The sequence below is a fragment of the Pinus tabuliformis genome, chromosome 1_1 (assembly GCF_031772625.1).
Source record: "Pinus tabuliformis cultivar Carrire ecotype Pingquan chromosome 1_1, CPIR1, whole genome shotgun sequence".
In the NCBI taxonomy this organism is placed as follows: Eukaryota; Viridiplantae; Streptophyta; class Pinopsida; order Pinales; family Pinaceae; genus Pinus; species Pinus tabuliformis.
In genome coordinates, this window is record NC_142297.1 from 226,704,832 (window position 1) to 226,776,920 (window position 72,089).

Sequence of the window (72,089 nt, forward strand, 5' to 3'; positions counted from 1 at the left end):
TCAAATGGTGAGGGATTGAAGTATGAATGTGTAGTTTGATATTAGTTTATTTTTCTGCAAGTTAGTTATTGAATTGCTTATGTCATTTTCAGTTACCTCCTATAGCCAGAGCGAGTCAAATGGTAAGGGATTGAAGTATGAATGTGTAGTTTAATATTAGTTTCATTTTCTGCAAATTAGATATCATATTGCTCAATTTGTTTATGATTACCTCCTAAAACCAGAGCGAGACAAATGGTGAGGGGTCAGAATATGAGTTGATGTAGTTTGATCTTAGCTTTTCTTTGCTTGCAACTTTTGGATTTCTTTGAGTTCAGTTTCTTTTATATTTCCATATTTAGACAAGCAGCAGAGACAGTGATTTCATGATCAGTGTTTCATCTTTTTCTTGATTGAAGTAGCTGCATACTTACACTTTTGTTTAAGTTCTAATTCCATCAATAACATGTTTTAAGATCTTTTGAAGTGCTAAGTTTTGGAAGTTACCATTAGGGACATAGACTTTGTCTTGAAATCTACATCCATACTTGACCTTTAAAAGTATTCATAAGACCTTAGAATAGGATTTCCATTTGCATTAGATACTTTAGGAGATCAACAAGAACAAAACCCCAAAACAAAATAAAATCTATAAAACAACGAAGTAAGAAAAAGGTTAACTAAGCACATATGGTGCACCACACTTCATCAGTTTACGATACCCGGATTGATAATTTATGTAGAGCAATTTAAGACGTTAAATTGACTAGACATTTTGGCGCCGTTGCCAGGGAAGTGTAATTAGGAGACCTTATTTCTTACATCTATTTTTTTTTTTTAATTCTTGAGTATGCTCTCCTCTTGCACTTTGTGTGATCTGGAGGATCAGAAAAAGGATTGTTATGTAAAAAAAAATTAATAATTCTTGAGTATGCTTTCCTCCTGCACTTTGTGTGATCTGGAGGATCAGAAAAAGAATTGTTATGTTAAAAAAAAAAAGAGAAAAAAAGGAGACAAAATAAACTTCATCATTTCAATTGATTCAAAAAATAAATAATTAATGAAACCCAACTGCTTTGATAGGTTCAAATTGTTCAAAATTGACTGGTTATTGTTTGTAGTGGTCCTCAAAACATTGTATCCTGTTCAAATAAGGTTTTGCAACTTAGCTACGGAATGTAGCCTGATTCCGCAGCTAGCCGAGAATTCCGCAACTGATTTCAAGGTTTAGCAGGTTACAGGCGTCCAGTGAAGAAACCAACCACCTAGGCATCTCTAGAATTATCCTGACATGGACCCTATCCTACTCACCCAGCTCAGATCAATAAAAAACCAGCCTAAGACCTCAGTTAAAGTCCTGATTTCAATTCATTTACCTTGAAGCCTTTGCTGCTTTCCAAAATGGGCTTAAGCTCATCCTTCATTTCCTAGGTTTCACTGGATAAGCTTGAGAATCTACTAAATAAAACATCTAGTTGGTTAAAAAAAAAAAAAAAATTGTTACAAATACAATGAATTCTCCCGGCCTTCACGTTTTCTTTGAAAAACTTGACTAAAATACCCTCCTAATTGACAAATTTCCAGATTGTGTTTAGATTCATTCAATATGTAGCAAACTTGTGAAAATATCTTTTATTGTTGTAAGCTTTAGCGATCCAGATTTAAGTGCCACATCGCCTCTTCCTTTGTCAACAATTCTTGTCTTTGAACCATCAAAGACTTCAGAATAACAGTGTCTTCCATAAAGAATATACCAAGGACATTCTACTTGTATTCGAAATATGATTTTAAACTCCATTTCCTTGAGAATAGCTTGGGACGACTGGTTGAATCACTATCATAAAAAAAAATAGGGTCTAGGCTGAAGAAACCAAGGATCTATAGTTTTCCTTCAACAATTTTTGTTCTCGTAGGATGCTTGGCGCTTTACTCGCTAAAATATGAGCGGCATAGGAATTGGCACAAACTGCCCAATCCATGGAGGCTATATCACTGAAATTCACTGGGTCGTACGCTGTAATTACATCTGAAAACAATTTCCCCCCCTCTGAGATTGATCTTAAGGCTGAATGCAACAAATTCATAAAAGGCAGAACAGTGAAAACATTAACTCAGAAAAACGTAAACAAAGAAAAAAAAAACGTCAAACTTTGAGAGCACGATTTGGCCAAACAGAAGCGAATTTGGAAAAAATAAAACATGGGTTTTTTCGCTAGTAGGGTCAATTAGATAACCCAAAAATGGTTTTTAGAAAATCGTGGCGGTTTGGGAGAAATTCCCGGTTCTTTGGAATGCATTTTTGCTTGCCGCGTGTAAAAAACGGAATTTCAATTAAATAAATAGGCTGTAATGTAACTCGGCGTGCCTGAGGAAGAGAATTCTAAATAGGAATCAAATTATGTGCTGGCATTTAACCTTACTCCACCTCGTCTCATGACTTAATGCTTTTCGTTTTTAACTCATACTTCATTATTCCACTCCACCACGTCTCCCGCCATGTCTCGCACTTCACTGTTACATTGTTTAACGACTGATTATATGACTTATCCTAATTGAACACGGCTCTTCACAACCAGATCGATATATGTGGCGAAGATGAAGAGATTGAGTGTGGTGCTGAGGCAGTAGGAGAACACGATGCTAATCTTTCATTTTTCAACCAAACTTCTCCAACACTCTGTTAACTCTCACTCTGTTTTTTTTACATATTTTACGCATACAGCCACTCTGTTTTTCGTATACCCTCCATGTTTCATTTCCATATCCATCATCTTCTTTCCACAGTACTCTGATATTCCATTTTCATCTCTGTAATTATTTTTCTTCATATATACCACTGCCATTTGCATAAGTTTTCTCCACACAGACAGTGCAAAAAAAAAAAAAATGAGCAGCAAAAGAGTAGGTACCCTGGTTTGCTCCATATGCCACTACCATTCACAGAGTTCCTACATGCAGTCAATGAAGAAAATAACTTAAATCAAAAAACTGATGGTTGACTGTTTCAGCCACTTTCCGCTGTTGGTTCAACTTTCCGCAGCTGTTTTTTTAACTCTAGGTTGCAGGTGTCATTAAGCAAAACAAGCCACATGGGTAGCTGGGGGAATGTCAGTACATGGATGGTGTCCTATTCATTTGATCCAATTCAATGAAAAGGACCCCGGTCAAAGGGAAGTCAAGTTGTGTGTTATCACTAAGTCGCCACACTGAGTCGCCACACTAAGTCACTGCATGTCAAGAAAAAATAATAATTTTGAATCAATGAAATGAATAAGTTATTTGCTCACTTTTCTGAAGGTATTGATTAATTTTGGACTGATGATGAAAAATGAATGGTTAACTTTTTATTCAAGATTTTTAGCTACAGAAACTATGCACATTCCGCCGCTGTTCTCTAATTCCGCAGCCAGAAAAACCTCATTGTTCAAATCACCCTAACTTTTTCATAAAAAATTAGATTTTGATGATTTAAGTACCATTGGAAAGATCTCAACAAGATCTACACAATGAGAAATCCATCATTAGAGTTTGAAATGGCAAATAATGAAATAAATTGCTGAAAAGAAACAACATCAACTTGAAGCACTAATTCCAAATAAGGTACAAATTCTTTTGATTTTTCCTTTGAGAACTTGTTTCGTTAATACAAATTCTTAGTTTTGTATATAAATATCATAACTAGATAGATTGGCCATCTCTCTCCTTTGATAATCTTATATTCCATTGCAGAAGAAGTATTAGTTTTTTTTGCAGGTTCTAGGAGGAAGGACAAATGACTACAAGAGAATGGTGTCTCTCTAAGAGACCAATTTGTTTCATAAGAAGATGATTAGCAACAAACAGGAAATATGTTTATGCAAAATCAGATCCAAACACTTGAAAAACTTTCAGATACTATTGTCTCCATCACATCCATACTTCATAATAAACCATTCACTCCATATTTTCCATTTATATTCACATACATTTTCCATCTCTTTTTCTGCATTCATAACCCACAAATAAAAGCAAGAGGCTCATTCATATGCTTATTGCCCATTTTCGTTTCTGCTCTCCATTGCAATCTTCCATTTTCATATTCCATTTCTTGTCATTTTCATTTCGTAAATAAGCCCTGCTTCAATGCAAATTATTGAATCCATAGTCCTTTGAGTCTAAGTTCTTTGTAAAAACACCTTGAGGCTTGCATGCCTTAATGGTAAGTCCTCATGCTGACAAACAATGAGAATACATTAATGTCTCTTGTTCATCATATCTTCTAGGTGACTCAATATCAGCAAATTCATTCGTACCTAGCAAGACGTGTCTGGGCATCTTGACTCTCATTGTCATCAATGGTGAGAGTTCTTGTGTTGACTAGTGGCATCCATTAATGGTCACTAAGTCAACAATTTCCTACTATGTTTGACATCAGAACATCTTTTCACATAGTAGGAATTGTGCCAATGAGTTTTGAAGACGTGAAGACTATTATTTTCAGCATTTTAGAGCAGATTTAGCAAGTTTTAGTAGAAGCAATAAAAATTCATCTTGTCTCTCTATCCATGACTTCTCTTGTTCAGCCACTTGAAGAAGAATATGATCAGAATTTTTTAGCGACCACACATACAACTCATCCATTCAAAAGGGTAAGTGAAGGTACGTCTTTTGCTAACTTTTGACTATAGAATTCCATAAAAAGCTAGAATGATAATTGTTGGAAAAACATTTCTCTTCCTCATTTCATAAAATTGTCAATACCATCACTTGGTGGGGGGGAATACATTCATCTTCATATTTTGCCATATCCATATCATATTCAGGAGCCCACATACTTCCAACATATATTAATTATTACATTGCTATTATTAGCATACAATGGCTTTTGAAAAAGTGTTTAAAGGATAAATTGGATACAAACAAAATCATGGTTGTCACACAAGAACTAATCATCATGCAATCCAATAAAGATATACTTTGCAACAATAATTAAAATATCATTATGCAAAGTTCAAAGAACAAAATAGAATGCAACAAAAGAAAAAATGGTTGTAACACAAGAACCAACCATGTTGCAATTCAAGTAAAACACTTTGCAAAAATATGAAGTTATCAAATGATATCATGCAAAGTTAAGCCAAAGCTCAAGAATCAAAAGAGTTAATGTAATATATATTGCATGAGGACATGCAATAGCTTCAGTTGGGGGGTATGTTGAGTCTTGAAAATGTCGTTCATTTCCATTACACTTTCACTATTATGTCCATTATATCACCTCCATTTCACCTCTATTTCACTACTATGTCACCACATTCATCCCACTTTCATTATCATTGAGCCACATTTATGTTTTTCCAATATTTATTAATTCTAAGCCTTTTAAGTGAATTTGTGGTTAAAAATTAGAAAATAATGTGCATATGCTTATACCTAACAAATGGGTTGAGATTGTTGACATGTGTAGGTTGAAAAAAGGCTTCTAGAAGACCCTTATGTGGCACTCTAAGGCCAAATTCGAATTTGAGTGGAAAGAATCATGGGATCATGAGGATATGTGTCACATCTCCTAATTGTATTGTAACTCTAAGAAGACATGTGTCTTATCGGTTCCTATTTTGATTAGGACTCTAGAGGTAGAGGGAGAGATTCATGGACTCTCATTAATGAGATGGCTTCTCATCTTTTTGTATAAATAGGAGATCTCTCTCCTTCATTTGTTAGTTCTTAAGTCTCAGTTTAGAGTTCTTTAGCTTGGAGTTTGTAGTTGTTCCTTGATGGCTTTTGAAAGCTTTGGAGAGCTTTGTTGTACTTTGTAATTTTGAAGAATTTGAATAAAGCTTTGATGTTCTCAACATGGAAGGAGATGTGAAGTAGATGTCATGAAGCACATTAGAATGTAAGGTAGAGTAGATTTCATTTTGTAATTTTGCTTTGATTTCATTATGTCATTTGATTGCTTTCAAGTTTGATAGATTAGATTTTCCATTCATGCAATTTTAATTCATGTAAGTGTGTTCAACTGGTTGATTGCAGATTAGTTTTTCTTTACATGTTTTTGAATCAAATAGTGACATGAGATTTACCTCTTTGCTGACTTTGTTTTTTTTAGCTTTTCAATTTCAGTTTATTAGGATATTCCAACACATAGGAAATAGTTAAGTACAATTTGGTCTAGTATAGAGTTAGGTAAAGTGTGTTTCTTTACCTTGTACATTTTGTAACTTACAATCCGACAGTCACGATATGTAGTGATCTGACGGTTCATTCTCTCCTTGGTATTACCGACACTTGATCCGTGGCTTGACACCCGATTGGTCCATGATTTCTATTTAAAGCGCATGGAGGGTCATTTGTAGGTTAATCCGTCTATGAGAGAAGCATATGTAAATTTTCATTCTTTTATTAATAAATTGCCTGAAGTGGCCACGTTGGCTCAGGTCGTGGACTGTTTCCCTCTTTGAGGGTTTTAACCACGTCAAAATACTGGTGTATTGATCTGTGATCTATTTGTGAGCGGTGTCCTTTGGTGTTCTGTCTGAGTAACTTACCCTGTAAATTCCTACATGGTATCAGAGCTATTTAAGGGCCACGTCCGTTGGTGATCCAAATCTGAAGCCGGTAGAACTGCATCCGACTATTGTTTCCCAGATCTATTGTTTCTGACTACTTTCGGGCCGAGAGGACTACTATATTGTGTTGGGAGCATCTGTTCCAGTGAGGAACCCCTTTCATTTCACGTGAAAAGGTTTCTGGTAGCCCTAACTGCGTCATTTTTAAGATCTGGAGGGAAAAAGAGCTTTCTCAAAGCAAGCACGCAACCCAAAGCATCAACCTCTCTCTCTCTCTCTCTCTCTCTCTCTCTCTCTCTCACAAATTTTTTGTATAGCTCAATTGGTTCAAAGCTATTTTAAGAGAGTAGAGGTCTTGGGTTCAAATCTCCTTTTTGTGAGGGTGGATTTTTCATTTCTGCACATTCCCGCACTTCGTCGGCATCTTCAACAACTGTTTTTCAAAAAGCCATAACTTCTTCATCCGGAAGCCGTTTTCAGAGCCATTTTTTTAAACCAGCCTAATGTTTTGAGATCTATCCATTGGAACACTTAGTTTTAGCATCTTTAGCTTCAGTTTTCATTGAAATGGAAAGTCAATACCAAGTTACCCTTGACAGCACCAACTACTTCCAATGGTTGTCCTACATTGAGGATTTACTTAGAAGTAAAGGTCTCTACAAAATAGCCTGAGGCCAAGAAAAGAAACCCAAGGATGAAGATAAGGCTACTAAATGGGAAAATAGGCAAGATCAAGAACGTGGATTGATAGAGATGTCTATTTCTCCAGATCTTAGATTCCATATTGCAGAGCTTGATACTCCTGATGAAGCAATGAAACAAATCAATAAAGTTTTGGGTTTAAAAATGAACTTAGAGCACATCAACTTGAAAATGAGTTGTTTACATTGGACCCTAATAATTTTTATTGCATTAAAGATTTCTTGTCCAAGTTCAAGACCCTTAGATATCTCTTGGAAGGTGTTAAGGTTAAGAAAGAAGATAGTAACCTTATCTATTCCATTCTTACCAAGTTGGGACCAGCCTACTCTGTGTTTGTTTCCACCTTCCATTCTACAAGAGAAGCCTTCATTTCTCAAGGAATATACTACAAGTCCCCTTCCTTTGACTCTTTTTGTGATTCTTTAATAAGAGAACAAGAAAAACTCTTACACTTTGGTCTTCTTAATCTTGGAAACTCTTCCAAGAAAGTGTTAGCCGCCCAGCAGCAACCAAATTCAAAGAATCCTAAGAAGTCATATCCTAAAAAGAATGGTCCTAAACCAAACAAGGGTCCTAAGCAATCTCAGCCTCAAAATGAAAAATCATTTCAACAAAATGATAAGACAAATAAAAACAAATGGAAGAAGACTGATAGACATTGCAACTTTTGTAAGTTATGCTTTGATTTCAGTCTTATTCATTTACTTTGTTAGTTAGTTTAAATATTACCTCCTATAGCCAGAGTGAGTCAAATGGTGAGGGATTGAAGTATGAATGCGTAGTTTGATATTAGTTTATTTTTCTACAAGTTAGTTATTGAATTGCTCATGTCATTTTCAGTTACCTCCTATAGCCAGAGCGAGTCAAATGGTGAGGGATTGAAGTATGAATGTGTAGTTTAATGTTAGTTTCATTTTCTGAAAATTAGATATCAGATTGCTCAATTTGTTTATGATTACCTCCTAAAACCAGAGCGAGACAAATGGTGAGGGGTCAGAATATGAGTTGATGTAGTTTGATGTTAGTTTTTCTTTGCTTGCAACTTTTGGATTTCTTTGAGTTCAATTTCTTTTATTTTTCCGTATTTAGACAAGCAGCAGAGACAATGATTTCATGATCAGTATTTCATCTTTTGCTTAATTGAAGTAGTTGCATACTTACACTTTTGTTTACATTCTAATTCCATCAATAACATGTTTTAAGATCTTTTGAAGTGCTAAGTTTTGGAAGTTACCATTAGGGAAATAGACTTTGTCTTGAAATCTACATCCATACTTGACCTTTAAAAGTATTCATAAGACCTTAGAATAGGATTTTCATTTGCATTAGATACTTTAGGAGATCAACAAGAACAAAACCCCAAAACAAAATAAAATCTATAAAACAACGAAGTAAGAAAAAGGTTAACTAAGCACATATGGTGCACCACACTTCATCAGTTTATGATACCCGGATTGATAATTTATGTAGAGCAATGTAAGACGTTAAATTGGATAGACAGTTGCCAACATTTAATTTGACTATTGGATGGGACTTGGAGGAGAGTTTAACTTAGAATTCTTATGGAAAACTTGGTCTTGGTCTTGGATATCTCATTTGGATTTATTTCTATAAGATATGGATTGTTGGGTTTCCCCCCTTTTGGGGTTTTTCCTTGGCAAGTAGCCTAAATCTTGGTGTCTCTTGTCTCTTTGTGATCTTTGTATATTTTAAATTGGTATAATTTCTTGATGAAGAAGACACAATAAGTAATAAGAAGGGAACTAACATTCACAAGAAATTATCAAGAAGAGGAATCAAGCATTGATCTCTACTACACTTGATTTCTCAACAGATCATATCTTGTTATTTTCAATGAGGAAGACAATGCTATTATTGGTTAGTCGATTACATTAGATGAAATGGTTATTGTTCTTAATTTATTTGCCAGGGACAAGATCCCTGGTTCAGATGGGTGGCTTGTGGAACTATTTCTTCATTTCTTTGATATCATAGGGTTGAATCTACTACTTTTAGCGGAGGATTCGAGGACCTCATGTTCAATCTCTAGTGTGTTGAATTCCACCTTTGTCACTTTTATTTCTAAAGCATCCATGCCTACAACATTTATGGATTACAAGTCTATTTCACTATGAAATATTGTATATAAAATGATTTCCAGGATTATTTCATCTCGGTTAAAAGATACAATGTCAAAATTTATTACTCCAAAAAAAATAGGGTTCTTAAACAATATGTAGATACAGGATGTAGTGGTTATTGCATAAGAATGTATGAATTCTATTAAGGTTAAAAAGGGGGATGCTCTTATGTTAAAATTGGATTTGATCAAAGCATATGATTGTGTGGATAAGTATTATTTAAGGATGATTTTACATAAGATTAGTATTTCAATGAGGATTGTTGATTGGATTATCACTTTTATCACCTCTGTAAATTTTATTTTGTTTAATTTATAGGGCACTTTCTTATTTTTTGAAGCCATCGAGGGGGTTAATGTAGGGATATTCATTATCCCCTCCCTTATTGTTAATGGTAATTGATGATATGAGAAGGATGATAATTACTAAGGTGCAATCTAGGGGGTCCTTTTTAGGGTTTTGGATCTCCAAAAACATTTTCCTTACTCACCTTATTTTTGTGGATGGTGTTGTTTTTACTGGGAAGATCTCCATTGGAAAATGGAGATATTTGCATCAGATCGTCTGATCTTTTGGTGATGCTTTGGGGCTATATATGAACAAAAATAAACCTCAACTGATTGCTATGGTACCAGAGAAGGACATTGTTTTGAAAATTGCTAATATATTTGGTGTGGAAACGGTCCAGATGAATAGAGGTTTCAAATACCTCAAGTTCATCCTCAAACCAAATAACTATGGGTTGAGATATTGGTGTTGGTTGATTGATAAATTTGAATGTAAACTATCAACATGGGCACATAAATGGTTGACTATTGGAAGTAGGTTGGTCCTAGTGTAGTCTGTCTTGTAGAGTATTGTTGTTTATTGGATGCATCTTTATATGATTCCGAAAAAAATCATCAGGTAGATAAACTCTTTTATTTCCAATTTTATCTAGGCGGGTTCCAATGATGTTAAATAGAATTCATCTTGTTCACTTGGAGGACATTTTCATGATGATTAAGAATGGAGGATGGGGTTTTAAAAATATTGATAATTTTGAATGGGATTTGTTGGTAAAGTGCTTATGTCATGTCATAAATGGAACTAGCATATGGAAGGGAATTATAAAGGATAAATACTTTAAAAATTGGTATGGACTGGAGTGGATAAAAGATGGGGCCCGGGCTCCATACTCTATTCCATATATTTGGAACAACTTGATGAAAGTTAAACAAAGGTTGATCGTGAATCTAAGATGGGAGATTGGAATGGGTGCTTTGATGGAGATTGGGATGGATCCCATTAGTGGTTTTGATGGTAATCATCATATGCCTATCACACTTATCATGTACAATCACAATTTGGGTATTTATTTCTTAAATCAAATTCAGGTATCGCATGATTCCACCTTCCTATATACATCTTGGATATGCTCTTGGGACTTATGTTTTTATGGTGATTTGGATGAGACATGGGAAAGGTAAGTAAGTAACTTATATTTGGTTGGTATCACATTGATGGAGAAGGAGGATGTCTTTAAGTGGGATGGTAAATTTTTGATGGGTCAGAGCATTGTTATAGAGGCTTACATCTATATCACTCATGGTCATCAGAATATTGGGGATAGACAGTGGTTTAGAAAATTTTGGGACTTGAATCGTCCCCTAAAACACAAATGACTTAGTTGTTGGCCTAGAAAAATAAAATATGAATATGGGATAATTTGTGGCAGCAGGGTTTCATCGGTCCAAACAGTTGTGCACTATGTAAGGAGGAGCTTGAGGATGTGGTGCACCTTTTTCTTAAGTGTCTTTTTGTGGTCTCCATTTGGTATGGTGTGTTGAACATCCTAAATATATTTGTTGATTGGAATACCACATATTTGGAAGCTTGTTTGCAGGACTAGATGATGGAATACAAGGAATATCATGCTTTACCCCTTTACATATTTTGGGGAATCTGGAGATGCAGGAATGAAGATATATATGAAAATACCCCATTAACATAAAATGTATTTGCATGAATGTTTTTCATATTTCAATGAACTTAGACCTATGGTATATAAGGGACCTTCAAGATGCGTACACTTAACAAACATATGGTGTAGTTATCCAGTAGGTTTTTTTGATGAGGCGACTAGTATGAATATGTGTGGTAATGGGGCATTTATTGTGATAAAGTTTGGTCATTTCTATCATTTCTGTTGGAATGGTGGCAGGGGTTCCAATCCTAGGGTGGAGACTATTACGCTATGGCAAGTCTTATATTGTACTCATTAATTATCCATAGAGTCATTAGATGTTTTCGGTGAATCAATGGTGGTTATTTATTAGGCAAAGTAGCAATCTTCATTTGATTCTCCTATCCTCATAAATTGGATGAAGAGGATAAGGTTGTTCATTGGTATATTTTGTGGTGTGACATTTTCCCATATACATAAAGAACATAATGGTGTTGCGGATGCTCTTTCAAAGTTATGACATAAATATCTACTTAGGGAGATTTATATTCTTCCTACTTCAATGACAATCTATAAAGGACCCGGAAAATAAAATATACATAAGTTTTATTTCAAGAACAGGATCTTCGTATTGTCATATTTCATTATATATGTTATAACTTTGTGGGATGTAGGGAACATAATATGTTTTTGTTAACATTAAACTCTTTTGGGGACAGATTTATATGTTGGAGATGTGATACTTTTAATGTGTTTACATGTTAATTGCTAGAATGGTGTTTGGATGAAAATTAGGATATATGTAAACAACCTTATATTAGTATAAAGAGTATTGGTTTTTTCCTTTCTAAAAAAAACATGTAGGATTAAGGGAAGACACCATAGGTGAAGCACTGAGTGATGAAAATTTCATTGATAAGATCAAGCAAATCCATTTGAATTCCATGAGATATCAAGAAAGTCACAAGAAAAAAATAAGGCCTAACAAAGCCAATACAAAATTGAGAAGACATTTGAAGTAGGGCATTGGGATTGGTTACATATGAATAAAAAAGGCTACAGGGTCCTTGTGAAATATTAAGGTTCTATGGTATGTTCATGTTTAAGTGTTGGAGAAGGTAGGTGATAATGCTAACACACTCTATGTACCTCCATATACTGTAATTATCCTTTGATTTTCTTTTGAGCTAGCTAGATTGAGGGAATAGAAGTGTATCTTGTTCTTACATATGGCCCAATAAGGTCAGGACCTCAAATATAAGGGTAAGGTTCTCCCTCTCAATAATGTGGGAAAATTCTAAAACTCTATGAGTCTTCCCTGTTTGACTAGTAAACTAACAAATAAGTCTTACCTACAAAAGAGGATGTAGAACTAAAAACTCAAGTATAGTTACCAATGGATGCAACTTTTCAAAAGATCTCATAGATAACCATATAGGTGTAACATGAACTCTGGTAGGTTCGGTTGAAAGAACAAGTTATAGACAAGCCCAAATGGTATTCTAGGGAGATGTAGAGGAAAATTTTCCCTAATGTTTTAGTAAAATATTTGGACACCAAAAGATCTCCAAAATGAGGAGGTATGAACCCAAATGGATTACTCTATAATTTATGATCATAGTTTTTTATGAAAAAAATAGAGATATTAGCTTGTAAGACCCATTTTAGAGGTAGTTCATATTTTGGTGCTTTGGGGTCCAAAAACTATTAGATAATATTTGAAGCATTAAATGACATTTTTGGGGTAAAAAATTGCAAATAAAATTTGCAATGTCTTAATACTATTCTAAATATTAAGAGCTTTCAAATGGTGCAAAGATCAACTTAATTGGAATTTGTATGAGGAAGTTGTTACACAATAAAATTATTTAACACCAAAAGTAAGATAATTGTTGAATGCTTTCTATTTACAATGATATACATATTAATACATTTTCGATAACCATTGGATTTATCTTCCAAGGTCTCTTGTACCGTAATGACACTTCATATTCCACGCCGAAAACTCTTAGCATATTAGGTGTCCAACATTCCCCCCCTTAATCCAAAGGAGTATATATGAGTCCAAGAAGAGTTGTAATAAAAATGCAAAAGATGCATGGTAGAAATTAGTTGAATATGCTCTCTAAAATAATGGTATAAGGTGGGAGAAATCAAGATCTCAAATGATGATGGTTTAAGGATGGCCACAAACACTAAAATGCTTAGTAAAGTTCCTGGAGCTCTTCCAAATCTAGCTAGAGACTGAAGTATTTAACTAGAGGAAGTGCTCACTAATGCTTTGAAAAGGGAGACCATTGAGGTCTAAACCTGGAATGCTTAGTGTATTTCATGGAGAAGTTCCAAATCTTGCAAGAATTTGTTAGACTTCTACTAGAGGAAGTGTCTCTAATGTTCTGAAAAGGGAGACCATCAACCTAGAAAAGGTAGGTATCTACTTACGGAAAAAAGGGAGAACCTCAACCTGAAAAGAGGGATCTCAACATGCGGTGGTTTAAGGAAGGCTACCAAACAAGGGCATGCTCATGGGGAATGTCTCTATCTCTGGCTACAACTCTAAATCTAGGTATGGTTGTCTTTGTTCTAGGCTCAAGCATAGGTTCAGGTTGTGGCTTAGACTCACTTAATTTATCTTTAAAGCTTGTAGATAACCGAAAATTCCTCTTTGTTAGATGCAAGGTGAGAAGATGAAGAGATCTTAACTACAAGACTTTTCAATAGTTCAGAATGAATCTTGTGGTATAATTGAAATATATTCTCAGTTGTTGAAGCCCATTACCAAGAAGCGATCCGCCCAAGGTGAATCTTCGCTCTTGCATGAGGCTTGTTTCTGAAGCATATTTTTTAATGATGAGTGTGCTTATCAAAATGCTCACATGAGTGAATATCGAAACAATAAAATTTCACATGGCCAACTCAATTACAACATTGTCATTTAGCAATCTGTTGTTATGCAGGAGGAGTGAGAATAGGTGAATATGAATCTTCCTGAAGAAATATAACACTCTGAAATTGGATTAGCTTGGAATAGTATGGAATATGAAAGGACACATCCTTTTCATATCCAAGAATTATTATGTTCTTATCACTAAAAATCTCTTCTATAAGGTTTGATCATGGGCTTAGGAAGTGCAACTTGAACTTCTACTTATGCCTGCAAATTTGCTCTTGAAATGGGCACTGGGTCTAAATCTACATCAATCTCATTGATTTGATTACTTTCTGACTATTGATGGGAGTCTATTTTAAAATTAAATAGAGGATTATTCTAAACAAAAACAAGTTCAAAATGTTGACTATGTTGTAATTCATCTTGTTGTAATTGTGACTCAAGCTACAAAAACTCAATCTTCTCTTGTGCATTTTGTAGACAAGTTTGAATGTTTGAGGAACTGCCCTTTCCAATTTTGACTATATCATGAACAGTGGAGTGTTTTGATCCAAATGGATCCAAGAATGCCCTCAAAGTCTTCATGAATCTATTAAAAATCATGCCAAATCCAAAAGTCCCTTAAAGGATTGAAAACATCGAAAGAGGGAGACCCTTAGCAAGGTAGAGAAACACTATCAGGAGGCCCAAAAACTCGAGAAATCAATAAAAAGACAGGCAGAATAAGTGATGCACAGTAGCCGTCCGATCTGGTCGATCAACGGTCCAGATTGGATCGGGAAATCATAATCGGAGAAAACCTTCGGCAGAGATTGGCGGGATATACTCAAGAGTTGCGATCACAAACAGCGATATCGGTGCTTAACATATGTATATGGCGGTGGTGATTGGCGGAGTAAATATGGATCGTCGATCAAGCGCGTAGATCGACAGCCCATATTACATCGTCGGATCACTATTGGTGGACTACAGAAGCGTTTACAATGGCAAAAGGGTTCTTGCGATAAGCGATTGCGATATATCGCATCGCCGCATCACATCAGAACTATGCAGAGGGGCCAATATCAATACACCATGTGACAGCAGGACCCGATAGCATTCTAAAGGAAATTTGATATAATATCAAGTTCGTAACAGGGCCATTTCAATGTATTTTCGCTATTTTCATGTATTTCCAAAACACAAAGGAACAGAGCCTTTCCAAGATGCGATGGCGACCGATAGTTGGACCCGATAGGGATTGAACCATATTTAAAGGACTTTAAAGTCCGACATATCATGTTTTGGGCAATTTATCTCTGTTAAATTGTGTTTTCACTGTAAAAACAAGGTGCGGCCATTACAAGCGTTTCAGGGGCCCGAAGCACTCTACCGCTGCAAAATGGGATTCAAAGCATTCAAGAGGCCAGGGAGACCGAGAGACATGACCATGAAATGAACAGGTAGCACATTTTTGGCTATAAAGCCACAGACACAGAGCAGTATTAAGGCAAATACCGAGATAGAGTTGGGACAGAGAGCATCACGGGGGTCTATGTATTCATAGAGAACTTGAGAGGTTCAAGTAAACTCTTATTGTTGTATTCTGTTGTGCGTGAAGCTCAAATTGAGCTCACTTTTGTAAACAAAACTCTGCTTGAAGACATAATATAGAGGCCACCACTGAAGGCTGGACCAGGAGATGTAGCCCAAGAGTATTGGGTGAACTCCTTATTAAATTTTTTGTGTCATGTGTTATCTATTATGTTTTGTTACTGCTTCATTGTCTGTGCATTTTGCAATCTTATCAATCCATTGCATATAATGACATAGACTAATCAATGCACATAAGTCTATAATACCTTATTAATTTTCTTAGATCTCATTTTCAAATCAAGTGGTATCAGAGCTTTAGGTTGGTAAGGTTAGACAAGCTTGTGCTGGACTATTTGTGAATGCTAACTAGATCAAAGCTTAAATTAGGAGAAGGGGGATTAGTTGAAACTTGAAACTAACCCAGAAATTGGTAGAGTCTATCCTAAGAGGAAAATGTCAGAAGAAGTTCCCTTGGAATCAGACCCTCAGTTCATGGACAGTTTCATGACCATGAGAGCCATGGTAGAAGAAATGTATAGAGAATTTAAGAAAGGTCGAAATAAAGATTCTTCCACTTCCAAACAAGAGAAGGGAATGGAAGAATCTCTTATGGATGGCCATTATGAAGGCAAAGGGAAAGGAAAAGAAGTTCCTCTGTCCACACCTCCTGACAGCCTTGAAAATAAAAATAAGAAAAAATCTTTGATTAAATTAGATGTTAAATTTGATTTGCCAATATATGATGGAAAGCTAAATGCAGAGAAGTTAGATAACTAGATTAGGCAGATTGATGTGTATTGCAAGGTGCAAAATATTGACTCAGACAGGAGTAAAATTCAGTTGGACAACCTACATCTTGGAGGAACTGCCTTGGTATGGTGGGAAGGCGGGACACAAGCTGACTTGAAAAAGCATGGTAAAATTCTTTCTGTCTGGAGTGAATTTTTTTCTGCAATTAAAAAACAATTCTATCCACTAGCTTATATGCAGCAAGCTATGATGAGTTGGCAAACTCTTCGCCAATTGAAAGGGAAAGGTGTACAAAGCTACCCAAGAGTTTAGAAAAAGAGCTTTGATTCTAGGCATTTCTTTAGACTCACCTGAAACTTTGCTGAAGTATATAGGTGGTCTGCATAGTTATTTGAGACACGCCATTCTCATGTTTAACCCTACTAGCATAGATGGAGTATCTGTTCAAGCTACCCATCTAGAGGCTAGAGGGAAGAATGTGAACCCAGAGATTGGGGGGCCATCCAAACCCATTGCAAACAAGAACAAGGAAAAGAGGAAGCATAAAGGGAAAGAGAGGAAGGCCAATGATGTACAAAAGACAAAACCTTCATGCACTCACTGCAAGAAGGATGGACATGATGATGAAAATTGTTGGTCTTTGCATCCAGAGCTGAAACCCAAGAAGTTTGATGGCAAGAAGAAGAAAGTTGTTTCTTTTGTTCAAAAATATTTAGGGCGAGACTCGGGTGATGAAACAACCATCACAGCCACATGTATACAAGGTAAAAATTTTGAAGCATCTTCTAGTAATTCTACCCAAACTATTGATAGTGAAGAAAATGAGAGAAGAAGACATGAGATTTTCCATATTAGAGTTGTTTCCAAGCATCAAAAGATTGATACATTATTTGACAGTGGCTCACAAGTAAATTTAATTTCTGAAGCAATTGTAAAGAAACTGGGATTACTAACCACACCTCATAAGAAGCAATATCCATTGGGTTGGTTATGTGATAAAGCAAAGCTACAAGTGACTAGGCAATGTAAACTTAGGTTTGCCATTGGTTCAGCATTTGTAGATGAGGTTGAGTTAGATGTAATTCCCTTGTATATATGTGGAATTGTTTTAGGAAGTCCTTACTTGTATGATAGAAAAGCAATTTTATATAGAGTAGAAAATAAGTATCAACTTGTTAAAGATGGAATAGAATATATTGTAAGAGCTCACAAACTCAAAAATAATTATACTCTCATAAACTCAGGGCAGATGAAAAGGATTGTAAATTCATGCAAGAAATTTTTATTGATGGTTGTAAAGGAAAAGGAACCTAGAAAAACCAATGTATTTGAAGGCTGTGATGCTAAACAACAAGCTGATTTAGAAAAGGTTGTTTGAGAATATGATATATTATTTCAAGAACCTAAAGGTCTACCACCAAAAAGGGAAATTGTACATGATATTAATTTTCAGCGAGATGCTCCATTGCTTAACATCGGAATATACATGTTATCTGCTTTAGAGAATGCAGAAATCAAGAAGCAGGTACAGGAGCTGCTCGAGAAAGGGTTCATAAGGCCAAGCACATCACCATGCGGATCTCCAATCGTGTTGGTGAGAAAGAAGGAAGGTTCGTGGAGAATGTGAATTGATTACCGAGCACTGAATAAAATAACGATCAAGAATCATTATCCCCTTCCTCGCATAGATGATCTATTAGATCAGCTGAAAGAGGTTGTTTACTTTTCCAAGTTGGACCTATGTAGTGGCTACCATCCGGTCAGAGTAGTAGAGCGAGATGCATGGAAGACTGCTTTCAAAACAAAGCAAGGGTTGTATGAATGGCTAGTTATTCCTTTTGGCTTAACTAATGCTCCTGCCACTTTCATGAGAGTAATGAATGATGTACTTAGGCCTTTTATTGATGATTTTGTGATTGTATATCTAGATGATATTCTTGTATTCAGTAAAACATGGGAATAACATTTGAAGCATGTAAAGCGGACTCTAGATGTTTTGAAAAATGAAAATCTCTATGTTAAATTATCAAAATGTGAATTCGGAAAAACATCTTTGAATTATTTGGGTCATATAGTAGGGGGTGGTGAATTAAAGATAGATCCCTCTAAGGTTGTAGTCATTGTAAATTGGCCAAAACCCAAGTCTACTACTGAAGTTAGAAGCTTCCTAGGGGCAGCCCAATATTGGAGAAAGTTTATTGCTAACTTTTCCTTAATTGCAGCTCCTTTACATGCATTGACAGGGTTGAACAAGGTGTTTCAATGGGGAGGCAAACAGAAGAAAGCCTTCGACACCTTGAAAAAAAAAATTAGTACAACACTAGTACTAGCATTGCCAAATCTTCAACAACCATTTGAGATCGAAACAAATGCCAATGATTATGCCATGGGAGCAGTGTTGATTCAACATGGTAAACCCATATGCTACCATTATGAGACTTTTAATTATGTAGTAGTTAATTATCCTACATATGATAAAGAATTGTATGCATTAGTCTAGAGTGTGAAAAAGTGGAAACATTACTTAATGGGCAAAGAAACAGTAATACATACTGATCATCAGGCACTTTAGTACTTGCACTCACAAACTAAGTTGCAACAATCAACACACTATAGGTGGATGGGTTTCCTATAGCAGTTTCATTTAGTCATCAGATACAAAAAAGGCATACACAATAAAGTTGCAAATATGTTGTCCAGACCAATCATAAATGCATCTACTATACTTAAGCATAACTCAGTAATGCATGAAAGCTACATTGAACAATATGCTCAAGATATAGACTTCAAAGATGTATATGCAGCTTTAAGTAATGGCAAAAGGTAGAAGAATTGGATTACTACATTAAGGACCAACTCTTGTATCATTTGGGAAAGTTATGCATTCCACAAATAGAGATAATTAATATAGTTAGGGAAGGACATACTTCTCTGGTATCAGGTCATTTTGGTGTAAGAAAAACAATTGCACAACTACAAAGATACTGTTATTGGCCAAAAATGCATGAAACAGTTTCTAGATATGTAAGAGAGTCTACCATGTGTGCTAAAAGCAAGCCCCGCAATAGAAAAATAGACTTGTACACTCCACTGCCAGTCCCTTCTCGTCCTTGGGAAAGTGTCTCCATGGACTTTGTCGTGGGATTGCCAAAATCTAGAAAGAGACATGACTATTTATATGTTATTGTAGACAAGTTCAGCAAAATGTGTATTTTAATACCTTGTAATAAGCAGATTACAGCTGAACAAACATCGAAATTGTTCTTTCAACATGTCTAGGTGCATTTTGGATTACCCACTTCCATAATATTTGATCGAGACTCCCGATTTGTTGGGAAGTTTTGGTCAATTCTGTGGGAATTAATGGACACTAGACTGAAGAAAAGCACAATCTTTCATCCACAAATAGATGGCCCAACAGAGGTAGTCAACTAGACAGTGATCCAGTTGCTCATGGGTTATTGCATCAAGCATCCCAAGCTTTGGGATGAACATTTATGTTGTGCAACATGCTTACAATCGTGCTAAACATTCTTCTACACATAGATCTCCTTTTGAGACCTGTTTTGGTTTTATACCAAGTTCTCCCTTGGATTTTGTCTTTGAAAAAGATATAGCAGTTGTTGGACACAATGATGTGGATAAAGCAACTAGATTCATTGAACAGATCCAAGAGATTCACCAGGCAGTGCAGGAATAGCTGAAAAGAGCCAAGCCAAATATAAGGCAAGGCATGATAAGCACCAGGTGGAGAATAACTTCCAAGTTGGCGATCAAGTATGGTTGTATATCAACAAGGACAGAATGCAAGGTGAAGGAAAGAAGCTAAAGCCAATAAGGTATGGGCCTTTTAAGGTACTTGAGAAAATTGGTGAGAATGCTTTCCACCTTGATCTGCTAGCATACATGCACATCTATTCAATAGTAAATGCAAAAAATTTAACACTGTTTGAACCTTCATTAATTGAGGATCCTGAAGAGCAAAGTCAATTTCCTTCCATTGATGATATGTTTCCTGAATACCTCAATGGGATGCAAGAAGATACAGTTCTGGACAGGAAGGTAACGACAACGCACAGAGGAGAGGTTGAGTACCTAAGGATTGGACTCAAAGGTTCAAAACCCAGCAGTGAAAAATGGATAGAGATTGGATAAGTGAGGCAGCAAGACCCTCATTTCATTGATGCTTGAAAACCAACTTTTGGTGGTCCAAAAGCCTTTCTTAGTGGGAAGGCGTTATCCAAATGGATCTAAGAATTCCCTCTAAGTCATCATGAATCTATTAAAAATCATGTCAAAGCCAAAAGTCCCTTAATGATCGAAAACATCGAAAGAGGGACACCCTTAGCATGGCGGAGAAACACTATCGGGAGGCCCAAAAACTCATGAAATCAATAAAAAGATAGGTGAATAAGTGATGCACAATAGTCGTCTGATCTGGCCAATCAACGGTCCAAATCGGATCGAGAAATCGCAATCGGCCGAAACCTTCGACAGAGATCGAAGGGATATACTCAAGAGTTGTGATCATGAACAGCGATATCAGCACTTAACACATGTATGGCAGTAGTGATTGGCGGAGTTAATATGGACCGTCGATCAATCGCAATCGGCGGAAACCTTCGACAGAGATCGGCGGGATATACTCAAGAGTTACGAATACGGATAGCGATATCGGCGCTTAACACATGTATATGGCAGCAGTGATTGGCGGAGTTAATATGGACCATCGATCAAGCGCATAAATCGACGGTCCATATTACATCGCTGGATCGCTATCGGTGGATTGCAGAAGCACTTACAATGGCAAAAGGGTTTTTGTGATGAGCGATTGCGATATATTGCATCGTCGCATTGCATCGAAACTATGAAAAGGGGCCAATATCAATACACCATGCGACAACCAGACCCGATAGCATTCTAAAGGAAATTTGAAATAATTTCAAGTCCGTAATAGGGCCATTTCAATGTATGTTCGCAATTGTCATGTATTTCCAAAACATAAAGGGACGGAGCCTTTCCGAGATGCGATGGTGACTGATAGTCGAACCCGATAGGGATTGAACAGTATTTAAAGGACTTTAAAGTCTGACATGTCATGTTTTGGGCAATTTATCTCTGTTAAACTGTGTTTTCACTATAAAAAAAGGGCATAGGCGTTACAAGCGTTTCAGGGGCCCGAAGCACTCTGGCGTTGCAGAATGGGTGGCCACCTCCTCTCCATGCGTTGAGCAATGATTGTATAACACTAGAGAGGGATTCAAAGCGTTCAAGAGGCCGGGGAGACCGAGAGACAGGACCATGAAATGAACAGGCAATGCATTTTTGGCTATATAGCCACAGACAGAGAGTATGATGGACAAAGAGAAGTATTCAGGCAAATGTCGAGACAGAGAGCATTAGGGGAGTCTGTGTACTCATAGAGAACTTGAGAGGTTCAAGTAAACTCTTATTGTTGTATTCTGTTGTGCGTGAAGCTCAAATTAAGCTCACTGTTGTAAACAAAACTTTGTTTGAAGACATACTAGAGAGGCCACCACTAAAGGTTGGACCAGGAGATGTAGCCCAGGAGTATTGGGTGAACTCCTTATTAAATTTATTGTGCCATGTGTTATCTATTATGTTTTGTTATTGCTTCATTCTCTGTGCATTTTGCAATCTTATTGATCCATTGCGTATAAAGACATAGACTAATCCATGCACATAAGTCTGTAATACCTTATTAATTGTCTTAGATCTCATTTTCATATCAGTATTGAAGTATTTAGCAACTTTAATAACTCAGTAATTTCTGGTCATTTTTCTAACAGCTTAACTTCAACAAATGAAAGGTTTCCACAAGCAAAGGGTTGTTGTGATGAGATCTATAATGCTTGAATGACCTAAAGTCTCAACTACATTCAATGCAACTGTAGAAAATTCGGTAATCCAACATGAGAAAAAACAACCTCCAAGTGCACATTTAATACAAAATCAAAGGAAATAATAACTCAGATTCCACTCCCTTTTAAGTACATTGGTCTAGAATAGTATGCTTCTAGTAAAATGTTTTTCCTAGTTTTGCCCAGGGAACAATGGGTTTTCTTATTGCTAGAAAAAGAGGAAATGTGTGCACAAAGCTAGGGTAGACATTTAGGAAACCATTGAGATAAAGTTGGAATTGAGAGATGAGAAGTTGTTTACTGACAACCTCTAATATTTAGTGAGAGTCAAGTTAAAATCATGATTTTAAGGAGAGGGTTGTCAAACAATGATAGTGTTCATGGAGGAAGTCACAAAAATGAGTGACTCCATCGATGAATATAAGACCACATGTAGGGATGAATGCTACACATACTAGAACTAGTAATTCCTCACTAAATTCAACAATGGAGAATCAAATAATCTCCAGGAAAAAAACAAAATTTTTGTGTAGTATCCATCTCTCAATATCGTGAAGCAATTTATAGCAGCAACATTATTATCTGAGTCTATGGTCACATAGTTACAATTGAAACAGTGTCATGCAAATTCTTTACAATAAGGCAACAACATAGATGTCAACACGCTCACCTTAAGATAGAAACAAACAAAAGTGGTAGTCAGCAACACGATGGAATAATGCCCCTTTGTCGTTTCAGACTTTTGGTGTTACTCTTTTGCTTTGCGATTTTTCTAAGCGTGACATCCTTCCCTCGGGCTCTTGATACCAATGGTTGAACTAACAAACATTACACTAATGTGTGCACATATAAACCAACACACATGATGAATCAACACACTCAAACATAACATGTCCCGAGAATGAACCATAGATCATTGGAGTGTGTTTCACACGTTTCGACCATAAAAACTTCAATGCATAGTGAAGACTTTAATCTTCAATAAACATGCAAAGAAACCAAGTTTAATACTTGAACCTTGTTATTACAAAATTGACACAAAATTTTCTTGTCTGGATGGTTATTGAATGCTTTGGGAATCTCTTGGAAATCTGAAAATGTTGTTGAAACTAAATTGATTATTGAATAGAGTGACAAGAGCCTTCTAATAAAAATTATGCCACAAAGACTACCTCCTTATCACGAGGCCTTATGAGACCTCAATGGTAGAGTTGTTGTGTGTGGAGCCTAATTATCTTCTTTATTCAAAAGTATCGCCGCGTTAGACCCCAATTCCTAATGGGGCAACAATGTCGCTCGTTTAATCGTCGTCAAGGGGGTCTATGGGGGGCAAAGGTGATTTTATGATCCCCCCTAGAAAAATATTGTAAAATAAATTTTCCTTGTAAAATATTGTAATTTCATAGTCAATCTGAGTCGTTTATTAGGTGGATAATCTAACAGTAGAAGTTATACGCATGTCTTTTAGATTAATCACATCAATATTACTTGGTCGATGTTTTGAACCAACTAATGTGTTTCATCCTCGAGACAAGGGTGAAAAAATCCATAGATCCTAATGAATAAATAGCAAGGATGCATCAGAGTCTAGAATTAGCCATTAGAAACACCCAATCAAGTGCATCGAAATTAATGTGCCATTGAGTACTCTCAAGAGTGATTAATGAAACCAACATTGGAAAGGATGGTTTCAATGTCTTCAAAGAATATATGGATGAAATGAGCGACTCTAATCTACGTAATGAAACCAACGTTCACAATGATAGTGTCAATGTTTTTAAAGAATGTGTGAGTGAGAGAGAGAGAGAGAAATGTCTTCAAACAACATATGGATGCATAGGACTAACGACTTGGGCAATAATATTCAATTTATCTATTTTTGCTATTTTTTAAGTTTTGCACTATCATCTCTTTTTTGTTATTGTTTAAATTTCCTATTATGAATTGTGATAGATTTTTACTATTGAGAGTTGGTCACTTATCACTAAATCTTCGAGTCACTATTCACTATTTATTAATATTATTATTAACATTTAGTATCATTTATATTTTAATTTATCATATTTATCAATAGTATTATTAAACTTTAGTATTATTTGCATTTTAATTTATCATTTGTATCTTTGATTAATTTCTTTTAATCTTTGCATGCTCGGGGAGTTATTTTAACACAACTATTAAATTTATTAATAATATTATTAACATTTAATCTTATTTGTATTTTAATTTATCATTTGACACAATTTTTATGTAACATTGGTTAATTTCTTTTAAATATTTGCATCAAGATACATTTTAACTTTATATTAAAATAGTATTTTAGAATTTTTTTTAATAACTAAAGGAAGGAAAAAATCTAAATATATTATGTGATAACATCTTTAAAAAAATGCACTCCCCTAAATCTAGCATAAAATCCATATTAAACCTTGATTTATCAAAGGTCAAGCATAATAAAATTTCTTAATACATCATTAAAACAATTACCTATTAAAAAATTCAATATTTAATAAATCCAAATTTAAAAGGTTAAATAAGCCTAAATTTTTAAAAGGTTAAATAAGACTAAATTATCAATATAAACGTACATTCCAAGCTTTCATTGTTTATGTTTTTGACTTTCAAATAATTTTCTATGGATTTCGAACAAAATCCACTTTATCGAAGTCCATAACGTCTCTCATGAAAGTTCTCAAAATCAATGGAGTGTCCCAAAACCACACAAAAGACAAGTCTCACTCTCGCTTTCCCTGGTCCTTGTGATGTTTCTTAAAATTAGGGCAAGTGCCACAACTTTGTAACACAAAGACAATTCCTCACTCTCGCTTTTCCTTGTCCTAAAAGCTCAGTGGCACATTCATTTTTACTTGTCAAACATGCTTCCCCGATACATTTACTTTCATAATCAGATGAACCATGCCTTTGTGCTTTTCTTATTAAAATGGGATTTTAATCATTGATGTAACTAATTCTTTCATGCCAGAGTTTACTTAAACTTGCACTCACCTACTAATGCCTACTAATGCCTTTATATTCAAGTTGGTGGAGCAGCTAACATGGAAACCCCTACTTCCACACCCACAACCTATGCTTTGTCCTCTAAAGTTTCATATATAGCCATTAGTGGGTTCCAAGCTTCACTAGGAGTGAGTGTGTGTCCAGAATATTAAAAATTGGACCTGCATTCGTTACAGACATGATAATAATGGCTAAGGCCATTCTATCCCTTCCATGAAGCACCTTATGTATCTATCTGACTTAATCTTTTATCAACTACGCGTATATTCTCCCATTTTCTTTAGTAGAAGTGCATTTTTTTTTTAAATTTCCATACATCAGAACATCTTACTATCCAATCTGTGTGAATCATGGAAGCGCATGTTTTTTATTTGTCCGGCCATTTTCCTCAGAGATTGTTCTTTGTCTACATCCATTCTTCCACCACCCTCTCGTCATAGAACTCTTCATTTTTTTCTCTTACTCGTTATTTTCTTCTATTGTTCTTGGTATGCAACCTTTCCCATAAACTGACACCAGAGCTCCTCCGCCCTAGCCTGGCCCTGTTGCTCCCACCATTTACCATAGTTATTGTTCTCGATCCACAACCTTCCTCTGAAAACTTCAACAGACTTCAGCCACCCTCTTGTTGTGCAACTCTTTGATGCAAAGCTAGAAAGAAATATACATGAATCAACTGTAATTATAAAAAAATCTGACATCAAAATTTGCAGTCTCACTTCCTGCAACTACTCGTGGCCACATTATAACCATCTTTGCATTTATCACACTTCTTTATCAATATGAGACTTCTCAGCTTCATTGAACACTTTCTAAGCCTCTTGCAACTCCTCTTAGCCAAGATGCAACACTTCTTAACTGCATGCGAGACTTTTACGTCTACTTCAACAGCGATCACCTTGGTAGGAGATACTAAAGTCACGGATAGGTCACGTTCCCTCTCAACCAATTCTTGGTTGGCTTGCATAGACTACGCAGAATTAAACGATAAAGCACAATATTTTGGAGAAGGAAAACGATATTCGAACAAAGTCTTACCAAAAAGCTGAAGACTGAACAAGGTGAATGTGTTCTCCAGCTTTGTTTGCACCCTCCCTCTAGGCTTATTGTTTGATGAGAAACGTAATGAATATTATATTTCAACTTTCAAGTGAGTTAAAATTCCAGTAGTATTAATTGATGCAAATGCCATCAATATTTGAACTTTAAGTAGAGCTCCATGGATGTAGCAGACATCATTATTTGTTGCAGATAGCTTAACAATCTTATGATATAAAAATGTAGTAAAATGTGCCATGTTTTAAAAGTAGTGTCCATCTTTATATTGTTATAAATAATAGTAATTTAGCTGCAAGCGAACTGTAAACCTGTGGCCACCCCCTTACTAGGACTCAAGGAATTGTGCCCTACCTTGTTACATAGGGTTCCCATCTACCACCCATATTTCATAACAAAATTGAACGAATGTCCCTAAGTTTATTTAGAAAACCACATAAAATTTTCAGTACACAAAAGAAGATTACAAAATAATTTCTACATTCGGCGTGATTTATCAATGCTTACATTTTCGGTACTACTATAACTGAAACCAAACAGCCAACACAAATTTTATCACAAATTTTATTACCTTTCTGCATGCTTAAGGTACAAACAACTTCAATGTTGGAATAGTGTGCCATCTGAAAACTAACATGTATAAAGTTTTAAACACATTTGCTTCGACTTCGAAAAGATGCACCATATATACGTATCTCATGGTACAAACTGTGAGTAACCTAAAAGTGCAAAATCACATACATTGCTCACGGGGCCAAACATTCGGCAAGCCTAAAACCGAACGGTCAGAAGTTGAAACGCAGACCATGTTTGCAAATTTAACTGTAATATCTTCTTTAACAAGATGAATGAAGTTTGACATCACCTGTTCTCTCGCTAGAATGGACTCTTCTTTGATTGCTTGATATGTTACATGGGCATGTACATTGTGAAGAATCGTTTGGCATTAAATAGACCAATCAATGTTCATGTATTCTATTTTCTAATTGCACTTAAGTTGAACAAGAAAAGAAAATAATAAAGAAAAAGGAGAAAATTCCAGAGATCAAATCGAAATTTTCTAAAAGTGACAAAGGAGAGGGCATCCCGGGATACAATACATCATGCACCTCATCTTCATACATAATCCGATTGTATGCAATATGTCACTCTTTTCCTGTTGATGACTGACTGCTTTTGGTTTTCACATTTCCATGGCTGCTAGAAGAGGCATCGTGAACACAATGACAAAGCGACAGCCCCCTAGCACAAACCTTCTCCAAAAGTTTGTGACCCACACGAACAGAGCTATCATCACTTGGTGAGCTCTTTCCTTTTCTGACTTCAGATGACACCTCCTGTAAGTTCTAGAAAAAGTGAATTCATGAAAAAATAAGGTTCAAGCTGAAATCTTTGATTAGTTAAATAACTTCAATAATACATCCATATAGTCCTATTCTTTCACCTGCATCTGCTCCTGCTCCTCGGAAGCATAAGAGGAGTGATTAGATTGACGATGAGAGGCTTCTGGCATTGAACCCGGAGTCTTTAGTTGCAAAACAATATGGTTAGCATCCATGTGGTCAGTTCTGCTACCAGAATGATTTGAAGATGACCTGGGCCCATTGTTTATTGGATGACCATTTGATATATCACTTGCCGTTGACTTGCCTTCTTGCTGAGATTCAAGATTTTCACCAGAAGCTTGAGCTGATATTGTTGCACCAATAGACTGAGATGTACCAGTTGTGCTCTGAGGTCGATTCCCTGGATGTTGCTGTAATTGTACGAGGTAGCCCGGCAGAGGTTGTACAGATGAAGGATACTGTGGTGATGGTCTTTCAACGTGAGTGTGTGAATTTATTCGAGAAGAATATGGTGGAAATGCTAGATATGGATTACTTCCATCAGTGCTCCTATTTCCAAAGAATGGATATGTCTGAAAAGAGGGGTGCATGGGAATAGTTCCTGGAGGAACGGGAACATGAACAAAAGGAGGTGCCAGGAGAGGAGTCTGTGGATGACCTTGCAGTGGGGTAGGGTGTGAATCAGGTACTGTAGCTGATCCTGGATGGGGAACTGGCACAGAGTATGGGAAAGGGGGTGCCCCCATCATCATTGTCGGATCCATTGCTGTCCATGAGAACATTGCTCGTACACGTTGTTCATATTGACTTTGCAACTGATCAATTTCTGCCTTCATTGTAGCTTTCTCTTCTCTAAGTTCATTCTTCTCCTGTGCAAGCTACTTGTTGAGTCAATGCAAAACACACGCCAAAAAGATTTACACCAGACACAAAGAATCACACTTATCTGGAAAAACTGACTTGACCATGTAAATGCTCTCAGCCACAAGATTTAGGTATAAAGACATGAAAGTTACATCACGAGATTCTTCTGCCAGAGACGTTTCATCTTTCTCCAAGCGTTTTACTTCAGCAGTCAACTCCTTCAACATCTGAATGGTATCTCCAAGAATCGTTGCCTTGTCATTTTTAGGCCGATCAGGATCTGAATATTGAAAAATAGACTATTCAGAACAAAATCCTAATAGGACTAAAAAGGAGAATACTTAAAAAAACCACTCATTTATTTTCCATGAATCTTTAAATGCTTATGCATTATATGTAATCAAATGGTGAGAGGCTTAAGCATGGCTGGCATTGCATAAAAAACTTATAAGATCTTAAATATAGGATACAACTTTTCCTATTTCAGCCATACCTACTTAAAAAGTTCTTCAGGAGATGTCGTTACAGAAAATAAGCATTCTACCATAACCCCCTATACAATTAACCAAAACCATTTCTTTTCACTGTAATGATTTGTTTTCATACAGTGATAGATATATACTATAGCGTTCAGCTTCAATTTGTAAACATCTCAGAGATTAAATGATAGGAAGCTTCTCTGGCTCTCAACAGATATACTCAAAACAAAGGAAGAAAAAAATGAAAGATGAGGACCAACACTGATCATTGAGCTTAGAAATCCAAACTTTCTATTATAACAAGGGAGTATATGAGGCATCTCCAATCCACTATAATCTCAATCAAAACAAATCCAAAATCAACATAAAAGTGTAAATCAGAGATGTCCTAAACAATACAATTGAGGAGCCGATAAAGACTTAGTGCTCTCCAATTATAAAATATGAAAGAGGTCACCTAGAGGTTCCAAATTCGTAGGGGTCTTCCTGCCATTCGGGTCTTCCTCCTCTAACGGCTAGTTGACTTGACCATTAATAAATAATAAACTTGACTTCACCACCTTTTGGCTTGATCTCCAATGCCTTCGTGAATTTGATGATTCTGCCACCTAGGTTTGTTGTAAGCTACCTTGATTTCACCTGGATCTTGCACCAGTTTTCCATATCATGTCTTGTGTTGCCACATCATCAATACATCTGCCACATCATCGTGCCTCTGTGCTAGATCTCTAACACCCTGAGGAACCTGGAAAATATGATACATGGGTTTTGTTCCTCTTTTCGTATAGACCACTTTTCACATAATGCATGTCTAAAACTATTCAACGTTGACCCTATTTTGCCACAAGGAAACCTGTAGTACCTATTGACCAACTTTGACCAGTTGTAACTTGACAATGCCTTCACTATTTCAAAAATTTTCTGCGTGGCATGTGATCTTCTCAGTTGTCTCAAAAACATGAAAAATAACTGTGACACTGCAATGTTAAGAAACATCTGAGGGATATTGCACCAAGGCCAAGGCCACATACAGACTCAATAGACACATAACCATGCAATAAGACATACATGCACCCTGCCGCAGGCTGGACTGGCCTATACACTAGTGATCATCCCTATAAGACATACATGCACCCTGCCGCAGGCTGGACTGGCCTATACACTAGTGATCATCCCTATATAGGTAGACTCCTCTAAAACCATGAGTCCTCATGTACGCCCATCCAAGGGCCTCTGATCCTTTCTAAGACGAATGTATTGAGTTAATAGCAGAGAAAGAAAGAACATCAAGAACAAAATGAGAGAGAAGACCAAGAAATAGGAAACTGAAATGTGTATCTGATTTATTCGATAATGAGTTTTCATTACATGGCATTCGATATATTATGTGAACAGCTACCGTTACACATAACTAAACTACCCGTTACATAACTAAAAACTAAATTGGTTACAAAAAACTGTTTGACTTTGTTAGTTTAACCAAGTTCGTTGTCAAACCAACAAACTCCACCTTGACAACAACTTTCCCATTCATCATCTTTCCTGCAAGCCAAGAGAAGCTAAACACCACCACAACTTCTCTACTGTAACTGGCTTTGTGAATATGTCTGCACAATTTTCTCGTGTGTGGACCTTTTTAAGAGCTACTTTTCCACCATCGATCACATGTCTCAGAAAATGATATCTCACATCAATGTGCTTGGTTCTACTGTGATAGGCAGGGTTTGTGGCCAAGTGAATAGCACTTTGACTGTCACAAAGTACACTCACTTTCTCCTGCGTTCTTCCGATTTCATCGAGCAAACCCTTTAACCAGATTGCTTCTTTACTGGCATCTGAAGCAGCGATATATTCAGCTTGGGTAGTGGACAATGCAACCGTGTCTTGAAGCTTTGACATCCAACTAATTGCTCCACCTGCAAGAGTAAAGACGTAACCTGTAGTAGATCTTATTTTGTCCAAATCACCTGCATAGTCAGCATCTACATATCCGCAGACTAATCCTTCACTACCATCAAAGACGATGCAATGATCTCTTGTGCCTCTTAGATATCGAAGCACCCATTTCACTGCTTGCCAATGTTCTTTACCTGGATTTGCCATGAATCTGCTGACAACTCCAACTGCATGTGAAATGTCAGGTCTTGTAGATACCATCACATACATTAAGTTGCCTACCGTATTTGCATATGGTACATGAGACATATACTGCTTTTCTTCATCAGCTCTAGGACTCAAAACAGAAGAAAGCTTAAAATGGGAAGCTAGGGGAACATTAACAGGTTTCACATTATTCATAGAAAACTTTTCAAGTACCTTCTCCACATACTTTTGCTGTGATAACCAAAGCTTACCATTTTTCCTGTCTCTGTGTATCTCCATGCCCAAGATATGTTTTTCTGCTGCAAGATCCTTCATATCAAACGGCCTAGAGAGTTGAGCCTTTAACCTGTTGATCTCTTCCATGCTTTTGCTTGCAATAAGCATATCGTCAACATACAAAGCTAAGATAATGAATATGCCATTGAAACTTTTGAAGTACACACAATGATCATACTCACTTCTTATAAAGTTCTGGCTCACCATGAAGGAATCAAACTTCTTGTACCATTGTTTGGGAGACTGCCTCAGACCATACAATGATTTCCTGAGCTTGCAAACTAATCTTCTGCTGTGACCTCGTACAAAACCTTCTGGTTGTTCCATATATATCTCTTTGTTCAAATCACCATGTAGAAAAGCTATTTTAACATCTAACTATTCTAAATCAAGATTAAGCAACGCAGTTAGTGCCAACACAGTGCGTATAGAAACAAGTTTTACAACTGGAGAAAAAATCTCATGAAAGTCTATACCTTCAACCTGAGAATACCCTTTTGCTACCAGTCTCGCCTTATATCTCTCGATACTACCATGAACTTTCCTTTTCAGCTTGAAGACCCATTTACATCCAACAACACTTCTCCCTTCAGGAAACTCTACAAGATCCCAGGTATTGTTCTTGGCTAAGGAGTCCATTTCTTCTTCCATAGCCTTTTTCCATTTTTCGCTATCTGTATCATCTATCGCTTCCTGATAACAAGACGGTTCCCCATCTTCAGTAACCAAAGCAAAAGATGAAGCAGAATCTTCATACCCTTTGGGAGTTTTCCTTTCCCTTGTTGATCTTCTCAGAGTGACTGGTTGCTGAACTGGTTCAGAAACTTGCACTGGTTCAGAAGCTTCAACGGCTTCCTTTGTGTCTTTAACACCTTTGTCTCCAGAAGTCTCTCCTTCCTTTCGACTGTCACCGAAAGATCTAGCCTCCAACTGAACTCGTTGACACGATGATACTTGTTCCTGTTCAATTCTTTCAACATTGTATTTTAACAAAGAGGATTCATCAAATGTTACATCTCTACTATTGACTATCTTCCGCAATGTAGGATCCCACAACCTATATCCTTTCACTGCATAGTCATACCCAACAAAGACATAACATTTCGACTTTGGATCTAACTTTGAACGCTGATTTTTCGGAATCAGAGAATAAGCATCACAGCCAAATATCCTCAAATGAGAATATTCACAAGACTGACCTGTCCAAACTTCTTCAGGAATTTTACAATCAATTGCTACTGAGGGTGATCTGTTAACTAAATAACAAGCAGTAGATACTGCTTCCGCCCACAACTCCTTTTGCAAGTTAGCATTGCTGATCATGCTTCTGGCTCTTTCCATAAGAGTCTGATTCATACGCTCAGCAACACCATTTTGCTGAGGAGTATAAACAGCAGTTTTGTGTCTAACAATGCCCTCATCCTTACAGTATTGTTCAAACTCAACAGAAGTGAACTCACCACCATTGTCAGTTCTTAGACATTTAATAGATTTGCCTGTTCTTTTCTCTACCATTACTTTAAATTGTTTAAAAACATTGAATACATCAACTTTCCTTTTTAGCATATAGACCCAAACTCTACGAGAGTAATCATCAATGAACATTAAAAAATACAATGCACCTCCATATGACATAACAGGGGAAGGCCCCCACAGATCAGAATGAATGTAGTCTAAAACATCTTTACTATTATGATTACCAACTTTAAATCTTTGTTTACACTGCTTCCCATACACACAATGTTTACAGAAATCTAAATTCAAGGATTTCAGACCGGGAAGAGACTTACGTTTCATCAGTATGTGAAGACCTTTCTCGCTCATATGACCCAAACGCTGATGCCACAGACGAGTACCTGCTTCTTCCTTTTCTGACGCAACCGCTACTTCACCGACCTGAGTACTTCCTTTTAACCTGTAAAGATTCCCGACCTTCTCTGCCTTCATAACCACAAGGGCACCTTTGAAGACTTTCAAAACGCCATCCTGACCTGTAAACTTATAACCATCTGAATCCAACACTCCCAAAGAGATTAAATTTTTCTTCAAATCAGGCACATGTCTAACACTAGTTAATGTCCTAACTATGTTATCATACATCTTAATCCTGATATCTCCCATCCCAACAGTCTGACATGACATATTGTTACCCATAAACACAAAACTACCGTTTACATTTTCATACGAAGTAAACCAGTTTCTAGGTGGGCACATATGATGCGAAGCACCAGAGTCTAACAGCCAGCTATCAAAACTATGAGAGACATTACATTCAGGTGAAGTTTCATCTATCATACACAATTCTTCAGCAGATAAAACTTCGTCTACAATACCTGAATCAGCCTGATTCGCTTCGTTCTTCAGGTTTTCGGATTCCTTCTGTTTCCAACAGTCCTTCTTCAAGTGTCCAACTTTACCGCAGTTCCAACATTTTGCCTTACACTTTTTGCCCTTCGATTTCGACCTGGAAGACCCCCTTGGTTTGTCTCCTCTTTCCTTTGAGCGTCCTCTAGTGACCATTGCTTCTGATGTAGTTGTATCGGAGTTGGATTTCCTTCGTACTTCTTCAGACAGAAGAGCTCCCACGACTGATTCAAACTTCAAAGAATCAACAAAGCTGAAGCTGATTGAGGTTACGAAGTGATCCCATGATTCAGGCAGAGAACACAACAAGGTTATGGCTTTATCTTCTTCCTGTATTTTGACTTCCATATCTGTTAATTGACAAATTAGTGTATTAAAAACATTCAAATGTTCTGCAACGCTTGAACCTTCTTTCATTCGAAGACTGTATAATTGTCGTTTCAGATAAATTCTGTTGGTTAATGATTTTGTCATATAAAGGTTTTCAAGTTTTTCCCACAAACCTGACGCCGTGGTCTCTTCAACGATGTTGAAGAGAACTTCATCCACTAGACATAGCCGGATGGTACTGAGAGCTCGGGCATCCAAGTCCTCCCATTCTGAAGTAGTCATGGTTGTAGGTTTCTTAGTAACCCCATCCAATGCCTTGTGCAACCCTTGTTGCACAAGCAGATCCTTAACCTTCAGTTTCCAAAGAGCAAAATTGCTCTTTCCGGTGAATTTCTCCACCTCGAATCTTGCATTCGACATCTTGGCCATTTTCCCTCCTTCCTAGGATTTCAGGCTTTCAAAAAAATAACTTCCCCAATTCAAACAGAAAGACAAGTTTCAAATCCTTTGATTTCTTGCAAACCCTTTTGTTTTTCTAGTTTCACAACCTTTGTGCAAAACCCTTGCAAACTTGTTCTTCTAATATTTAAAAAAAAAACTACAACACCCTTTTCAATCTCTGCTGCTATCTTTAAAAAACTGAACAACCTCTGCTGCTATCTTTTTTTTTTTTTTTTTAAATTCTGCTCTGCTGCTATCTTTTAAAAAATTCTGCAAACAAACCCTTCTCCCTTTTTTTTTTTTTTAAATTTCTGCTAAAAAAAAATACCCGAATTGCAAATGCCGTCCATAGGCCTCCACGTCCACAAGCCTCAACGTTTGGGCCGTCCTATCTTCAACGTTTCTGCCGTCCTCAGATCCAGCTCTTCTTCTACCGTCCACAGGTTCAATGTTTGGGCAATCGAGCTTCCCGTCCACTGCCGTCCTCAGGGATTCTGCCTTCAGCGTATTCTTCAAGCCTCACAACGCTCCACAGGGCCGTCCATGCTGTCCACAGGTCGTCCTCAGGGATTCTAGCTCCAGCGTTTGGGCAATCGCCGTCCTCAGGAATAAATCACGGGTTTGATCACAGGATTTTTTGTCCAGCTCTGATACCACTTATTGAGTTAATAGCAGAGAAAGAAAGAACATCAAGAACAAAATGAGAGAGAAGACCAAGAAATAGAAACTGAAATGTGTATCTGATTTATTCGATAATGAGTTTTCATTACATGGCATTCGATATATTATGTGAACAGCTACCGTTACACATAACTAAACTACCCGTTACATAACTAAAAACTAAATTGGTTACAAAAAACTGTTTGACTTTGTTAGTTTAACCAAGTTCGTTGTCAAACCAACAGAATGGAGTCGGATATGAACCCAAAGGGACCGGCCATGGTCCGACCAAACATACGCTCTAGGATACTGCCTCACATGGTTGTTAAAAGGCTTTTGACTTGTGAATTTGGGCTTACAGTGCGGCGAAATGTGCTGCAAAAATATGTGTACCCTTACTTGCATGGCGGGTAACAGATCATTTATCATTGGTAGTACTAAACTTGAAAAAGAAAAGTGAGATATTAGGCTTGCAAGAGCCCATCTAGCCCCATGTTTTTAATCATTTACTCTAAAATGATTAAAAGTAACCTGCAATAGCTCTTTCATTCCATTCTTCAAATTTCATAGAGGAATGTGCGGATAACTTGTCAAATTTCAGTCAGGTCTTATACAACAAATGATCCCTAAACCTTCTTCAACTAGTCTTCAGAATCAAATGTATATCATGGCAGACCCATGAAAGATGATAAAGATAAAAGACTCTATTTCATCGAACAACCACTTCATTAAAAAACACTAGCCAAAGACAGACTCCAATTATAAATTGTACCCTCTTCCATAAGTAGTTAGAGATAGAGCACCAACCCAATAGGGAGGTTAGGTAATCATTGATCACAAGTGAAATTACAGCACAATAGAGAATCCCATCTGGAAAATGCCGAAGAAGGTTCGCCAATTCCGCCATCACAAACACCTCAAACAACTACAGAAATTTTTTCCTTAAATATAATAGTTACTCAGTGCGAGAAAGATATTTTTCAACTTGATTCATAACCCTCTATTACCTTTGGCAAATCATGATATCACATGAGAACCAGAATGTTGATATATTGCCATCTTAGTTGTGTCCAATGCTCTCCTATGCTTTAATCAAAGGGAAAATTATCCTCGACCGTCTTCATTTATATGTTATCATCCATAGAGCACCAAGTTAGCTGATTTCTTTGGCATTTAAACATTGGGCTTTAACTTAAAGGAGTTCTTTCTACAGCATTTGTTCCTCACTCCCCAATTTCCTAACCTTCTTTCAATCACAAGAAGCCATCGAGAGCTTTCTCTACAATCTGCCAAAATACTAGAGTTCTCTAAATCAATTACACTCAGAATGTACACATGCACTTGTATTCCTAATTTTCAAATGAAGCTTTAAACAAGACACTTCAGCCAACAGTAACTTAAAGAATTGCGAGTTTAAATGGCCTGTCAAATCATTCACAAACCCAGATTGTGTATGCCACTCATTTTGTATGGTTTGTAGTCTTGTAAATTGTTGCACACCAAGAGAAACTGACCATATCAATAATCACTTAGGTGGCTTGGTCCAAATTACAATAAAAATTTGGCAAATTTCCCGAACTGTGTAATTCCCTGAGTTCCATAATTCTTATTATATAAAGAGAACATAAAAGGAAATGATCACTTCTAGCAGAAAAAATAAATCAATGTCTGTTCATATTGAATATGGCATTTATCAAATAGCATTACTCCAAATAGAGAACACAAGCAGAGTAAAACTTGTACACAATGACCAGCCTCTGCATCTTCTGCTCGTCTATTATACAAGATCACAATGTTTTGTTGATAGGCCTTGTTCCCCTCGGCCAATGGGGGTACATAGATTTTTTCCAATGCATCATTCACCAGCATTGTAAGCGCAAGGTCGCAAGTCAAAGCAATGTAAAAACCATGTGAGGCCCTGTATTAGTTCTCCTAGACCTGTGTCTTGTCAGTTTGAGTCTGTATCTTGTTTGGTTAGACCATGCCCTATACCTTGAAAGCTTCAACTAGGAGATCTCGTCCCTGATTAGAATGGAGGACCTGGGTAGGCATCTCATGAGGACTCATGGTTTTATGTGACCCTGCATTTGTACGGGTGATCATCGATGTATGGACTATTCCAGCCGACATCAAGGTGCACCTATGTCATTCCATATGGTTAGTGTCTATAGATTCTATATGTGACCTTTGCTTTGGTGCGATATTACTCATGAAATATATGATTTTTGGTGTAATATAGCAGTCTCTTGTGACAACATTAACATTTCCCGAGGTAGTTCAAGATTCCCAATGCAAAATGGTCCAAGTGGTCAAAAACTTAAAAAGTCAACCTAGTCTCATATTATAGAGCGTGATGAGAGGGTTCCATGTCACAAAGTTTTATCAATCTAAGCATATGGTGGCTAGTTATAGCTCGATCAAGCTCGGTCAACAATACAGGAAAAGTTTCCAATGGGGGTTTTCAAGTAGTCTAGTAGACCATTTGATTGTTTGTGACATGCATGACATCCAAAGTGGTCTACTCAATGAGAGGAACAAAACCCCATCTTTTAGATTTTTCAAATCCTCAAAGGCAATAGAGATCATCCACTTCGGAGTGATGATGTGGCAGAATTTCGAGGACGCTTAACCGGGGCAAAACTTGACAGAATTTGATGTATATTATGTCAAAATTGGTCTATCGAATAAGAGGAACAAAACCCATGTCTCAATTTCCCCAAATTCCCAAGGTTGTTAGAGCTTCAGCAAGGCATGATGACATGGTAGGCATGTGATGACGTGGCAATGTTGGGAAAGATATGAAGATTTCGAGAGATACCCAGTTCCGATCCCAGCCAGTTTCAACATACCCAAGTTCTGGAATAGTCAAAAAGTCAAGGGCGTTGGAGATACAACTTCCATGTGGCTAAGTCAAAATATTAGAAGGAAAAGTCAAGTCAAAAATAGTGGTTGGTGAAGTCAACTAGCCATTGGAGACCCAATTGGCCAATCAGTTGAGTAATGGACCATGGGCAAAGGGAATTTTGAGCTAAATTGTGAAAAATTGTCCAAGTTGACCCCTTAGTAGGTGAAGTAAAAAATAAATTATAGTATTTTATGAATTAACTTATTAAGTCTCCAACATGTAAATGACTAGTAAATTTATTATCGAGGAAGAGTCAAACTAGCCATTATAATTTTTTCTATAAAAATCTAGCCTCTCTTCATTTGTAAATTGTTGTTGTTCACTTGATACAAATGCTATACAACAAAAAGAACTCATCTATTTTGCAAACTCTTGTACACTTGTATAATTGTGGAGTGGTTTCCTTTAATGTTATTTTTCTTGCTATTACTATTGGACGTTATTTTTATCTAATTCCATCTTGCTAATAATTAAATATATCGCAAGATTAATGTCCTTTTCCATTGAAGAGCTAATATGCTACATGGAAGCCAACAACTAAGGTTCCCCACTTGTTTGTTTTGGTTTTGTAGGTGAATCAATCTGCAGGGTTTAAACTACTTCAAAAAGAGGCTTTACTAAATCAAAGATTTCGGATTTTTCCACACATAGAACACAAAGGTTGGAGATGCCACAAAGAGGGGGTCGCTCCTAAGGAAGATTGAAAGTTGTAGGGTCAATTGAGATACAGTGGGGGCTATTTCTGAAAGGACCAGAAGCAGGCATGGTGACTTAAGAGGGGCATCTACTTCACACTTTACCAAAGGGTGAGTCTCAAAGGCACAAGTATAACTTCAACAACCAAAAATCTCAAATTCTCCTTTTTACTTTCTACAATTAGGGTAGGATTTACTTGCCAGCTTTTACTTTCATCAATTTACAGCAAATTATTTATTGGGGAAAATTAGTTTAATTGTTAGACCTAACCCCTATTTTGATACGAGTTCCTATTTCTTTCATTTTACACTTATATCTAGCCTTATGGTTTAAGACCTGCAGGCTCAGAGGTCTTTTTGCCTATTGAACCTGCATTTTCAGCCACCAAAAACAAGTTCTACAAACATATATGTGAGTTTACTACATTGCAACTTGATGTTTTCGGATCTAAATGAATTTATAGTCACATTTTTCATGTTAGAGTTGAATTTCCTTCATTTCCCAGCTATTTAAATCAAAAAATTAATTTTATGGAAATTTTTGAGTTAATAAACATAACCCAAAAATCTGAAAATCAATTTCCAACTAGTTGGAAATTGCATTTTCGGGGAGGCCCCATAGCCTCTGAAATCACCCTCAATCCATTCCATACTTTCGGGAACTCCCTAGAGGTGTTTTTTACATAGTGGATTGGCTAATTAAACAATATAGGTTGTTGTCCCTATGTTTTTAGGTAGGTATCATAGTCTGACAGGAAGTTATTTCACCCGTAGATCCTTAACCAAGCATTAGAACTAATAAATAATTGTATATTTGGTTAGAATAAATTTAATAGACAAAAATCCATAGGTAACATTCCATATCTTTAGGTTGTTTTGGCTACTAACCTCTGTTGTTAGAAATATGCATTGTTTTTAGCATTGTTTTTAGGCAAGACAACAAACAAATAAAGAACACCTACAACCAATTGACTCCATATAACGTACTAGGAATAAACCAGAGTTGCTAGGGTACATTTAGGGACTTCTCCCTTGGTTGTTTAGGGGGTGTTGAACCTAAATAACAGGGGTTTGAGCTGAGGTGACAGTGGGTCCTTGCCCTATGTGTGCCCATTTATTTTAACAAGGCTGCCAAGACCTTAGTGGCACTGCTAAGATCAGTAATAAGCTTGTTACAACAAAATATAGCACCTTGGTGCAAAGCATCGATAGGTGACTAAGAGAATATATGCAACTATGGAACTGTAATCATAGTGACCTTAATTCCCCTTATTTTAGTGATGGGCACACTCCAACAGAAGGGAGGCTTCCCTAGTAGATCTTGGGAATCAAATAACCTCGTCAAACTAAGCTAAGTGTCCCCTAAGGGTTCTACAACTATTTTCCACCAAAGAATAAGATTTGGAAATTAGGGTTTGAGGTGGATTTGAATTTCTTTTGATTTCAAAGAGTCCTATTCTCCTAAAGGTTTAGGTCAACTAATGAAAGGTTAAAGGTGGTCCCACAAGACACATAATCAAGAAATCACACTTTGCTTAGGAAAATTGACATGAAAAATTCGAAAATACTATATTAAAGTAAAAATTGAGGGCGAACAATAAGAGTAAACAAAAGAAATAATTTCAGTAATTTTATGTGGTTTAAATAACATATAATAGTACTTAAACCCCTAGACATCAGGCCTAATTTATGACTAGAAAATAAAATTAAAATTATACTTTTACCTTTCCAACGTATTCTAAACAGTTTCTAACCATAGGATATTAATATCTAAGTCAATAAATACAATTTTGCCATAAGTAAACCCTAATTTACCCTAGAACAAAAGAAAAATGAATTATAGAGAGTTAAATGATTAACACGAAAGATAAATAGTGCCTTTCCCAATCTAGTGCTAATGGAATTTAGGACTATAGGGGTAACAACCCCTAGAACAAAAAAAATGGATGTGTGTTCAAAGAAACCAAGGGAGACTAACTTGTGTCTCTTAATCCTCTAACCCTAGCATCATTCTATTTTCTTGGATAAGGGAGGGAACTTAACTTAGGTCACCTCAAGAAAACTTCATGAAAAACCTTGTTCAAGGAGAACTTAGAGATTAAAAAATACCAACAAAACTATGATGAATTGTAATGCCCCACTTAAATCTTATCCTGCAAATTTTGTTAATGTTTACATTATCTGAAAATATTGAGAAATATTGGTCTAATATAAAATTTATGATTTCCATTACTCAAATTCCCCACTTACCTTCTCAAATTGAATCTTAGGTAGGATATGGTCTCCTTCCATTATTTCAAATAATATATGTATTCATTTCACATTCCCCAATGTACCCTCACATTTACTACGGAGAAGACATGGCCCTCTCCATGTAAGTACATCTCACATTGCCCAATGTACCCTCACATTTACTAGGGAGAAGACATGGTCCTCTCCAACTCATTATTAATATATATATATTCATTTCACATCCCCCAATGTACCCTCACATTTACTAGGGTAAAGACATGGTCCTCTCCATGTAATTACATCTCACATTCTCCAATGTACCCTCACATTTACTTGGGAGAAGACATAGTCCTCTCCATTTAATCATCAATATATATATATTCATCTCACATTTCCAAATGTACTTTTCAGATTTACTTGGAAGAAGACATGGTCATTTCCCATTAAATTCCCAATTTTATATTCATATCACATTTCCAAATGTACTCTCAGTTTTATTTGGGAGAAGAAAAGTCAATTGTAAGGAAGGATGAGAAGTTAATGACATTAATGAGAGGTGGTTGAGGTGAAAAAGGGAAGGAGGGCATAAAAAGGGAAGGGGGGTCTTGCTTATGATGGTGGGGTTGGTTGTGATTGTTTGGACTTCTTGTGTTTTTGGAGACCTTAGGAATCTGTGGAAGTTTCTTGGGTGGTTGAGAGGAGGGAAGTATTGTTATCTTGGTCTGGATTTTTCATCTTGGACACACACACTACATCTGGTTGGACTTGGGCTCGGAGGGCTAGGGAACCTGTGGAGGTTTCTTGGGTTAGGAATTCCTAGTTGGTTGGGAGGTAAATCCGGTTGGGTCCGTCAAGAGGAGCATTCAGCAGGAGCAGCAGGACAAAGGTATCTCCATTAGCCACCGGTACAGGTATTCCTCCATAGACTACTCTTGTAAAGTTTATTAGAATGAAATATTCACCTTAATTTATGTTGATTATAATGTAAATGATAAAATTTTATTTGTTTAAAATCTATGTAAGGAAGTAAGTTATCGCCTCTTATCACATTTAATTTCAGAGGAAATTAGATCTGTTAGCAGACCCTAGGATCCGGCTCTTACACATGGTATCAGAGCTTTGGTTCAAAATCTGGACCTTGAAGCCTACCTAGTAAAGATTTTTCAAATCTTGTTGAATCTTTGAAGACCAAAACATTACTAACCTGTAAATTGCACTTTAAAATTTTCCTTGCAATCCGGTACAAGCTTCCATCAAAGCTAAAATAACACTTTAGTTTTTGTTACAACAAAATTTTATGTTATCGGGCAAATAAAATTGTGTAGACTGGCTAGAAATGGACTATTGGCAGACAGGCTCCTTCAATAATCCTTATTGCCCAATGCAAAACCAAACTCAATCAAGTAGTGACCTCTTTCTCTTCAACTTCGCCTCCCGTCTTTCATTCTCGAAGTTCTCCAGTACACGTCAAAAGGGCAGGCACTCACAGCGCAGCAACTGTGGGTTTAGGGTTTAATAGATGGGTTTCTACCGTGCTAGTTTCTTCAAGAAAGCCCCGCAGAAAGACTGGAGAAATCGTGTCGAATTTAGTTGAAGCGGGTGGTGTCAAGATTAGCAAAGATGATGTAGTAAGGGAGAATGATCCAACAAACAATGTGCCGGATTCAATTTTTTTGAAAATAGGTGTGCAGCTTCACAGAAGGAACAATCACCCACTTGGGATCTTGAAGCGGGAGATCTACAACTACTTTGATAACAATTTTCCAGGCTTATTCAACAAGTTTGATAATCTTTGTCCCATTATATCTGTTAAAATGGTAAATGAAACTAAACAAGCTAGATTATCTGAACATCTTAAGGCAACGTTGTGGTCTATTAGAATGGTTTTTTTTTTGCAAAGATACATTATTATATATTTTCTTAGGCAGTGATAAACCAAAAAAAAAATTGGTTTATGTTTACTCAGGATTTTATACGGTATGATTATCTGTAATTGTTTTTCTTTGCTTTTGATTATCCTTATAAAATGCTAGGATTTTTTCTTCTTAGGTTAGTTAGATGGTTATATTGTTTAAGATAAGAAAATAGAACTAAACAAGCTCTCCCATAATTGAGACTTCGGTTTTCTAACCACTTGGAAATTAGATGCTCATAAGAGAATTAGCTTGATGCGCTCTGCAATTTATTTGTCAACATTCCAAACTCTCATTGGAAGAATAGTATTACGAGGTATATGCCTTAGAAAGATAACATGAAAGAAAAGTAAGTTATTTGAATGTCCATAGATGGGGAAGAGCAATTGATGGGACCAGAAAATACATTAGGTACATAATAAACTAAATCTATAGATAGCACAGATGTAATAGGCAACATCATTGTGTCCTGTCTATGTTTGACGAGACCACTTATTGGATTGTCATTGTCTCCGTTCTTAGCTTTTCAATACTATGGAAGAATTTTACTTATTGCCCAAATTTAGTTGATTCTGTTGATGCTCTACGATCTAACTTGATTGAAGGGTTTTTTCCAGTGCCGGAGTTCATATGTAAAAATGGATATTTTAGTTCGAGAACTAGCTTGTCATTTTGTATCTGTTAAAGGGGAAGCTTGTTATAACCCAAAAGCTTGGAAATTGCTGTCAATTTTTTTGATTATTGATGATATATGGCAGGGGATATGCAAATTTTATTTTGACCTGAAATTCCATATCTTTTGAAATCTGGTTTGCCCTAGTCTTTGGCTCGATCCAGAAAACTTAACCTTTATTTAGTTATTTATTTGTAACATTTGGTCATTTAGGGTATTGAGTTTTCACAATACTGTGACATAATGTCTAGATACCTTCTTTGGCCCTATCCATGGCCTATGCAGGATGCCCATGGTAGGTTTGTTGCCATCTGGCATCAACCAATCAAAGAACCTTCTCCAAAGGTTCTCCTCATAACACAAATTTCCTGTATTGAATTCCAAGCGGATTTTCTGTAAATAAATGAAGCAATAGTGTGCCCTTCCACTTTCTTGCTGAATAAATTAACACACTACTGAGTGGGAACAATCGTTAAACTCTCACTAACAACTGAGAATGGGTTGAAGAGTAATGAAGTTGGTAGCAAAATGAAGGATGGCAAGATGTATTCTCTTTCTCTCTCTTTTGTGAATATCCTCATGGGGCTAGGTACCTATTGAGTTCTTCTTGCAAGAGTTTAGTGGCCCACCATATCTGTGAGACCGCAGGGACCTGATATCTTCTACAGGAGGACCAGGCCAGCAATGGCTTATGGTGCCAGTGTGGGTGCAACTTCTTTGATCATCATACTGTTTTTTTTTTCGGTCGGCTCTATGCAATCTTCTTTACATCTGCCTGGTGGTATTTCCTCCCCATGTTCAGTAAACCTTCAGAAATGATGAATACCAATAACAGTAATAGCAAGATGGTGGATCATCAATCCATGAGAACAGGAAGAAGGTGATTATGGATGGATTGCTGGGGAAGAGGAGGAAAAATTAATATGGTTGTTATGAGATGTGATGGTATTTTAACATTCAGATTAGGAACCAAGGACATCAATAAATGGTGGGTTTTCAGACCTGTCAAAGCCATAGTTATTTTGGATCTCGTCGTGTTAGCAAACCTAAGTTTGTGTAGCTACAGTAGATGGATCTACGTTGTCAACACAGTTGTATAGTTGCTATTTATTTATTTTCTTTTTACTGCAGAAGCCATCAACCAATCATGGGAATAGGTGGATTTCCAATCAGCCAACCATGGAAATAGGTGGATTTTCAATCAGCCTACCTCCAGGAAAGTCTAAATTCAATACGAATACATTCCTGTAAGTTTTATTAGAATCAATATTCACCCAAATATCTTTAGGATGAAATCATATGATGGTGAAATTTGTTAGATCATTTATAAAATATATGAAGTACTTAGAATTTAAAAACATTCACAAAAGTATCGCCAAATATCTGTAGTTAATATTTCCAGTTTGAAAATTATAACGAGTCACCCAGAAGAAAATCACGGATCCTTAAAAGTTTTCCCTCTGAGGTACCACTGATAGTTGGGGAAGAAAACTGAATAGTGATTAAAATACAATGAAAATTTTCACTCAAGATTGAAAGACACGACTTGAAAAAGGAAAGGAGGAAGACACTCAAGGTGGTTGGAAATATTAAAGTCAGTTTTGGATTTTGTCAACTGTTGTATGTAGAATGAACACCAGCACCAAAAGTACATGCACAGGAATCTAATTTGTTTATTCCTACCAAATAATAGATGTTTGAGAAGTTTCTCAGGTTGATTTGCAGCCTGAAAAGAATCTTGGCCATCACAAGTTCATGCACCTTTAAAGAACTCCGGATGATGCACCCATTCTATTTTCCTTCACTCCTTGCAATTTTGCAGTATTTTGATCTGGAAAGAACAGTAGAAAAGAATATGGTAAAGGCTTCCTTACAGGTTGTAAACTTCAAGAGTTATAGCCAAGGAAGAAGTTTTTCTGGGTTAGCTCTTGGTCCAAGTGTCGAATCCAAGCATAAGAAGATAACTATTTTCATATACAGGCAACTACTACTGCACATCAGTTAGAAGAATGAAGGACTGAAGGTTGAAACCTGGCCACCAGTTAACATAGCGGTATGGCTGTGAAATAGGTAATAGGCTCTTGTTATTGTTTTCATAATTCAGTGGTAGAGGATAGAAACTTTCTCTGTTATCAAACTTCACATGATGATAACCGACAGATATATGCAAAAATTCCTCTGATAATTTATTCAAGTCAAAGTCAGCACTGCGAAGTAAACTCAGTGAACTAATTTAACTTGTTGTGCTTCATTTCTCCTGATATTCTTTACATAATGCTACCAAAAAAAAATAAAATTAACTGGAAATTATCTATAAAAAAAAAATTCACTTGTTTTTGGACGGCATAAAGGACTGTGATCTTTCGGGTTTGATGCAGAGTTATTTCCCACTCTGTGTGTATTGAATTGACCTAGCTGGCCTGCTAGGTCACAACCATATGGTCACAAGGCATTTCATGATTCAGTTATTTTCAACTCCAATGCTGCAAAGAGACTCCTTACGATGCTTGGCAATCGATCAGTATGGTATACCTGTACTTATTGGAGAAACACAACATAATTATGTTCTTTCTTCCCAAAAGTCACATTCAAATGAAAAATGTCTTTCCTCACATCCTCTGTGCTCCCTTAAAGAAAGTAATTGATTCATATCCCATTGACTTGTGTGATCTAAACTGCATTATTTAAGTGGTAACATGCTTAAACCAGGGGCGCAGACACCAGGTGTTTAAGAAACCATCAGCTACTCAAAACCATGTCCAAAAACTATGAGCCAAAACCGTTGGCTATGATCTTTTAAAATCTAAGGGCAACCAATTTTGGACCATATCCAAAAACCATTTAAAATAAGCTGAGCATCCCTTATAAATACTCCTAGATCACTATTGCACCATCTAAACATATGTGGGTTGGAGTAGGGCTGCAGGAACATAAGTTTGTATCTTTCATTTTTGCAAATGGTTTTCTGGTTGATTGCTGTAGGAGTTGGTGTCCCTTTTGCTAAGAAATCTGCTAATTGGAGACCTATTTTCAAGGGTCAATACCTTTCTATTTTTTCCATAAATTCAATCTGAAAGTTTCATTTTACTGTCAATATTTCACTATTGCTAGGAATTGTGCTTCAAACTGATCCATTTATGTTTTTGTTGTGCTGTTTTTCCTGCCACGTACTGCTTAGAATGGATCTCTTGGACAAATCTCTGTGCTAAGTGCTATTAATTTGAAATCCTACCTTGAAACTTTTTCCTGAATCTTCCATCCAATGTTGATACCACTGGATTTGTTTTATCTACCTGCCAAAAATACGTACTCCAATCTTAAGACTATGTTATTTCTGTCTCATTAGTATGCCATCTATAATCTCCAAACAACCTTCATGAAGAAGAGTATTTTTTATTTGCACACATTGATTCTTGTGGGATACTTTCTCCTATATGGTAAGCTTTAACACCTTCAGAACTGGCCTTTCTGAAAACCTTATCAATTAGCAGAACGATTAATACTTTGTCTGCTGACTGGATCTTGTTATTCTGTCATAAAAGAAGAGGGTAACATACCAATTGATAAATATGCCAGCCGTTTCTGTCTTTATAACTGTAGTTTGTAAAATTTCCTCGAACAATACTAGGATCAACTTTGTCGACTCTTATATAAGTATCATCTTCCTCGAAAAATTGTGCCATCTATTGAAAAACACAATATCCATCTTGCAAATGGGATTTTGTGCATGCTCTGCATCATCACAAGTGCTCTGACCCAACAATATCAGAAGATTTTTATGTAAAACACTGTTGTTGCTGGTCAAAATATTTTACTTCCTCATCACATGCTATATCATTGTTATCTTGATCAACCTCTTCTTGTGCACACACAATGATAATTTTCTATGTTTTTAATAGGAATTTACACTGTTTTAAAGTCCTTGGGTTGCACTTTCCTAAAGAAAGAGTTGAACTTTGGATGGAGAGAAAGAGCATTGATATAGATCATTATAGCAAAAACCATCATCGGTTTATATGATGGATGAACTGCCAAATATATCTTAATGAATTTAACATGAAGTTCCCAAATGACTCATCTCCCTTTCTTCAACACATGTGAACTCATGCAACTTGGCCTTGTACTCCGATGTCCACCATTCCATTTGAGAATCCATGATGAATATAAAGAAATCATTGCATGGACACTGTCCCAACCTTTCAACCATGGAGCCACTAGGTGAGATCTTCTTGGTCTTTAACACAACCACTTGCTTTCTCCACCCATACAAGCAGCAGCACTTTAAACTTGAAATGGAAAGGGATTCCTTTTTCAGTGGAGTTGCCGAATGAGATGGAAGATCTTCAGTAGGCATATCTCATCAAAGTTGTTGTAGATTATTTATTGATTTTGAGGACTTGATATAGAAAACTGTTTTCAGCTTTTGAGCACCTCTCACTTTGGGTTGGTTTGTGCCAACACTAGGGTATATCCCTAAGTCCTATCAATGGTCTATTGACAGGGGTAAAGAATATGAATCAGACAGTTAAGTAGATGAAACTCATAGAAAATAAGACAATACCAATTCATGATGGATCTGGGAAACTAGTGCCTGCGATCAGGTCACGGAGTCAAATGAGGACCAAGGCAAGTGTTTGTTACAGATGGAGAACCTCAATGAGGCATCCACTCTGGATGAACCTCATCCAGTGTTTCAAATATTGGTGACATATTTGCCAACACGATGTTTGCAATGTTGACCTCATTGGATTGATATGTCCTGAACCTTATGATCAATTTTGGAAACCTAGTCCTATCCTGGTTTCTCAACTCATATCAGGGGCAAATGTCCTAAGCTACAAACCTTTGTGGTGAAGGAAAACTGCTCAGATTCATAACAATTCCACTTACAAAACAAGTGAAACTCGCTGGTGGAATTATAGTGATCACCTCTTTAGTATCTCTTCTTAGGTTTCTTTGATGGAATACCCAAGGTCTCATAACTATGTTGACAAGAAGTTAGAAATAATGCCTTTTACTTGAGTTGAATGTGTAGCCATGCATGATTGCTTTGAAGTAGTGACATTGGAAGTTGACGCAAACATATTTTCTTCATATGTGGAAGAGAAATCTTGTACAATTTCAATCAACTCTTTAGTATCTCTTCTTAGGGTCCTTTGATGGAATACCCAAGGTCTCATAACTATGTTGACAAGAAGTTAGAAATAATGCCTTTTACTTGAGTTGAATGTGTAGCCATGCATGATTGCTTTGAAGTAGTGACATTGGAAGTTGACGCAAACAGATTTTCTTCATATGTGGAAGAGAAATCTTGTACAATTTCAATCAAATCATTAGATGTTCTTCATCATGATTCGGTCAATGGAGAGGATCTAGTTTCATCCGGATCTTTAATGTCACATGGTTCAAGGGATAACAATTTTGAATATTCTTGATCACGTCTAATATCCTGAAGCACTGATAACATAGAGGATGTATTCCCATGAAAACTTGCAAATCCTCTAGAAAAGATAGGATATGTAGATAAATTTGGAGAATGTTGGAGCCATGGAATATCTGAAGGGTTTAACCCTATTAATAATTGTCACTGTCTTAGGTCTATCCAGAAACCTATGTTTTAGGCTCAGATGACTATCATCAGTAAATGTTTTATCTAGTAAAGATGAAGATTCCACTAATAAAGAACCACGATTATTAGCAGTCAAACATTAGAAGGCACTAATGGAACTCTAGAGAAGACATGGGCATTCCCTCTTAAAAAAAAAACCGATTTGAAAAACAAAAGACCTCTCAAACATCTTTAGATAAGAATAAATTCAGTCCTGAAATACATTTTTAAGATTAAAAAAGGAAGTCAATGGGCAAGCTGGCAGAGTTGGTATATTAGGAAGGGTTCAGGAGTTTGCAACCATTAAACAACTTGGATCTGATGTTTAGGGAAGAAGACTTTCCAGCATTGCCAGTCATATATTATCACTTAAGGATCTAGTAGCTAGTTATGATTTTCTAGGTCTAAGGAAACTTGCAATTCACTAGTTATATATCTGTTAATTGCTCATATAACCACCTGCAGAGATAACTTATTGATATGAAAACATCCCCTCAAGAAGTGATCTTGTTATGAATATGTAATACAATAATCCCATTGTGTCCTACAGAGAATCTAATATGCTTCTATTAATAATTAGTGATATTCAGTTAGGCTATAGGTCCTTACGTGGATATCTGGCACTTGGAGATATAGAGATAATCAGATTCCTCATTTAGTTTCCAAGTCTTCTACCTATTCCACTAAATTCATGTCAGTTAGTTTGGGTTTCATGCGCCTAAAACCAATCCTAGAAATTGACACAAAGAAAAATATCTTCACCCTCTTTTTTTGCAAAGACTGTTTCTTAGCCTGAAGTGCTGCACTTTCTTGTCTAAATAGTTTAATTTCAAGGGCTTCTTGTTGGAAACCTATCATTCGAGAAGTAAAGTTTCATTTTGAGATTCAACCTGGCCTTTCAATTATATTTTCATTTTTTACAAAAACAACCCAACCTTCTATAGAAAATACAAAGTTTTGACTGATAACAAAGGTAAAGTTGAATGCAGGTCAAACATATAGCCATCCAAGTGAAAATCTTAAATTAATGGGAAAGCTTGTTAGAAAATAACGCACTTGGAGTTTTCTCAATGGTTTGATTGCATTTTGTAATTTCATATTTTTGAGAGGCAACTTTTCTTGTATGCAACCCGTAGCTTCTTGATCCTTTAAATGATAATCCTCCAAAGAAGCACTAGAATTTATTCAGATATACCTAATGCCAAATGTAAAATTAGACAAGTTGAACATTAAACTGCTTTGTTATACATATTATAAATTAATCAGTTTCTTTGTTGACAAATTCAAAGAATGTGCCTCCAGTAATCATTAAGAAGGTATGCTAGGAGTTCAAATGCACTAGTCAGGACAAAGGCTATCAAATTATGTTTTAAATTTTAAAATTAAACTATTCTTCTCCTGCACAATGGCATCATTAAGGAGAACACTGGTAGAATAAAGTAGATTAAAGTGAATGATGCTAATAGATAGGTTAGATTTAATAAAATATCTGAAGACCTTTTGAGACAATTTTCAAAATGCTCATTGAGAGTCTTAATATTGTTCAATACAGTTAGAAAAGTTGTAATTGCATGATTTATACTTTACACTTATATTGATGATCTTGGTTTTTCAAAAAAAAAAAAAAATGGATGGTTTTTTTTTAGTGGAGTACTATATGATGATACTTTAGAAATGATGAATTGAATAATGGTCAAAGTTCTGACTTGAAAGAAAGGAGATGGCATCCCAAGTTGGTTATTTTATGTTCGGGTCACTTTAGAAATTTCCCTCATCAATTAGAAGCCTATATTTTTAAGGCTCAGGGCTGGATGCATGTATGAATTCTTATTCTGCTAGCAAAATGGGAGAAACTGTAAGATAAGAGAGTAAACAAGGGACTTATAGCCTACTCATTTCACCACCAGAGATATTTTTATAAATAAATCTTATTCTGTATTCTAGAATCTAGATGCAATTCGAGTGCATTACCTTCTTCGCTACTAATCATAACCATGACAATGAAGGGATCTGCGTATTGGCTCCAAGGCTTGGTCTTCTTGATGTGGAAAGCCAAGACCAAAACTAACCACGAATGCCAAAAATAAACAGGCCTATGTTTATCAATTTGCAGCCCACTAAATCTGCTTTGATAGTGCATAGAACAAATGGTAATTTTCCTGTTCATCTTTTGTAGGTTAAATATGAATTGTTGTACCTGAGTTCCCATGCTCACACCTTGTTATTAGATGCCAAAAGAACACAATCATGTGCTAGTTATTAGTTTGTGAAAGAAAGCACGAGTTTTTTTTTCCACACTGGCAAATTCCAGAACAGCATATACAAGTTGTTAGTATAATAGTCCAAGTTAGTATAATAGAACAACATATACAAGCTGTTTTGCAGTTCCATGTTATTTATTTATGAACATTATATACATTTGGTTGGACACGTGAAAATCAATTGATGGATTTGGTAGTGATGCTAGAAATGTTGGATGTATGACCAAATGTATGACTTACTTGGTTACAATTTATCTAGTGCATGACTTGTCAGAGTTATTGTTGCATCATATAGGCTTATATAGATATGATTTATCTAATCAATGACTTAGTGAAATTATGATTTATCTGATGTAAGATTTATTTTCCTGTTGGGTCTCTGTAATACTAGTGATTATCCCATTACTATTGTAGTTATACCCCTTATTTATATTGATATACCCATGTAGTGCCCATATTGTTACTATTGTGCCACATAGAAGCACACTATTGTTATTGTTGTGCCCTACAATATTATTGTTATGTAGGCTTTGATTGTATTGGGACCACTTAGACTCCTATATATAGAAAGGAGGTATTTTCATTTGTATCATCCAAGAATTGTTCATTTATTTAATGTAAAGGAGGTTGCCCCCTCGAAGAGGCTGAATTCTAAGGCGTGGATCTCTCTTTTCTATCTTTTTGTGAGCTGGTTTCATAACATTTGGTATCAGAGCTTTGGATTCTAGGGTTTCGCTGCTCCAAACAGGTCATCGTGGCATTTTCGCTATAACTTTTTTTCTGTGACGTTTCAGAAGTCGCAAAACAAACCCATTTGAGAAGAAATCGCGCTGAACCTTGGGTCCAAATTTCAGAGATTTTTGCGTGATATTTGCGGAGATATGATCTGAGGAAGTTGGTCTTTTTGCAGACTCCTGAATTACATTCAAAACAGGTGACCTGGGGAAAATCGTCATAACTTTCTCTCTGGGGATCGGATTGAAATTTCGTAAGAAGGTACAGAAAGAGGACGAACTGTAGTTTTTTTTTATGTGTGTTTCAGATTCAAAGGTTGAAACAGGACTCGTGGCACGTCGTACAAGTTCGCTCTACTGAACCAGTCTAAAAGCAAGTCACTGTGGGAGATTTCACATAACTCTTCCTTGGAGAATCCAATTTGGCTCAGACTTGTGGCATTGGAAAGAGGACACAGAAGGCTACTACAGGTAGCAATTTTAGAATTGGATGATCCGAAATTACAGAGATACATCAGATTCAATATCAGGCTTCTATAAAGTGAAAAAAGGTGTGTAGTTTTTTTTTTAATTTTTGTGTAAGCTTGGTTTAACGGAATTCAAAGGGCATAGTAAAGCATTATTATCGGTAACTGATGCCCCGAGGAAAGAAAATGCAAACACCTAGTAAGGAACCTGAAAGCTCTAGCATGACTCATGAAGAAGAGGAAGAAATGCTACATGATATATCAAAATTACAAGAACAAGTGCAACAAATGTCACGCTCACAAAAGCTAACAGAAGCTAAGATAAGTGGCGTGGAATCTAAGATAAATGGCGTGGAATCTAAGGTAAATGGCGTGGAATATAAGATAAAGGGCATGGAAGCTAAGATGGATGGCATGGAAGCTAAGATGGATGGCATGGAAGCTAAGGTGAATGGCATGGACGCTAAAATTGATGGCATGGATGATAAGATGGATGAATTGAAGAAGTTGCTACAAGAAAGGGTCACTAATGGTGAAAAGGTAGTAAAGGAAACTCATGATGAGAACAAAAGAAATGTTAATCATGATTCCATAGACTCTAATGTTGGATCGAAGACTCACCATGTTCCAAAAATCGATATGAGGAAGTTTGATGGCAAGGATCCCGCCACATGGATATTACAGATGGAGCAATTCTTCGATCTCAATAATGTGCAAAACACACAAAAGGTACGTATGGCAACTTTATATTTGGAACCAAATCAGTTTGTATGGTATCAATGGCTTTGTTCTCGTAAACAATTTATCACTTGGGCAATTTTTACGGAAGAATTGATAGCACATTATGAGGATACAAAAAGCAACACTTTTTTTAGCCAATTGATAAGTCTCAAACAAAAGGGTTCAATAATGGAGCACATTGAGGAGTTCCAAAAATTGAACATAAGGGTAAAAGATATTCCAGAGGAGCATAGGATTGATGTGTTCATAGGGTCTTTAAAGGATAATATCCAACATGATGTGCGCCTTTGGGAACCTGATTCATTAGAGAAGGCATTCAGGTTAGCAAGAAAAATGGAAAGCAAAATTATGGCAACTAGGAAGCATACCATTCACAACTATAAAGACGGAAGTGTTGTTGCCCATAGTCTTCCACAACCTACAAGGTTGACACCACAACAATTGGAAGAAAAAAGAGCAAAAGGGCTTTGTTACAATTGTGATAGCAAATACACAAAAGGTCATAAGTGTGCTGAGAAGAAATTATTCTACATAGATTGTGAAGAGGAAGAAGAAAAGGAGCAAGAAAGGTCAAAAGAAGAGGATATATTCCAGGAACAAAGCCTAGATGAAGAACAAATAAATCCGACCATATCTTGTAATGCATTGGCGGGAATTACCACTCCTCAAACCATCAAGATAGAAGGACAAATCAAGAAGAAAAAGGTAATAGTGTTGATTGATTCAGGAAGCACCCACAATTTTATTCATTGTAGGGTAGCAAAAGAATTGAATTGCTTCCTATATCCAGCACCAGAGTGTCAAGTGATGATTGCAAATGGAGGAACAATAAATTGTTCTGGAAAGTGCCATAATATCAAGCTATCCATGGGAGAATATGTATTGACTAGCCCAATGCTTTCCATTCCAATGGGAGGTGCTGATGTTGTACTAGGAGTCCAATGGCTACAATCCTTGGGTACAATAGCTTTTAATTTTCAAGAACTTTTCATGAAATTTTCTGTGGAAGGAAAGGAAGTTGAATTAAGGGGTATTGCAGGGAAACCAGGAAAGATAATCAGCTCTAATGGCATGACAAAGCTTCTAAAAAAGGAGCAAAGAGGTGTAATTGCACAATTATGTTCGCTAGATGTTTCCACATTGGAATCATCTATTTCTCCAGATCTCCAAAAAGTCCTGGACAATCATTCCAAGGTATTTGAGACTCCCAAAGGTCTCCCACCTATGCGTGATCATGATCATGCTATTCATCTGATTCCAGGAAGTGTTCCTCCAAACATCAGGCCGTACAGATATCCATATGTCCAAAAAAGTGAAATTGAACGTATGGTTGCAGAAATGCTAGAGGCTGGTATAATTCAACCGAGTCAAAGTTCTTTCTCAGCTCCAGTAGTATTGGTGCACAAGAAGGATGGATCATGGCGCATGTGTCCAGATTATAGGGAGCTCAACAAGCTCACTATTAAAGATAAGTTCCCCATTCCTGTTATTGATGAATTACTGGATGAATTGCATGGATCAATTTACTTCACCAAGTTGGATCTTCGTTCGGGATATCATCAAATCAGAATGAAGATTGAAGACATTCCGAAAACAACATTTAGAACTCATGAGGGTCATTATGAATTTTTGGTCATGCCTTTTGGCCTTACCAATGCACCTTCAACATTTCAAGGTTTGATGAATTCAATTTTCAAACCATTCCTTAGAAAATTTGTGTTAGTATTTTTTGATGATATACTAATCTACAGCAAGTCTTGGAAGGATCATGTTGAACATGTTGACAGGGTGCTACAACTATTGGAGGAGAAACAATTATATGCAAAAAGATCCAAATGTTTCTTTGGAGTCCAGGAGGTGGAATATTTGGGTCATATTGTATCTCATGAAGGAGTTAAGGTAGACCCTAGCAAAATTAAAGCCATTAAGGAATGGAAAATCCCCACATCCATAAAGCATCTGCGAGGATTTCTTGGGTTGACAGGGTATTATCGCAAGTTTGTTAAGAATTATGGGAGAATAGCAGCACCTCTAACAACATTATTGAAGAAAGATTCATTTTCATGGACTCCGGAAGCAACAAAGGCCTTTGAACATCTTAAAGAGGCAATGTGCCAAGCACCGGTCTTAGCTACACCGGACTTCACAAAAACCTTTATTGTGGAATGTGATGCTTCAGGAAATGGAATTGGTGCTGTTCTAATGCAAGATGAAAGACCCATTGCTTTTGAAAGTCGTCCAATCAAGGGAAAGTTTTTAAACAAAGCTATTTATGAGAAGGAAATGTTGGCAATACTCCATGCACTTAAGAAATGGCGACCCTACCTAATGGGAAGACACTTCAAGGTAAAAACGGATCATGATAGCCTTAAATACTTTTTAGAACAAAGATTATCCTCTGAAGAGCAACAAAAGTGGGTCACAAAGATGTTGGGTTATGACTTTGAAATCATCTACAAAAAAGGGAAGCAAAATGTGGTGGCAGATGCACTCTCAAGAAAGGATGAGGATGTGGAAGCATTGTTGTGTGCCATTTCTATTATCCAACCAGATTGGATAAACGAAGCAAGGGAGGAATGGAAGAATGACGAAGAAGTGTGGGCACTTATTCGAAAGCTACAACAAGATTCCAGTACTTCTGATACATTTAGCTGGAAAAATGATTCGTTATGGTACAAAGATCGCTTATACCTCTGTAAGAATTCCCAGCTAAAACAAAAGATTCTTATGGAATTGCACACTTCTCCCTTAGGAGGGCACTCAGGATTTTTAAAAACTTACCACAGGGTTAAGAAGGAATTTTTTTGGGATGGCCTTAAATCAGATATTCAAAAGTTTGTGGCGGAATGTTTGGTTTGCCAACAAAATAAAGTTGAAACAATTAAGACACCGGGTCTATTACAACCTTTATCCATTCCAAGCCAACGTTGGGAGGAGGTTTCAATGGATTTTATCACAGGTTTACCCAAGTCTGAGGGAAAGAGTGTCATCATGGTGGTAGTTGACAGACTTACCAAGTATGCACACTTTTGTGCATTATCACATCCATTTAAAGCCAGTACAGTTTCTACTGCATTTATGGAAACAGTTCAAAAGCTACATGGAAACCCAAAGATTATTGTAAGTGACAGAGATCCCATTTTCACTGGAAATTTTTGGACAGAATTATTTTCTTGTCTTGGTACTCAGTTAGCTCATAGCTCATCTTATCATCCTCAATCTGATGGGCAAACTGAGATAGTAAACAAATGTTTGGAAGGATATCTTCGTTGCTTTGTATCTGATAAACAGACACAATGGGTCAAATGGTTGCCTCTGGCTGAATGGTGGTATAACACTTCCTTCCATACAGCAACAAAAATGACCCCATTTATGGCACTTTATGGGTATCAACCACCATCCATCACATCATATTTAAGAGAAAATTCTAAGGTTCAGGCAGTGGAACATCACATCGAACATCAACAACAAGTCCTCCAACTCTTAAAGGATAACCTCGTGTTGGCACAAAATAGAATGAAACAACAGGCAGATCAACATCGCAGTGAAAGAAGTTTTGATGTAGGTGATTGGGTATTCCTACGGCTACAACCATATAAGCAAATGTCCCTCAAGCAAGCTAAGAAGGATAATAAATTATCACCAAAGTATTATGGTCCGTACAAGGTGTTGCAAAAGATTGGTACTATGGCATACAAATTGGAGCTTCCTGCAGCTTCTCGATTGCACCCAGTTTTCCATGTTTCATGTTTAAAGAAGGTTATAGGCGACAAGCTCCCAGTTCAAACAATATTGCCAGAACTTGACGAGGAAGGAAAAATTATATTGGAACCGGAAGCAGTCATAGAAACAAGAACTCGACAGCTACGAAATCGATCAATTTCAGAGTATCTTATCAAGTGGAAGAACTTATCCGCTGAAGATTCCACATGGGAGGATGAGAATTTTATGCAGAAGTATCCTGAACTACTCAAGCGTTGAGGAAAACACTTTTTTGAAGGAGAGGGGCATGTTGGGTCCCTATAATACTAGTGATTACCCCATTACTATTGTAGTTATACCCCTTATTTATATTGTTGTGCCCATTACCCCCATATTGTTACTATTGTGCCCCATAGAAGCCCTCTATTGTTATTGTTGTGCCCTACAATTATTATTGTTATGTAGGCTTTGATTGTATTGTGACTCTTAGACTCCTATATATAGAAAGGAGGTATTTTCATTTGCATCATCCAAGAATTGTTCATTTATGTAATGTAAAGGAGGTTGCCCTCTCGAAGAGGCTGAATTCTAAGGCGTGGATCTCTCTTTTCTATCTTTTTGTGAGCTGGTTTCATAACATTTCCAGTATGAACAACAACAAAAAAATTGACACGTGGACACTGGGCTTAATAAACATGATGTTTAAGATCATGTATCTATATCTATTTTGTGTTTATATATATGCATGGATGAGAACTAAACTACAGATTGAAAAGAACCGTATGATAACCGAGATCTACTATGACGACCAATAAGGAAAGGTACGATGTACATTGTTCTATTACATTTGGTATCTACTCTATATGCACTCTTATGACACGAGTAAAATGCAAATGACAATTGGCAAGATGACCTAACTGGATTATTCGATGACAAGTCCAACCAGCTCTGTAGTGTGGTCTGTGTTAGGGGGTTGACCCTAGTTCTGAAGGAGGGGTGGAGGCATTTCCCACCGTGTATCCTCCGAAACCTGGAATCGTGGGAGGGTAGTGGTGGACACACTCCCCTAGATGTGTGATGGCGATTGCCAATTGCCTGATGGGGAAGTTAGGTCGATGTATTCGACGCTTCCACCATGTCGGTTTTATCAGTGGTTAGTATGGTCGTTGCCACTGATAAAGCAACAGAGGATGGATAGGGTGGGAACGGAAGTAGGCCAGGATGGATAGGAGGATATAGGTCAGTTGGAGACTCTTGATGGGAAGTAATGTCATTGTCTGACTTATCAATTTTTTTTTTTTTTGCTAAGTAAGTCTAAACTATTATTCACAGTAAAAGAGTAAAATTACAACAAGCTGAGCATGGTGAACCAACTAGCCTGAGAGTAAGGCCGTTTGAGCCAGACATTGTCCAAAACTGAGAAATTGGACGAGATTTCCCACGCAGGGGATCCAGAAGAACACAAACAACATGCAAACACAACAGAAACTAGAAATTGATCTCGACACAGTAACAGAGACAGAATTTGACACATTGAGCCAAAAAACCTTTTCAACTGGGCCGCAAAAACCAGTTGAGCAACTGCAAAGCTTGATTACTCGTCAGGTGACTCCTCCACGATCCTGCACCAACCCCCTTCATTCAGGTCCTGAGCTTGGGCCGCTGCATTATCTTGCATGTCTGGAGGAGCAGGAGCCATAGGATTAACATTGACAGTGCTGGCCGGCGGAACCATCCCGAGCTGCATATCGGCAATTGGCCTCGGAGTATTGGGATCACCCACATCCTGTTCATCCTCTGTGAGTGGCATTGGAGCACTGGGATTGCCCTCATCTTGGGCTTCCTCTAGAAAGAGGACAGAGACATGAGCCGTGATCCGAGGGCGATTAAGGGAGCAATTGAAAGTAAAGATAGCAGAGCCAAAGGAGGGCGAATTCGAAGAGCCTGGAGAGCTTGGGTCGAGGAATTGACTGGGCCTCAGAATGCCCTCATTTCCACTACGAGGTCGAGGATCCTGACTCATGGCGACAGACCCAGAGGACGGGCGTGAAGGGTTGCCCCGTCCTAAGCCTCTGCAGCTGAGCATTCTCTGGCGGGGCCTCGGCATTGCAACAATGTTAAAGTAATCACCACGAACAGCAGAGGGAATACCACGCGCAGAGAGCGCGCTGGTTTGCGTTTGTGAGCCCACCACCTCAGGAGAGGGCCGCTGATAAAAACCAGAGCTCGACCCCCACGAAGCCCATGCACCTGCAGAACCCGCAACCATCCAAAACAGCATGAAACACAACAGCATATAGCCATGTCTGAAGCCGGCTAATAAACAGTTCCCACCACCTCGATACTCTCCCGCCATAACTATGGCATTCATGGGAGCCGAAGACTGATAGCCATCATCGCATGCGAATCGGGACGACATATTAATGCTGGTTTCAGACATTCCTTTACCCTTAATGACACCCACCTGCAGGCGCTCCTCCTCCCACATGGCCTTTTGTCCGATGATCATGGCTGGCAGGTGGCTTCGCTGCTTCGCCCACCCCAGTCCCATCACACTAAATGCAATTCGAATCACCCGCATCCCAGGTGACTTATCAAATTTTATTGCTATAACTCTCTCTGATTTGCTATGCTTTCGAACTCCTTGTATCTTTTCATTCTAACTTCGGGACGAAGTTTTCTGAAGGAGGGGTGTATGTAATGCCCCACTTAAATCTTATCTTGCAAATTTTGTTAATGTTTACATTATTTGAAAATATTGAGAAATATTGGTCTACTATAAAATTTATGATTTCCATTACTCAAATTCCCCACTTACCTTCTCAAATTGAATCTTAGGTAGGATATGGTATATTTCCATTATTTGAAATAATATATGTATTCATTTCACATTCCCCAATGTACCCTCACATTTACTAGGGAGAAGACATGGCCCTCTCCATGTAAGTACATCTCACATTCCCCAATGTACCCTCACATTTACTAGGGAGAAGACATAGTCCTTTCCAACTCATTATTAATATATATATTCATTTCACATCCCCCAATGTACCCTCACATTTACTAGGGTAAATACATGGTCCTCTCCATGTAATTACATCTCACATTCCCCAATGTACCCTCACATTTACTTGGAAGAAGACATAGTCATCTCCATTTAATCATCAATATATATATATATATATATATATATATATATATATATATATATATATATATATATATATATATATATATATTCATCTCACATTCCCAAATGTACTTTTCAGATTTACTTGGGAGAAGACATGGTCCTTTCCCATTAAATTCCCAATTTTATATTCATGTCACATTTTCAAATGTACTCCTAGCTTTACTCGGGAGAAGAGAAGTCAACTATAAGGAAGGATGAGAAGTTAATGACATTCATGAAAGGTGGTTGAGGTGGAGAACGGAAGGAGGGTATAAAAAGGGAAGGGGGAAGGAAGAAAGGGAAGAGGGGGTCTTGCTTATGATGGTGGGGTTGGTTGTGATTGTTTGGACTTCTTGTGTTTTTGGAGACCTTAGGAACCTGTGGAGGTTTCTTGGGTGGTTGAGAGGAGGGAAGTATTGTATCTTGGTCTAGATCTTTCATCTTGGACACACACACTATATCTGGTTGGACTTGGGCTCCGAGGGCTAGGGAATTTGTAGAGGTTTCCTGGGCTAGGAATTATTTCCTAGTTGGTTGGGAGGTAAATTCGGTTGGGTCCATCAAGAGGAGCATTCAGCAGGAGCAATAGGACAAAGGTATCTCCATCAGCCACCGGTACAGGTATTCCTCCATAGACTACTCTTGTAAAGTTTATTAGAATGAAATATTCACCATAATTTATGTTGATTATAATGTAAATGATAAAATTTTATTTGTTTAAAAGTTGTCTAAGTAAGTAAGTTATTGCCTCTTATCACATTTAATTTCAGAAGAAATTAGATTTGTTAGAAAACCCTAGGATAGGGCTCTTACAATGATGAATATCTAATAACCTTTATCCATCAACAATAAACAAGATTAGAAGAGATAACTCACATTGAATAGCAAATGTCATCAAAGTTCATCAATAATCATCCATGAAAAGAAAAACCATCCACATCACAAGACCTCCCAAGAGAAAAGTCACTCAACTAGTGCTCCATAGCAAATTCAGAGAGAAAAGAGAAGCGTGAGAGAAGAGGTATCTCCATGTGTGCAATGATCCAAATGAAGGGTAGCACTTCCCTATTTATACTAGTGAAACCAAGTGCTTTACCCTTTTAAGGCTAAACATTCATTAAAACCCTTGAAATAATGAAAATCCATGATACAAGGTGGATAGGTCATTAATCCAACCCCTATAATAGCCTCTAAGATAATAATACAATTATAAAACATAAAAAATTCCCTTAAGAGAGTCACATGTGTGAGTGTAGACACTTCAAGAGGGTGACATCATCTCCAAAAGGCATGTCTCTCCCCAAAAGGTGCAATGGATCATCATAGAGGCATGTTTCCCCACCATAAGTTCATGCTTCATCAACAAAAGGTGCATCCTCAAGGCTAATTTCATCCATCCAAGCCACCACATCATGCATAAGGTGTTGCATTAAGCTCATGTGTAACACCCTAACCCCAAGTGGCAACATCCAAGGTCCAAGGGATGCAGGAGAATCTCCAGACGTGTGTCAGGTCACCATCAAGCCCAGCATTTTTTAGATTATGTAGCATCGGAGGTGTTCTAGTCTTGAAACTTTGTTGAAAGGCTAAAACATATGAGCTCTCCATAACCCATAAATCGTTTATGGAAATTCCACCTAGAAGTACCTCAATTAAATTATTAGCCTATTTTTAAGTATTTCCTAAGTCTAAGCTTAGGAAAATGGGGTTAATTAATCAGTATTAATTGAGATAAGGTGTGAGTCATCTAGAAATTCACACAGATCAACTCTAATATGATCTTGGCCTTTGATTAAGTTTTAATCTTGGTCATTGGAGCTCTAATAAAGGATTATATGAAGAAGTCGATGGGTAGATGGAGAACACACTTGTGAGAACCATAGAGAGTTTGATTTCCTTGGAGAGTTCGATTTTCCAAAGAACCAACAATGTTGAAAGAGTTCGAGCTTCAGTAGGGAAGCAGAGACTTAGAGAGGCAGGGACAGTGAGGCTGGAGGAAGCTTTCAAGATCAGGTAAGGTACATTGCAGAGAGGTAGAAGAACAAAAGTGATGCTGACACAGGGGTTGTGCAGAAGCCTCCAAGAGGCAATTCGATTTTGTTGGGGAGAAGCCGAGTTTCAGTTCCAAAGGCCGAAAAGACGTTCCAGAGGCTAAGAGAGACGTTTTCCTAGTCAGCGGCAGACTAGATGGCTTAAGGAGCAACTCATTTAGGCCGAGTGTAGAAAGGACTGCGTGTTGGAATTTCTAAGTCTAACCAGTTAGAAACCCTTCATGTACTTTATGATTTATTCCTACCGACTTATTCTGTTAATTAACAAGTTATTTACCATGTAAACACTGGAAATAAATACAAGTACATGCTCAACACATTACAGATCATCAACTGAAGGAAACAAAACAAGCACACAAGTGACACCGTTGTTTTTGGACCAATGTCCCCGAAAAAACCCAATACGGGAAAAACGGTGCAGCTATCTGAGGGTTTTATTATTATGCAGTTTCTGAATACAATTTGGTTCCAAAACCGACTCACCCAACATAGAATAATCTCGGCAGTAGTACCTCTCCATCAGAGATAGATGCTCTGGCTAAAACCCTGGATAAACACTTCAGCAGCTCCAAACTGCCCCACGAAAACCCTAGCGTCAGCCCTTAGGGACGGTGTCAGCCTCTTTTTCCCTCCGTGTTAGCTTTCCTGGCAGTTCTGACTTCTGCCCTCTACGTCAGCTTTATCGATTGTTCTGGCAATTTCGGTTGTTCCCGGCAGTTCCAGCTTCTGCCCTTTGCGTCAGCTTTCCCAACAGTTCCGATAGTTCCCAACAATTCTGACTGTTCCCGGCAGTTCCTGCTTCTGCCCTCTAGATCAGCTTTCCTGGTTGTTTTGGTTGTTTCTGGCAATTTCAGCTTTTGCCCTTTGTGTCAGATTTCCCGGTTGTTCCGACAATTCCAGATGTTCCCACCAATTTTGGCTTTTGCCCTCTGCTTCTTATTCTCCAAGTGACCCTCAAACCTCCTCTTATACTTTTCTCGTTGACAAATCAACAGCCGAGATTCAGTCCCTAATCAACGGCTAAGATCAGATCTGGCTTGATCCATGACTTTTGGACCATTATAACACAGTGTTATATTAATTTACATTAATATATTTTTTTTCCCTAAATTTAGACTTAGGGACTCCATTAAAAATATTAATTATTTTAATATCTCCCAAACTGTTTAGAATCTGCCTAAACCCTTTCTAGGTATTGGAGATCTCATGTGCCTTAGCCTCTCCACCAAATTTCGTGGCTAGAGCACATCCGATGCTACCCCAAATAAACACTCCCTCTTAGCAAGGAATGTGCTCTAGCAATAATCCTCACTGAGTATTACTCTAATCATCCAGGATTGATCCCTAATGCTAGGCCTATTGCCCATCATCTGCATCGTTGTATCTTGTACTACCACCCATGGCTTTGCCACTGCCATTGTTGCATCTGTACTTGCTACTGCCCATGGCCCTGCCACTGCCACTGCCCCATCTACACTGCATCCCCTCTCATCATGTTTCATCGTGTTGCCCATAACACCGCCACTGCTAACTGAATACAACTCAATCACTGAGAATTAAGTAACTGATCTCCCAACTCTGACATCTTTGTCAGGCTAGAGACACTCCCGATGCTAAAGCTCCCTCTGTCACTAACAAGTGATCCCTCTTTGACCTCTACACTGCTGAAACAACTCCCTACATCTGACACCATTGCACACCTCTCTGTGCCATCCTACACTAGTGTGACACTCCCATGCCTCTCGTACTGTTGTAGCCTGCTAGTGTCGCGTTTCCCTGGGAATCCTGCATTGTCGATCCCTCTGCTGCTCCATCGTCATGCGTCTCTACCGACATCTGCCAGTACTGCTACTCCTCATCGGGGCTCTCGTAGTAATGTATAATCCAAGAGGTTGGGTACCTCGAGGATCCTGCCCCTCATCACTTGTAGTCCTCCTGACTATAGCTCGATGTCTCCCCACTTCTTCTCAAGTGGCACATGAGTAATCATGGCACAATCGTCATCCCTCAAGGCGAAGGCCTTGAATGATGTTTATCTAGAATGGATAAAATCCTGGCCTTCCAGAATACAAAGTTGGATGATCCGTCTAGCCTATCCTGATCCCTCATCCCATCCATGGCCATCTCTATACTCTTCCCTGTCGACTCCTCCGAGTCTCTCTACTTCCCGCTTTGAAGTTCTTGGTTCAGCTCCTGCCAAGTCTCTCTACTTCCCATCTGGAAGTCCTCTGTTTGACTCCTCCGAGTCTCTCTACTTCTCGTCTAGAAGTTCTCTTCTGGACTCCCTTTGAATCTCGATTTCTCTCCTGGAAATCCTTCTACCAACTGTCAAGTTGCCCCTCTCTGATCATTTGTGCAACTGCACCACTGATCTGGATTCCTTGGCTAGAAATCTTCCTTGGCAGCAACTCCCTCCCCTTGGTCTTACCCTGTTAGGTACTTTTCTGACTACAGTACCGCACCAGCTTCACTCTGCAACTTACCCACAACCTCCTATACCCCAAAAACTGAAGGATTGAGCCACTTAGCTCTGCACAATCTCGACACCGGCAAATCAACTCCTCCATCCAACTGTGTCAGCCCTCCTGGCCTCTGCGTGAGCCTGATTTTTCCTTAGCCTCTATGTTGTCTTTCTCTAGCCCAGAATGATGACACAATCCCTCTGCATCACTCCTTCCTCTGTCGCCCTCTGCAAGGATCAACTCTGTCTCTCAGGACAGTTGATTTCTGCTGTTGCATCTCTACTTAGCTGATGTCCTCAGTTCTCCTATGATCTACAACCACACTCTGATAACATGTTGGAATTTCTAAGTCTAAACCATTAGAAACCCTCCATGTACTTCCTGATTTATTCCTACCTACTTGTTCTGTTAATTAACAAGTTATTTACCATGTAAATACTAGAAATAAATACAAGTGCATGCTCAACACATTACAGATCATTAACTGAAGGAAACAAAACAAGCAACCAAGTGACACCGTTGTTTTTGGACCAATGTTCCCAGAAAAACGCATTGCGGGAAAACAGGTGCAACTATCTGACGGCTTTATTATTATGCAGTTTCTGAATACAATTTGGGTGCCAAAACTAGCTCACCCAACAGATAATAATCTCAGCAGTAGTACCTCTCCTTCAGAGATAGATGCTCTGGATGAAACCCCGGATAAACACGTTGGCAGCTCCTCGGCTCCAATCTGCCCCACGAAAAACCCCATTGTCAGCCTCTTCTGTGCTTTGCATCAGCTTTCCCAGCAGTTTTGGGAAGTTCCAACTTCTGTCCTCTGCGTCAGCTTTCTTAGCAGTTCCCAACAGTTTCGGCTTCTGCCCTTCGTGTCAGCGTTCCCAACAGTTCCGACAGTTCCTGACAGTTTCGATTGTTCACGATAGTTCCAGCTTCTGCCCTCTACGTCAACTTTCCCGGTAGTTTCAGCAGTTCCAACTTTTCCCGGTAGTTCCAACATCTGGCCTCTGCGTTAGCTTTCCCGGTTGTTCTGATAGTTCCCAACAGTTCCGGTAGTTCCGACTTCTACCCTTTGCTTCTATATTCATTACCCCTCAGCTGCAACTTTGATCACTCTCTCGACTTCCTCAGCGAACCCTGCCCCAAAAAGTCGAAATCTTGATCAATTCGGTGTGTTCTCCAAGTGACCCTCAAGCCTCCTCTTATACTTTTCTCGTTGACAAAACAACGATTGAGATTAAGTCCTTAATCAATGGCTAAGATTCGATCTGGCTTGATCCATGACTTTTGGTCCATTCTAACATAGTTTTATATTAATTCACATTAATATTTTTGTTTTCCCTAAGTTTAGACTTAGGGGCTCCATTAAAAATATTAATTATTTTAATATCTCCCAAACTGTTTAGAATTTGTCGAAACCCTTTCTGGGTATTGGATATCTCATGTTCTTTAACCTCTCCACCAAATTTCGTGGCTAGAGTACATCCGATGCGACCCCAAATCAACACTGCACTAGGGTGATGGAGGCTTGCACAGAAGCAATTTGGATGACTCACTTGGAGCTGCACTCAAAGCCCTTATTGCGAATGGGGTGAGGAAAATTCCTCACAATATTTTTGCCAATAATTTCTGTACAGGATTACCAATTTTCGGCATCCAGATTGTACTCATAATGTCTCACTGATGCATAATAATAAAAACTCTCAGCTACTGTACCGGTTTTCCCAATTTGCATTTTTCCGGGGACAGTTGTCCAAAAAAATTTGATGTGTGCACTACAATTTCTAAGTTTCCAACACTATTATTTTCCACAGTTTTATTTGTGAAGGTTGTAGTGTGAATTATTTGGTATTTGCCATAGTAGATAAATTGTTAAATTAATTAACAATTAGAAAAATAGTTTCTAGTTACTACAATAGGATTTCAGTATTAAAATTTTCACATGGTATTAGAGCATGATTGATCAACTAGGAAGCTCAGAAGCAATCAGGTCTCAGGAGACAGATGCATCATACTGAACAAAGTTGATTCAATATTTTGGATGCTTCTCAGTTGCAGTAGTTGCAATTGCAGCAACAACAAATGAGAGGGAGTTGCAGTGACAGAGGGTGGTATAGAGACAGGGTGTTGTGACAAAGTGTGCAACACTAGAGAGGACACCTTCCTCGCTAAGAGGAAGTGTAAGTTTTTGTAGCATCGGAGGTGTTATAGTCTCGAAACTTTGAGGAGAGGCTAAAACACATGAGCTCTCTATAACCTAGAAATCGTTTATGGAAATTCCACCTAGAAGTACCTCAATTAGATTATTGTCCTATTTCAAATTATTTCCAAAGTCTAAAATTAAGAAAATAACTTAATTAATCAGTATTAATTGATATAAGGTGTGAATCATCTGGAACCTCACATGGATTGACTCCAATATGATCTTGGTCCTTGATTAGGTTTTGATCTTGGTCGTTGGAGCTCTAACAGAGGATGATAAGAAGTCGTCGATGGGTAGATAGAGAACACACTTGTGAGAACCACAGAGAGTTTGATTTCCTTGGAGAGTTTGGTTTTGCCAGAGAGCCAGCAATGTTGGAAGAGTTCGAGCTTCAGTAGGGAAGTAGAGACTGAAAGGGGCAGGAACAGTGAGGCTGAAATTTTTTTTCCAAATCCGATGAAGTACATTGCAAAGAGGGAGAAGAACCACAGTGAGGCTGACGCAAGCGATGCGCACAAGCCTCTAAGAGGAGATTCGATTTTGCTGGGGAGAAGCCGAGTTTCAATTCCAAAGGTCAAAAAGACGTTCCAGAGGCTAGGAGAGACGTTTTCCCAATCAGCAGCAAACTAGACAGCTTGAGGAGCAACTTATTTAGGGCGAGCGAAGAAGGGACTACGTTAGGGTGACGCAGGCCCATCCAGAAGTAGTTTGCATAGCTCACTTGGAGTAGCAGCCTGATGAGCCTAGGTATTGCAGCAAGAATGCTACAACTCCCAGGGCTACCAACTTTACTTTTCAACCCAAGGTTTGTACAAAATTGGAGGTGACAGTGCTATATGCACAAGTAGAAGTGAAGGTACTTCTTGTTGTCACTGCTCATCTGGCAAGAGACCCCAGGGGTTCCAAGCTAGACTTCTATAGGGTCAGAAGAAGCTTGATTTTGATGGAAGAAGAGCAAATTTATTCTAAGGGGGAGCTACTCTACTGCAATAATGAAGGAAACAACTTGTAATGCTAACTCACACCAGACCCTAGCTAACCAATTAAATAAATATGTTAAGCAGAATTACTAGAACAACACTAATCTAATGCTAATTATCTAAGTTACAGAAGTAAAAGCATAAAAACTAGACTAAGTGGTAAGCAAAGGAAACTGGGGTAGGTCTGTGTTTAAGTGGAAGAGTAGTCGGAGGACAAGATTGGCGAAAGAAGGACGTGAGGGAGCAGCAACGCATGAGAACCATTGGATCAGGCGGGTGAAAGGTAAATGAAGAGCTAAGATTGGATCACAGGAGGCTTAGGTGAATAGGTGAACGAATAGGGTAATGAAGTAGATGAATGACTGAGATTATATCGCGGAGGCTAAGTCAAAAGATGGACGGGTAGGACTAATTGACTGATCAATGGTGGAGATCCGCTGAGCTAGTTGGCGATCAGGTGAAGCGACAACCGTCAGATCATGAGACAGATCGATGGTGGAGATTGGAGTGCCTAAAGGAATCTGCGGAAATGATGGAGAGATTTTAGAGGGTGGTAAGTTGTTTATCGCGTGCCCTCAAAGTTGTTAGTAGTTTTCCAAAATTTTACATGATTAGCCTCCCCGGGCAACACGTAGCATAGGGAAACTGCTCTTATCACATGCCTACAATCGGATAACGACTAGACAGAAATCCACGTGATATGGCGTGATAGCTGTCGGATCTGTCTATGCAGATCAATAGTGGAGACTTGTCTGAGCTGGTTGGTGAGCGGTTGCGTGATAGCCATTAGATCGGAAAAGGAAAATCGACCGTTGGGATTTAAAGTTCACAAAGTCAAATGCTAAAAGCGAATTCAGGTGGTGATTGGTTAGTTTTTCTTGTGAAAGGCGATCTACCAGTAAAAACCATTTAAACATGAATTATTAGCTTCTTCTAAGCATTTCGTGCTGAAGGAGAATGAAATGGGAATGTGAGGGAAATCAAATGACAGGAAGAGAGTGAAGGAACAAGTGACCATGAAATGAATGAATGACCATGAAATGAACCAGTGACTGCGTTAAACGAAAAACTTCATGCAAAACTGAAACTCTGGGTTTTTGGGGTTGCTGCAGGGTTTCTTCCTCACGTCATGGTCTTAGAGGGAGGAGGTGAGGCCAAGACACTTGTGGACAACCTCATGGATCTTTTATTTGCTAACCTACTAACTGAATAAAATCATAAATGATATACTCTGCACTACTGTAATGAGACTGCAACTATTTAAGCAAATGAACAGTTAAACAATAAACCTTTGGAATGGAAATGAACTACTTAAGCAGATGAACATAAAACAAGAAACTATGCTTCTTAACAATACAATAAAGAAGAGCTTTGGCTGCTAGAGTCGAGCCCCAACCCAAGAGCTTTAGTCCTCTGAGTTAACTCAGTGCTGGCTCAAAAGAAAACTCATCTTCATTATAAAAGAACACTATATTACATCAAAACTGTTACAAGTCTACACCTGGACACAAAGTAGAGTAAAATGTCTGAATTCTTCTAATGCTTGCTAACTAACTAAAAAAATTGAGGTCCTAAGCCCTTCTATTTATACATCTGAAGTCTCCAACGACTTCCTTCAAAATCAGGGAGGCACAGCTCCCAACTCAATGATAAACTCATTCTTTCCCTTTCACTAGCTCGACTGCCTTCTAGTAGGGAGGTTGCTTGTACTTTCACTTGCTTGGCTGCCTTCTAGTACTCCTGATTTGGCTTGTTTGCACTTTCACTTGCTTGGTTGCCTTCTAGTAGGGGTTGTTTGTACTTTTAGCTGATGGAGGGATATTTGAATGGAGGGGCAGTAAATGAGGAGGATTTGCCTCCAGTAATTCCTCTCCCTTGTCTCCTCTAAGTTTTTATCAAGGTCTTTTACCACATTTCCTTGCTTTTATCTTTTATCCCTGCATTTTCCTTGCTTTTAACCTTTATTCCTACATTACATGCATGTTAGACCACAAAGCAAAATACCCAACTCTAACTCATCTCATAAGCAAAATATAATCAAAAGTATGCAATAAGTTGTGAGAATAGTTGGTTTGACTAAGCTAGGAGGTGAATTAAGGGCAATTAAGGCCCATATAATTACCCAATGATGAGGCTCATCACAGTCAGAGCCTGGATTGCTAGTGGGGGTGAGGAAAATTCCTCACAATATTTTTGCCAATAATTTCTCTACAGGATTTCCAGTTTTCAGCATCTAGATTGTACTCGAAATTTCTCACTACTACATAATAATAAAAACCCTTAGTTTTTGCACTAGTTTTCCTAAGTTGGGTTATTCTAGAGACATTTGTTCAAAAATAACTATGCTAATTTTGATGTGCGTGTGCTAGGATTTTTCAGTTTCCAGTGCTATTGTTTTCTGCAGTTTTATTTGTGAAGGTTGCAGTGTGAATTATTTGGTATTTGTCATAGCAGATAAATTGTTAAATTAATTAACAATTAGAAAAATAATTTCTAGTTGTTGCAATAGGATTCCAGTATTAAAATTTTCACAGTGTTCATCATTAAGCATCCAACATTCAAGTGGAATACCCTCTGAAGGGTGTGGAACATCATCAATCAAGTGCAAGAGAAGCATCATCAATGTCCTCCAAAGGGCCATGTCATCATCAGTCATAGGCTCAAGGAAATCAAGCTATGTTGTAGGAAACGTTGGGCCTAAGCGCATTTCTGGGTAGAAACGGTATGGAAACATGTTTGGTATGGCCTAGAAACGTTTTTCAAGTCATACTACCACATTTAACATGGGGGAAACGTGGCCCAGTATGACTTGAAATGAGTTTATAGGTGATACAACCACGTTTCAGCAATAAAGTGACTTTTGTTAGCTTTTTTTTTCATTTTTTTTCTTCGCTCCTTTCCAGTTAAGGAGTGATAGAGGGATCTATTGAAGATTGGAAACAAAAAAAAATTGAGTGGGGTAACCTATCGTTCAAGCACATGGTGCTAGTGTTGATATGTAGTTCATGGTAATGTTAAATCTTAAAGTAAAAGGATGAAAATGAAAGATAAAGGAGAATGTCACTTTTACTTGAATTTTTTAACATTCCCATGAAATGACTCGGGATGTTTCAGAGTGGTTTCGCCCTCATTGGATTTCATATGGAGAAAGTAGAATTTTAGATCTCATTCAAAATCCAACAAACTTTAAAGTTTTTCAAGATTTCAGGATTGGGGGTATTGCAATGTTTCCATTGGATTTTGTCATGTACTAGGGTATGAAACTTGTATTTAATCAAGAGAACCAAGCCCTCTATGCAAGGGAGATTCCCAATAATCAAGAGCGCCTAGGGTACTAGGGTATGGAACTTGTATTTAATCAAGAGCACAAAGGTCGTTCGACTATGTAGGCGAAGACTCCCAATCGAGCACGAGACAAGAAATTAGAAATTTCTCGTGGCTGATTTTGGATATTGCTATTTTCATTATGTGATCATTCATGAGTAAATGTGATGTAAATTTAGAGACTTATAGTTTATTTTAACATTGGGAAATTTAATCATAATGTAATAAGCATGTGTTTAAGAGCTTGAGTGGGCCTAATGGTTAAGAGCATGTATTTCCTCCTAAGAGGTCACAAGTTCAAAACCAAAGGGGGGTAGAGTATGTATCCCTTCATAGACTTAGTAGTCAAATAGCTGCGTGGAGGTGGGTCCCTTGTCCCACAAACAAGGCGGTCTCTTACACCAATTTGGTGTTTGGCTTGGTCGTGACCTTAAAATTGGATAATATAATAATAATAAATTTTAATGTATCATGTATATTTTATGCTTGCACATATTTCTTAAATGTCCTAATATATATATATATATATATATATATATATATATATATATATATATATATATATTATTGTTTTTTTTTGTGGTTCACGGACACCCGCGATCACTGAGTGTCCGCTA

At 37.5% G+C, this 72,089-nt stretch overlaps 1 protein-coding gene across 1 annotated transcript; it reads right to left on the reverse strand.

Moving 5' to 3' along the window:
- Positions 1 to 27,572: 27,572 nt before the first annotated feature.
- On the reverse strand, positions 27,573 to 47,450 carry LOC149212364 (uncharacterized). Its single transcript, XM_089388659.1, has 5 exons — positions 47,325 to 47,450; positions 47,000 to 47,060; positions 28,849 to 28,976; positions 27,931 to 28,710; positions 27,573 to 27,832 (listed from the first exon to the last, which is right to left on the reverse strand). The coding sequence occupies exons 1-5, from the start codon at positions 47,448 to 47,450 to the stop codon at positions 27,632 to 27,634; spliced, it is 1,296 nt and encodes a 431-aa protein (XP_089244785.1). The 3' UTR covers positions 27,573 to 27,631.
- Positions 47,451 to 72,089: the final 24,639 nt, after the last annotated feature.

Bases quoted from the DNA above. Each gene is read 5' to 3' on its own strand.
- LOC149212364 (XM_089388659.1), bottom strand. From the start codon at position 47,450: ATGGCACAATTTTTCGAGGAAGATGATACTTATATAAGAGTCGACAAA. The intron at 47,061-47,324 runs GTATGTTACCCT...TATTTTTGGCAG, and splicing joins GCTGGCATATTTATCAATTG to GTAGATAAAACAAATCCAGT. The intron at 27,833-27,930 runs GTGAAAGAATAG...CACTTTTTCTAG, and splicing joins AGGAGCAGGAGCAGATGCAG to AACTTACAGGAGGTGTCATC.